The following is a 72,089-nucleotide window of genomic DNA, read 5'->3' on the forward strand; positions in this document are numbered from 1 at the left end:
GGACATCCAGAGGCCAACACAACTATTCACACTCATCAGCTTTCCTGTCTTCCTGTTTTTTTCTCCTTTCATTCCATTCCTTTTCATGCTGATGTAACATTATTGCCATTCAAAGTAACTGAGCCAATAGTTTTCTTTCAACTATTACCATGAATATATGTTCATGTCTGCTAAACCAAGCAATTAAAAAGGTGTCTGACTTTTACTGGAGACTGGGGTTTGTGTCCCATCACAGACCCTAACCACACTATACCTTTACCACAGTCTTTCCCTAATATTAACTATATCATAGATGCTACCCTAACCTTTGCTTTCATCTGGCATAAAGGTTGAAAACAGAAAGCCGATGTGTGTGCATGTGTGTGTGTGAGAGAGAGAGACAGAGAGAGAGAGAGAGATAGAGAGAGAGAGAGATTTTCCATCCATCGATCTGTCATCTCATATCTTTGTATACGTTTTTGCCTCTCTCTCTCTTCCATTGTGCAGCATCAAGCCATCTGTGTGTCTGTTCCTGCAACTCTGACACATTTCCTATACTGCTAGGGTGTGTGTGTGTGTGTGTGTGTGTGTGTGTGTGTGTGTGAGACACCCACTTCTTGTTTTTGGTGAAGTAATAAGGAAACTCATAGTCAGGGATTTGGTAAAGAGCTTATTGTCAACCACTACACCCACACTACTAATGGGCCAATCCATTTCAAAAAGAATAGCAGGAAATAGAAAGTTGTTGTGTAAGCTGGTCAAGGCCTGCTGCATTACTCAAAATGTAGAGTGAAAAAATGTTGTAACCATTCAGTGGAACCATTTATTTTTACACATTTATTATTACACACCTCTCAAGTGGCTCACTTACACATTGATATAATTTGACTGGTGTGTCAAATATTATTTATAACACCTTATAATAATTGAATAATAGGGGAATACGTGGAATCCTGAGTCTGTGGCTAATTAGACCATGACACACACACACAATACAACTAAAGGGTGCACTATATAATATATTTTTGTTTTCTTTTTTATTTAAATGTCTTATTGTTATTTTTTTTTTTTTTTTTGTGCATTGTTTTTGGAAAATAGTTAATAAGGACCGAAATAAATGTTTTCAGTAGTCATACAACACAGTAAAATTAAATTGTATGTGTGTGTGAACCATCCAAAAAATGTTTTACCCTGGCTGTGGGTGATTTGGGCTAAGCCCTGGATCTTGTCAACTCCTAGATCTGATCTTTAGAATTTCAGAACACACCACCCCCTGATTCTACCTCTTGATTGTCATTCATTGGCTCATTCCATTGCCTAAAACAAAACAAAAAAACCTACAGCTATTACAGTTTGACTGCTGCCTTTGTTATAAATCTAGAGTAAATAAATCTGCTTCATGATTTTTCTTCAGGGTTTACAGTAGATGAGACAAATGTTAACACAGGCAGTTGTTGAAGTTAGTTTTGTTGACTTCAAAGTCCGTTTAATCACAAGGTCTCTTTTTCCTGTTGCTCCCTCTTTTCTGCTGACCATAGCTGGTGCCCTGGAATTCACATACACACACATACACACACACACACACACACACACACACACACACACACACACACACACACACACACACACACACACACACACACACACACACACACACACACACACACAAATACTCTTAGTGTCCTTCTCTGTCACACACGCTGAGATTTTGTCGTTGACACACTGTCTGAACAGAGAAATGGCCGGTGACAGGGTCCATGCTGCTCTACCTGACCCTCCCAGTCAAAGTGAAGAGGACAGCAAAGAAGAGGAGAAGACTTTTGGGAATTTTTTTGCAGAGTTAGAATCTGTGGACCTTCCTCTGGGAACCACCTTAAGGTAAACTCAAACTAAGTTCGGGACACAATTTGGAGAATTTAATCTGGTTGGGCACAATTGATGGTGGACAGAATCACCTGACTTAATGAATGAGTTCAATAAAGAAAACATCTGAAATGCTGATTACAAATATGCACACAGTAATTTTTGCTAAGAATGTCTGATCTAACTTTCTATATTTTAAACAACTACATCATGCAAGAGCAAAACGGCAAAGTTCTTACATGATTTGCAGAAATGTAAAAACAGGAAACAATATGTAGTTAAATATTATCCCACAAATATACTAGAATAGAACATAATCAAAGACAAGATGGTAAAGGATAGTTCCCTTTTCAGTAAAGATGCAAAACAATAAATCTGTTATTTCATATGAAGACTTAATGAATAAAACCAAATAGGATTTCAAAGATGATCACAGTCATAATTTTTAAATTAAACCTACACCCTTGTGTTTGTGTGTTGTTGTTAATTCAAGTATCTGAATAATTCCAGCAGGTATAGACCATGTAAATGTCCAGACACAAAAAAATCACAAAACAACAACAATACAATAAAAATAGGAATAAGAAACTTTCTTCATATAGCACCTCACATATACAAGAAATACAGCTCAAAGTGCATTGCAGTAAAAAAAAAAGACATGCATAGAAATATAGACATAATTGGATGGGGGGAGATGGGTTGGAGAGGTACTGTGAAGTAACTTAGTATCTGGTGTTGATTAGCTGACCAGTAGTGGACAATAACAAACTGGAGTTCCCAGTGTTCTCTGAAATAATCTTGGAAAAGTAATCCTTTCTTGACAGACATATTGCTTTTTTATAGGCAGTCATGGCTTCCTTGTATTACAGTTATTACAGTGGACTGTGAACCTATTTTTCCATCCATTTTCTTTGAGCTGCCTGACAGATTCTCTTGATCTCATTAACACTATCATTGTTAAACCATGGGGAGATTCTGTCAGTCAACCTCTTTTTTAACCTTTAGTGGAACAACAGTATTTAAAGCAAATAACAAAGTATTGTTGACAGTTTCAACGATGTCATTTAAAAGTAAGAATTATGAGTTTTCTGTAAGAGCCTGTAGACTGATTTCTATGTGAAGGGATCATTCTGCAAAAATCCAAAGCACCCTGCAGATATTAGCTGTCCAGCAAATGAGATGGCTAGCTGTCTCCGTCATCCACTGCACATTTCACAACAAAGTGAGAGAGTGAGAGATGCTTTGCAGAACCGTGGTGCAAAACACAATATTAGAGATATTTTATGTTATTAGGAGAAGTAAATAGAGGAAAAGACATCACCAGCAATTGTCTAGTGTTAGTGTGAGCAACAAGATGCTGACTGCAGTTCACTTAACAGCCACCAGTGTCACCAACGAGAAGGAATTTCTGATATAGAATCTTTAAAGAGCAGTAATAACTGCTCAAATGATCTCATAATATTAAGGCACTTTGTTTCTTATATACAGTCTATGGTTTCAGCATTGATTTTATTTAAATAAAAAAAATCCCTTTTAGACTTTGTTAAGATTAGGTTCACACCAAAAAACACACAACGATGGTCAGAAATAGGTCATTTGAATACTGAAACATCAGAAGAAAAACAAAGCTCCAGCAACACTTGTAGTATAGGAATATTTTATTTAGGCCAATGTGTTTTGACTGAAACATGTTGGTCTAAATAAAGTTCTGTTTTTCTTCAGACTTTTTATCCTTTTCCATGCACCTTGGAAGTAGGTCAAGTTGTACCAGAAACCTCCACCTTGTCTCTACAGAATACTGAAACATCATCAATGTTTAATCCTGTTGTGATTACCAAGTCTAGATTATTACAGTGCTGATGAGTGGTTTCATTTACATGTTGGGTAAATTCAGCTGTCCAGTAAATTCATAAGCTTCATATAGCTTTGCAGTCATTCTTATAATGCATTTTATTTATGGGCACCTTTCAAAGCATTCAAGGACACCTTACAAGACACACACAAATACAACAACAGTGCATGAAACATAATAAATCAGCAAACATTGAAGTGGAAGTTAGTACAGTAGGCCAATAGATAAAGATGAATATGAGACAGGTGTGTTTTCAGGTGGGATTTAAAGGTGGAGACAGAGTCAGAAGTGCTGGAGGGAGAGAGTTCCAAAGGTAGGGGGGGAAGATCGGCTGAAAGCTCTTGCACCCACATGGTGGTTCATTTGGCAGATGGGGCAGAGAGATGGATGGCAGAAGAGGAACTGAGAGTGCGAGAGGGTGTGTAGATATGAAAAAGTTCAGAAAGATACAATGGTGCCAACTGCCAGGTTGTGAAGGATCTTGAATCTTAAAACCAATAAGGAATTTATTATTAGGGAGCCAATGAATAATTCATATGAATATTCAGGTCTCCATCATATCTAGTGATATGATGAATATGATCCTTGAGTTCCAGAGCAAAATATTCAAACAATATAAATTAATCCATGCCAATGACATTACATTACATACACACAGATTGTGTGGAGAAAATGGCCGCTAATGATATGCACTCAACTCCAATATGCTTTTCTGTACAGTCTGTGTGTTATATAATATAATATTGTAGCCAGGTTACAATATTCCACTGAAATATGACAATAATGTGACCAACAACCATCTGCTGCTGTGACCTGTGAACTGTCATATATACAGGATGTGTAGCTGTAAAGCTGCTGACATTGACTTGATGACGGCTGTAGTGCGCCCCCTACAGGCCTGACGTCATACTGCCCTGCACACTGCTGCAGCTGCAATGAGCCGTGATGACATACACACACACACCAACACACACACACACACACAACACACATAACAATCATGGCGGAGAATGAAACCCTGGAGTGTATAACGGAGCACGAACGGATTTTACAGGAAATAGAGAGCACCGACACGGCGTGTGTTGGTCCTACTCTCCGGTAAGGATGTATATGTTCTTAGGAAGCCTTTACTAATCAGAATGTGTGTGTTTGTGGCTGCAGCTCCTACATTATCAGACCTTTGTTCAGAAGCTAGTTTAGCTCATCTAGCCACCGGCAGGCTAACGTTAGCAGTTCCAGCCAACAGGCTAACATTTACCACTGTTACACTTCATTTAACGCAGTCTTAATAACGTGGCGTTTGTGTGTGAGTTTCCAGGTTGTGTATCTTGGTGGACAGCTGGTGACCTGTCAAACATGTCTACATCATATGTGGGTGTGGCTGCTGTGCTACTTCACGTCTTGTTGTCATTATGCAGCTGATATTAGCTAACGATGCTAACAGCTTTGCTAGTTGTTGAGCAAACGACTGACATCCCGTTTACACTGTTTGGATGAGTCATGATGACTCTCTAGTATTTAGTTTAGGTTGTCATAGATCTTGATATATGTGCAATAGATGAAGGATTTGAACTCATCTAGCACACTGCATTAGCTATGCTAGCTAGCTCCCAAGCTAGCTCTCAAGGCCATAGTTAATGAATGACAGTTTGATAAGTTAGCGTTAGTAAACGGACTGCAGCTTTAATATGAGCTTAATGCTTTCATCTCTCACACACCTCTCTGTCACACACACATGCCTGCAGGCCATGGCTGTCTTCCAGCATACCTGCGGAAACAAATGAATGTATGCCCTAAGGTTACGTCTCTGAGCACGTCTCACTGTCAGATAGATTCTTTAATGATATCAGCGCTGTCATGTTTGACCAGCTGGCCTTGTCCTTGTCCTTGTCATGTCCTGTCCTGTCCTGTGTCTGCCCTCGTCTCCTCCTTCAGAGCTGTTCATTCTAAATAAGAACACAGAGAGACGATCTCCTTTCTTGTAGTGAGGAGCTGAAGCGTTTAGTTGTTTCCTTAAGCGTTCCTTTCCTCTACAGTGTACTCAAGTGTTTACTCTGCTCACCTTTTGCTTTTAAACCTCGAACATAGTTGAGGTTTCCCCACATATGCAGTGATGTGTAGATACAGAGGTAGAAATAGATATTACAAATGTGTTCAATGAAACACTGACATGAAGTGGTTTGACATCATAGTCTTGAATTGTTCAGGGGTAGTGAGTATGTCCACATGAGGGTGTATTGAAGATAATATTAATAATACATTTTTATTGTTAAAAATTACACAATATTACAGAAGATAATATGACTACATAGAACAAACCAAATTTATTTCAATATATATATATATATATGTATACATATAGGAATGGAGCGATCATCAAGAGTTTACATGCATTTTCACTATTGCACTATTTTTTGTAGCCTGTGCCTATGAACCCCTCCAACAGGAATGGACTTAATGGCAGTTATATGAGTCAAGCTTGATGAAAATGAATAACTAGGCCACCTTAACACCCTTTTTTTTTTCTAACAGTGTGTGAAGTGTGTTACTGCTTACACGTTCTTTCCTCTTGTCTGCAATCGACTGTGCATGCAGAGTGTGTATGTAGCTGCAGGTTCTTATGAGGGCGGCCTGGAAGTTTTAGACCTCATAAATACATGCTCCTGGGTGTGTACCAATATGTGGCTAGATGAAAAGAGGAAGTCAGTCACTGTTTGTCCGTTTGAAACTGTTATTAGCGTAACACTGGTGATCGTTATTACAAAGCTGATGATCAGCTGTCTCTGTTTGCTCTGAGTTTACCAGTTCAGCTTTGAAAGAGGAAGAGGGTTCAATTTGATATGAAGTTATTGTGGTAGAAAGAAGTTGAGTGTGATAAACTATGTGTGGTATAATCCCACTACAAGAGGGTATCATAATATAATATAGTCATATAATATATAGTCATAATATAGTCTGCTTTATATGTGGTCAGCATTTTTAACATGTTTTATCATTCAGAGTACAGTGATACTTTAGTGCTTTTTTGTTTCATGATAAACATATGTAATGTACTTTTTTATAGTTATACTCACCTTAATGTTGCAGCTCTACATGTCTGAACACACAAGATCTGTCTGACTCAAATGTTGCATTTACTGTGTAATTTACTCCTCTAATGAACAGTGTCTGAATTGCTGCTTCCTGATAGTCTAAAAACATTTACACTATCAGGAATCTTGGAATGAGAGCAATTAGCCTGATATGCAGCTTCATACATCATTCATTTCCTTCTCTGTGGGGAAAGTATCAGTCTGTTCTAAGTCATCATGAAAAGACAAGTCATGCTGCATCTCTGTAAATCATGCTGCGTTATTGTAAAAGTATCAAGTTAATTTTGTCCCTGTCAGGATCCTGTAGGAATGAATACATTTTTCCAGTGAGCTAATTGGTCAGCAGTTTGGCTGTTATTTACATGTTTTTATCCAATCCTCTGGACTAAACCAGCAGTGCCACACAGTAGGTTACCATGGTGATTAGGGCTGTGTACTGTTTAAAAACGTATGATACCAGTACTAATCCAAGTACCCTTAAAGTGACACTGATACCAACTAAGTACTACATTAGATACCCATTCTACATGTAGTTCTCTGTCTTTTATCTGGTGTAACAGGCGTGTAGTGTAGACACACTTTAGAGTGTTTAGGTGGCAACTTGGCTGCTGAACTGCTAATCACGCTAACTCAAATTCACCACGACTTCACCACCACAGACAGGTTGTAGCTGCTGTGGCAGTGGGCCAATCACATGTCGCATTAAATTGAAGAACACTTGCATTGATTGGCTGTGAGCAAGTCCATACAAATACTCCTATTTTTTAGCTCTGGGTGCAAAACGGATCGATTGCAGGTATCGTTTGATGGGAGACGTTTCCATACTACTTGGTATTGATTTATTTTGGTTGATACCTTAAAGGTATTGAGTACTGATACCTAGCCTTAATGCTCTCAGTCATCCAGCATCACAGTTTGACCTTCGTCAAAGTCACTCAGATCCGTACACTCGCCCATTATTCCTGCTTCCAACACATCAACAAGAATGACCTGTCACTGGTTTCAATGTTATGGCTGATTGGTGTTTAGGCCAGTTCCCTTAACTGCATCCACGTTTCCCTGAATGTGCATGGTCCACGTTCAATATTTTATATATCAACATCGTGACATGACTAGATCTTAGGTCTTAGGATTTGGATATTGTAATATGGTGATATGGAATAAGTGTCTTTTCCTGCTTTTAAAGGCTGCATTACAGTAAAAATGTCATTTTCTGATCTTAACAGAATGTTCTATTATCTGCCTTTATCCACATTACTAATGATTATTTATCAAAAATCTTGTTGTGTAAATATTTTGTGAAAGCATCAAAAGTCATTCCTACAATATTGTTGTGATATCTATGTTGAGGTAGTTGGTCAAAAATATTGTGATATTTGATTTGATCCATTTCTGATGACAGTGGTATATTTGGATCAGCTTTAACAGTTCTGTAGTGACTTCAGAGTTTGTATCTTTCTAGCTAAATGAAGCAGACTCTTCTCCTCTGTCACACTTTAATATCATCCATGATGAATATTAAAAGAAAAATCTTGTTGTTTACAGATCATAATAATAATAATACAGATTCACTATTTTTAACCAGGCTAATACAGTGGAGTTGAATCTGTTATTTGTCTGCCTGCTCCAGTATGAAACTGCAGTGATGTTGTGATGTATCAGAGCAGTGTGATTGGCTGCAATAACTGATTTCCAATAAGGAGTATGTCAGCTGGTAAAAGAATGGCTTCATGATGGTGGGCTGGTTCAGTGAGGAGGAGGAAATGATCAAATAAGACAATTGGCATGTATCCACTGTTAGTGTTTTTTTGACTCAATCTAAACTCAAATTTAGTCACAATCTGACTACATTACAGATTGTCACTGTTAAACTAAGACACATTTTGGATGGATAATTTTGTAACCCCTGGGCCAGTTTAGGCTGGCTAAAGTGAGCTTCCTGTCCTGACAGGAAGCAGGAAGACAGTGTCTTATTTGTTTTAGCCACCACCTGCTTACAATTATTAATAACAGGAAAGAGGAAGCCTGGATGGCAACACGGAGGCTGATGATTACTAGATTGAAAGGTGCGCATGTGTCCAGTTTTGCATGCTGCTCATAGCATCAGGCCTCAGGCTTAGCTTCAGCTGATCCTCCATGATGAGGAGGTGTATGGTTATCAGGTCCAAACACCAAACATTAGACACTGTCTCATATCTGTATGACCTGGTGTTTTTGAGTGAAATGATATAGGTATTGACAGCTCTAAAATCCCTGTGGGTTTAGGGAAAGTGTGATATAGAAATATGGCCGCATAAAAATGTTACAGGATCAAACAGACTTCAGACTCCTCAGTCAATGATGTGGCAGTAAGGATGAATATTTGACTGGTGGAGCAGCATCTGATTTGTTTAACAAAATGTCTCCAACTGTTGGCAGCTGCAGAGCTCCACAGAGAGAAAGTCTCATAGACATAGAGTGTTTGTGCTTTAAGGAGTCACATATATACATATACACATGTCAAGTAGAATAGAAAACCCAATAGTTATTAGCACCACTCCTACTAATATTCCTTTTGATAGGTTGTTAGAGACAGAGAAGGTTTGAACAGAATTATTAAAGAGGATCTATTATTCTTTAAAGATAGTTATTGACTCATTGAGATGAACATTATTCTAAGACTTATTCAGTACTGATAATGAGATAAACGTTGTTGTCAGGGACTCACAGGGTCCCTGCGGATCCTTAAAAAGACTTAAATGTAGTTTTTGATATTCAGGGTCTAAAAATGTGTTAAAACATCTGGAATTGTAGGAGTTAAGGCATTACATTTGAGAGTAATTATAATTGTTCAGTTTATGTTATTGATCATTATTATCATTATTTTCTGATTATTTTACATAAACCAACCAATCAACTTATTCATTAAGGTAAAAACTAATCAGCAGTTGGAATTATAATAAAACTAATCATTAGTTACAGTCCTATATAAATGATTTCAAAATGAGCCCCATTTAACCCACTACAACAATTATGTGCCATAACATATTATGTATGAGTACAACAGTCACATGTGGTAATACATACTATAACTGCAGTGACATCAGTATTTTAACACTAGTAAAGGATCTAAATACTTCCTCCATCACTGTTTGCAGAGCAGTTTTAATACAAGACATGTTTGTTATGACAGAGGACAAAAGCTTTACACACAATAAATACATCAAGTTATTCATATAGAAATGAGAACATAACTTATTGTCCTTATCATTATTATATTCTCTCCTCTTTTTCAATTTCAGTAAAACTCATCACTGTGTGTACAGTAGTGTAATTTGTTGTATTCTTTTGTGGCAGCAATGGTATTATTTTTTCAGATACCCTGACTCGGTTAGAAATGTAAGAACACGTATGTTTCATTCTCTCTGTCGTGGCCTCTAAGCTTATGCCCACTATGTGTGTATAGGTCTGTCACAATAATGACATTATCGACTTATCATGAACTTGATCATTTTTTTGACCTCAGTATTGTCACACTTCACATTAGCAGCTAAGAGGCTATTCATGTCACATTGTCTAAACAAGTAGTGTCCTCCATTCCTCACTGTGTACGTCCTGAGTGGAGACTGTAGAAGAGTTAAAGGTAAATAACTCTGTCCCCAACCATGATGACAGTCTGTGTTTTTATAGAAGTGTAGCACCCACTCTCCAATCCCCCCCCCCTGCCCCCTTGCACTACTATGCTATTATATTATCATTATATCAGTGGTATCAGTTGGACTTCTCCTGTTGATAACTGTTACGTTCCCTTGGTGAAAATGGGAGAAATGGATATGATAACATGAACCAAAGAAATAGAAATAAAACAGAAATAAAAATGTTTTATTTTGAGCTCATTTGCAAACATAAAGGTTATCAGATGGAAGAGGATGGGACAAGGTGGGTGTGCCAAAAAAAAAGAAAAAGAAATCCGTTAATCAGAACTAGACCTGAATAATATCTACCTCTGAAAACAAAAACACCACCAAAAAACCTAATTTGCTTATCTAAAAACATTATAATCACCAAAAGAAATACAATGGTGACACAAAACAATAATCATAGTGTCACTAGACAGAAAGTTAACTGTGAGTGTGCCTCTGACCTTCATCCTCCCACCACAAAGCTTTTTCTATTAGTCTTAACAGTAGAAGTCACACAGTGCAGTAGCAGCAGCTCAGGCAGGCAATAAAAACAGGGTGAACTCTAAAGGTGTGTGCTGCTTTTTTTCTTCTTTTTTTATTGAGGGCTCAGAATGATGACAGGCCAGTTCAAAGTCCAAGAGAAGCAATAAGCAGCATGAGCAGACTGCACAGATAGAAACCAATCATGGTGTTGGCATCTGAGGAGAACACACACACACACACACACACACACACACACACACACACACACACACACACACACACACACACACACACACACACACACACACACACACACACACACACACACCTGACACTTTGTCCCTGCCTGGTAACAGTGTCACCACCATAGATCATGTTGTATCATGCTTTAATTATAGTATACTATAAACCAAAACTGATATCATTTAAAGTGTATCATCCTACAATTGTAGTTCATGTAGGGTAAATGTGAACTGTAATAAGATCTTATTTATATTTAGCAACAAACAGGTTAGCCACAAAGTACAACCTCACACAGCCATCAGGAGTAATTTAGTATCTTGCCCAACGACACATTGACATGTGGACTGGAGGAGCCGGGAATCAAACCATTGCCACCCACTTTAGAATAATTAAAACGTATAGCTGCAGCCTAATAGCTTAAAAGTAAAGATAAAAAATAAGCTAGTTTGTACTAAAGTCCATATTTGTATAAAGTAGCCTATCCTATATTTTATCTGCTCAACTGCAGCGAAATCGCTCTTTTATCACTCATCATCAGCTTGACACTTTTAATCAAATGCAATAACTGACAATAACTGACACATAGCTACAGCAGGCTCGCTGCCCCTATCGTCCTCTCTCGTCTTTCTCAGCATGCAGCTCCAGAATGTAACCGCTGTCAAATATTTATCAGTCAATCATCTTTATATAGCGTCACAATCATAACAAAAGTCATCTCAAGGCATGTTCACATAGAGCAGGTCTAGACCGTACTCTTTACGGTTTTTAAATTTGACTAAACCACATGGACACAGAAATGAAAAAGACCCATCATTTCCACATGAGCACAACTATTTGGTGACAGCTGCAAGGAAAAACTCCCTTTTAACGGGAAGAAACCGTTTATGTCCTTAAAGCATGCTTGTTATTTAGTTAATTGGTTGGATTTGTCTGACTTTATTGATAGATATAATTCAGTATCGTCCGCATAACAATAAACATTTATGGAGTGTTTCCGAATAGTATTACCTTAAGGAAGCATATATAAGATAAATAATATGACCTTAAGAAAGCATATATACGGTGTCACTGTGTCACCCCCAGCAAGATGCTGGCTGCCCACATCGCCCATATCTAAACCAGCCACTGTATTGGAAAATGAATTATTACAGCACCACAGTGTTAAATCAGGGTTTTCCAAGGATTTTTTTCTGTCTCCAGCAGTGCATAGCAGCCTCTCTGCTGCACCATTAGCTCCGGGAAAGTCAACACTGTCCAACACACTGAGCGGCTGCAGGGTTGTTAAGGTGAGACAGACTGAGCACAGAGGTATATTCTTCAGCTCAGAGTAGCTTTAACTAGTTTAGTGCTGCAGTGTGTGATGGTCAGCTGCTCTCATTTGTTACTGCTGGACTTCACCGCTCCGCAAAGCATGAAAAACACGCAAGATGACGTAACCAACAATTACCAACAATTATATTCGTCGGCCACTATTTTTGTCATTGATTTTTGTCGACAACGTCATTGCACCCCTCATCAGTATACCAGAGGTCAGCTGACATGGATATACTTTTTCATGAATATTGGACATTGCATGTAGTCCTGTGTCCACTATGTGGCGCTAGAGAACACCCACCATTTTTTAAGTCATGTTGCTGTTTATCATGTGCAGGCTGCACCATGTCAATTAATCGTAAATCCGATGATGTTTGTCACATAAGGCCGACTTTTCTGTTGTCAGTAGGTGGCGCTATGACTGTGACTCAGTCTTGGTGTGTAGATGTATTCAGGTCTGCATTCTTGGATTGAGATTGGACAATGCAAAGTGCACTGAAAACAACTTCCTGTTTCATGTTTTGGTAAAGCTGACCTACACGCCACATCATTAAATGTTACCTACCAATGCTGCGTTCCATTTACCCCGGATTTTGGATTTTGCTGTATTTTTAGCAGTATTTTGAAGTCGGAGTTGGTGAGGTTCAGCCGACCTTTCGAGTCGGAAATCCGACTTCAGGTGGTGTTCCGGTTGAAATTTTGCAAATGGGCCACAAATTTGACTCCTTGCAGGAAACTCTTTTCCACTTCAGCACAATTAAACAGTGTCAGTATTCATTTCCATTCCATCGAATCATTCTTGGATGTTTGTCTTTTTAATATAAAATATAAATTGTTATTTTTTGCTCTTCTGAAAATGTCCCAACCATGACCCCAAAAACCAAGATACCTCCCAAACTGTGTTTTTTTCCGTTAGGCTCATAGTTTTTACCCATGATTACTAAATTCGGTGTAAGTGGTGGTGTAACGTGTATGTAAATCAGCATCACAGGAACTCCATGCACCTGTATGGATTTCCATGAAAGTTTAGCCACAATGATTTAGACATCCAGATAACAATAATAATTCTTGACAGTTGCTTGCTTAAGCTTGTGCACAACACCATCAGATCTAAACAAGATCATTACATGTAGACTAACTGTCTATGTGGTTCATTTATCTCTGTTATGTTGCAGTTTCTTTTCCAGCTGCTAGTTTGCTTGCGTGACTGCTTGCAGTTTGTGTGTGGGTGGTGTACAGTACAGATGAGGGCTTAACAGCAGAAGGTAGAATCAGGGGACTACATCCCCACTCATGTTCTACAACTGTGAACTAGAAAACACAGTTGTAGAGCTGCAAGGATTAATCCATTAGTTGATTTGCAGAAAATGAATCACCAACTATTTTGATTATTGATAAATTCTTTTAAATCATGTTAAGAAAAAATGATTCGGTTCCAACTTCTTCAATGTGAATATTTTCTGGTTTCTTTAGTCCTCTATGACAGTAAACTGAATGTCTTTGGGCTGTGGACTGTTGATTGGAACAAAACAAGACACTTTAGGTTGGGCTTTGAAAACACTAATCAACATGTTTCAAAATGTTCTGAAATTTTATAACCCAAACAACTAAATCAGTTAAGCAAGAAAAGAATTAGCAGATGAATGGATAATGAAAATAATGGGCCATATACAGTTTGCATGCTTGCAGTACTGCTTGTAGTACTGTCTGCAAGCTCACACATTCTGGGCCACAGAGGGGCTTCTGCACAGGGATCTGAACACATTTTTGCAGGTATGGGCAGATGATGAAATGTATGTCATGCAGACCTGGAGGGAACATAATAACTCTAAAAAACAGAGTGTTAGATGAAGGTCAGGGCTCCAGACTGCACCAAATGGTCACATTTTCCACCATTTTTTGAGACTGCAAGTATTTTTTACAACTAAGTGCACATATGCTACCTGCAAATATGTCAGTGTTTCATTGGCAGCTCACTTTGTGGCAGCTATGATGCATGTCACGTCCTGTTTTTATAATGTCACTGTGGGTCAGTTAACCTTGTCTCTGTGGGCGCCCTCGTTCTAGTTTGTGAACTAACAGCTTCTACCTGCTGAGAAGATCTCAGTCAATAGTCAGAGAGGAGGAGAGGAGCAGGGTTAGGTTGATCTCAGGTCTCTACATTGAAAGCCTGAAGTAGGAGGAGCGGAGGAATCTAGTGCACCTAATGTTGTATGGTAGCCTAACGATGCAAAAACAAACAAAAAAAGAGTCACACTACTAAATAAATCACAATTTATAAGTGCGATAAATGTGATTCTATTTGAAATAAATCCAAAAGTCAAGTTCATAAAGCAACTTTCTTTGCATTTGATTTGATTCCCAATCATGATACACTGGTAAAAATTGCTTTACATTGTTTATATAGACTAAAAACTGTTGTGAAATTGTATTATTTTGAATTTCACAACACAATGTAGTTTTTATATGTTCACATTTGACTGCATGGGCCCTAATTATAGTTTAAAATGGGTGTGGAATAAACTAATAATAATAATGATGATAAATGTTTAAAATTCCAAAATTGTGAAAATGTGAATAATTGTGTTGCGGGTCGATGTAAGATGTACACCTGAATTTTCTGCTTGTGCTCCCAACATTTTCAGTAAGGGGCACCAGTGCTCCTCGTAAAAAAAAGTTAGTCTGGAGCCCTGCCCACACCTTAAAGTTGCATTTGTTATTTATAGACACTGAATACAGAATCCTGAAAATCTTGAATTGTGATTGTAGTCAAAGACCTGCAGTACTTTGAACAGTGGGGTCAAAGAGCTTTGAGTTTCCATTAATCAAACAGTGTGCTAAGTTACTCTAAAGGTTTTTGTAGCCTATACTTGCTTGTCAATAAGGAGATATGTTTCTGGTGTTAATAACATAACATAGAACATAACTGTCTCTAACTGTTGATCTCATAGTTTTTTACTAAATTCAGTGGAAGTGGTGGTGTATTGTGTATGTAAATCAGCATCACAGGAACTCCATGCACCTGCATGGATTTTTATATTAATTTCTGTTATGTTGCCGTTTCTTTTCCAACTTGACTTCCTGCAGTATATATAGGGGTGAAGTACAGAACATATGATGACAGGATGTGGGCCTGACTGCAGAGGATGTGAACATGAAATGTATGTTATGCAGACCTGGAGAAAATATAATAACTCTCAAGTCCTGCTCTGAGGAAAAAAACAAAGTTATTCTAAAGGTTTCTGTAGCCTACACTTGCTTGTCAATAATATAATAATATAATAAGGAGATAAGGTTTAGTGTTAATAACAAAACAGAGAACACAACTTTCTGTAACTGCTGTCGGGGCTCACCACTCACCATTGAATCCAGTCAGCTGCTTGAAGTGGAGAGAGTGTGTGTGGTTTGTGTTCATCTTCCAGCTGTGTTGCTGTTGAAAGGATAAGGAGGGAGAAACATTGTGTAGGTTCAATTTTGGATCCAGGTTGTGAACATTGATTAGACTGCCACTACAAACTGTAATGTTTCTGCTTTCTCAGCCAACCAAAAGTGATTAGACATCCATAAGTGGCAGTCATTTAGCCTTTAGTTATCGCTAATGTTGAAATGTAAACCTATTATATTGGATATGATAAACTGTTATCAGATTCTTAGACCGGGTCAAAATTGACCTGGAACATACTGTGAGGTTGTAGAATATGGGTTAAGGTTAGCTGTAGTAGTGGCTGTACTGTCTTATCTTATTAAGTACCAGTGCACATCAGATACACAAAAAAATGTTATGCCAGCATTAAAAAGAAGGTGTTTTAAAAAGTTAAATGACAGAATGTTGTTCTAGTTCTGTTCCTTATTCATGACTTGAATCATCAGACTCAATGGTGACACCAAGATTTCATACCTGAGGTGTAATGTGCTGACATAGTTTAGTAAATAAATAGCAACAGTTTCTCTCTTTGGCCAATAACTGTAACCTTTGTTCTGTTCTGGATATTTTAGATCACCCATACATTGATGTGAGGGATGAACAAAAAACTATATTCATTTCATTCAACTGTAATGAGTAAGAATGTATGTAGCATTTCACTACAATGCCACTAGATGGAGCTGTTACTCCAGGTGAAATGAATGGTGATGGGTGTTAGTTAATGTCATGGGCTCATAGAGAAGATCTGGTCAGTTAGAGATCGTCATTCATCATTTTCAAAGCTTAGCAAAGCTGTTAAACTTAAAGGCCAAGCTGTATGTATGTATGTATGTATGTATATATGTTTATTGTTACTGTTGAATCAGTTTTATGACTTCAACAAGGAAAGAGCTCATGTGTGCCTGTGAACTGATTATGAGATGCATTTACACAGAAGATTTGTTGATGAATTGATGGGGACTGTCAAAGAGTCACTGTGAGCTTAATCACACATCTGCAGTAGCTGTTGGTAGAAACACTGTCAGGTTCCAACTGTTCTGTTTTCAACACATCATTTGATTTTAGTCCTACTCTGTTTATCTCTGAGTTATATCTGCTGGATTCTTCTCACCTGCTCTATCTAACAGATACACATCATTTTAACCTTCATTAAATATAATGTGCTACAACAGATGTATAGTATAACATAATGCCAAGGAATCAAATGATAATATAACATGAGAGAAATAAACATTAAGTGTAAGGAAAATGCGGGGAGTGGTTTACATTCAGTAGAAATAAATGGCAGGGGAGGAGGATAATTTTATATTCAAGTGATTTTAGTCCTCAATCTAATTTCTTTATGTAAGTAGTTCAGGTCTTTTCACACTCTTTATTTTGCTATTTATTACCAGATTAAAAAAAGGTATACTGGCTAATACAGAGAGATTTAGAGAAAGGCTTAATCAGCATTGTGTGAACTGTATTGGCCAGGGTTTAACACATTCCTCTTTAATATTACATGTTAGTTATAGATTCACTTTATCATAAACAGACAGTGTTATTCGTTGTTTGTAGTGAGCTGTAACTATTCTATAAGCACCTTTAAGATAAAATAAGCCAACACAAATCTTAACCAATTCAATTATTATTGAACTATTAATGAAATATTAAGCACAATGCACTGTCTCAGCATCATCATCATCATCACCATCCCCACCAGGACAGGGCCAGGCTGTGTGATGTGAGCACTGCACAGTTGTAGTCAGCTGTGCAGTGTTGAAATGAAATCAGGATGACATCAGGATGTAGCAGGTGGCAGGAAAATCTGGCTTGCCTTTCCAGAATATGAGAGTGTGAGAGTGAGAATATACTGATTCCTTTTCACCTCAGTCACATTAACCAACTGATGAAATTATCATCATTAGTTGTAGAAATCCAAGATGACAACAAATATATTTTATTGCACAAGAGAGTGCTAATAGAGTTGAATAATATCTTCTAATACTGTGCATATATCACCAAGTACCATTTTACTTTTTATATAGTTTTGTGTGTTTATTGTATTTTAGATATTGAGTGGGTGGTAATTGTTACTGCTGCTGTTCTCCACAGGAACAACATGCACATCAACATTCAGGAGGGCTGTTGCATTGATTCAGGGTTAACTGTGAGAGTGTGGCAGGTGGGATGTAAGGTTCATACTAGGGCCCGACCAATACTGGATTTGAAGGACCGATGCCGATACCGATATTAGGGAGCAAAGAAATGATATCAATATATTGGCCAATAATGTTTAATGTACAGAATATATACATAAACACACATTTTTTGCAGTGATCCCTCAAAACACTTCAAAATGTATAAAATGACATCAGTGCACTGAAACAGTAAACACTGCAGGGAATTTAATAATTATAATTAGCTGTCAATAAAAAAACAACATATATTAAACTTGAAGTAAGAAAAATGATCAAATAAACATAAACTGCTGCATATAAAGCTTGAAAATATTTTTAAACATATTTGCGAATACTGATATATCCGAGATTGGTCAATATCGGTCGATAATATCGGCTAACCTATATATCGGTCGGGCTCTAGTTCATACATGTGTGTACATTTTGCAGTTGATTGTGATTTATAAAGGGTAAAATGCATTTGTGCAGGTTTCTTTACAGCAGTGTTAACATGTGATCTGTATCTGGATACATTATCTTTGCATGTATACATGGTATTAAAATGTAATCTCATATTCTCAGTTGTACCCACATGCTTGATCTCAATATGCAAATGAACTAGGCAGAGCTGATGGACTTGTCAACAAAATGATGTGTTCCAAGTGAAGGAAACTGCTGCCATGAGTTGACATCATTCATTTCTAAATCACTTCTTCTGCTTCTACTTTTATCTTATGCTGGGCTTGCTTTGATTGGTAGGAAGAGGTGAAACTAGGTGATTCTCTTTCAACTTACTAAGCCAATTTCTTCCTCATGAATATAGTCAGGCTGTACAGATCATTTTATACCTGCTGAGAACTCATCTCCTCTAAATGTGGTCTGATTGTACTCTGATCACAATGTGTTCTGAGTGCCTTTACTATGTAAGCTTTTCCATATCCACATAATGCCAGGTGTAAGTGGGGTATCGATCATAGGTTACACACATGACTACTAGGGCTCGACCCATACTGGATTTTTGGGGCCGATACCGATATTAAGGGGTAAAAAACTTCAGTCGATAATTTTATATCCAATCAAAATCTGTCTTGATCATGGATCTGCTCATTTAAGGGAAACAGATCGTACACTTTGTTACAATGTGAGTGTAACCTGAGCCATAGATGAGCTCAGAACAAGAGACGAGGTGTGTAAGGAGACAGTTATAGCTACCTGATCACCAGTCATGTTTATATCATGTTGCTATTACTAATAAGAATTAAAAAGGCAACATTCTGTCATGGAAGCATTCACACTATATACTATCCTTCTTGTACAGATTTGAATTATAAAGATTTCAATAGTATGTGAGAGTGTATTATAATAATGCATCAACCTCATTCGTTCATACATTCAACTTGTTTAATTCATGCAACAGATGGTGACATAGTTCCAGAGGTAGTGTCACTGCTGCTATAAACAGATGCAGTGATGACATAGTTTCTTGTTAATTAGATACATTTATAATACATAATACATTTATTGAATGTTTGTGCAGTGATTACATTTTGCTGGATCACTACTATCTTTGTGAAGCTCAGCCACACACTCATTTTCACCGTTTGTCGTTACAAATCACCGTCAATGTAACAGTTGTTGCTGTTGTAGTTTTTGCTGCTGTTCCCTTCCTGTCCTAACCCCCTCTCCTCTTTTCCTCTGTTTGTGTGTGTCAGGTCCATTTACGATGACCAGCCCAATGCCCACAAGCGCTTCATGGAGAAGCTGGACGCCAGGATAAGGAACCATGACCGTGAGATCGAGAAGATGTGCAATTTCCACCACCAAGGCTTTGTGGACGCCATCACAGAGCTCCTCAAAGTCCGCACAGATGCAGAGAAACTGATGGTGAGAGAGATGATTGTAAAGACAACTACAGGCCAGAAGAGCTGATATCAGTCATGTGGTATCTCTGCAGCTGCTGACATGTAGTGCAAATCACAAATCTTACTCAGTGTGGTGAGGTGAAGACTTGGAAAGGATTTTGTGTTGAGTTTGGAGGAATTAGTGAAACATTAGCTCATTTACAAGCCCTGTTACCACTTCAGAGCCAAATAGGACTAACCAGCTGTCTGTGAAGATTCATCTAGGTCAAAGGACATCTAGGAGTGTTAAGTCAAAGACAGCTGGACTTGCTGTTAATACTTGAAGATGTTTTACTTCTCATCCTAACTTCACTCACTTTTTAAGATGAGAGGGAAAACTTCTTTAAGAATTTAATTTAATTTAATAACATTTACATTTTTTAATTTAATAAAATCTATAGCAAAGACAAACTTACATCCAAAATGAATATTGTGTTCATCATGCTATCATCTTCTAATGTCAGATGGTTTTTTTTAGATTTTATTATTGTCATGTTTCAGTAAAGGCAATGTATACAGTTCAGTAGCTGTGTACTGTGACAGTGTAACATCACCTACTGTAGGCTGTAATATTCTCTTCTCTAATGTCTCTATGACAGTCACATGACCGTTTCTCATATGAGTCATGGAGCTCTTTTCTTAAGTAAATTATCTGACTTCATGTCAAAGCATCCCCTCTTTATTTTTGTCACAGTACAGATCTGCTCTGATGGATTCATATTTTTAATAGTTTAAGCTCCTCTAAGGTAAGGTAAGGGTAAACTTTATTGATCCCCCTAGGAGGAAATTCAAATTTGACACAACAATATTCTTGTAATTAGTGATAAAATAAAATACTATATATAATAAACAGTCTCTAAAATAATCTGCAATGTTCCTGGTATTAAACAGTAAGGACAGCCTCAGTCTTATTAGTGGGATTGGGAGGTACTGGGAGGTACTGGGAGCTGTGGTGTTGTACAGTCTGATGGCTGATGAAGGAGCCCCCCAAGCCAGGGTCCTCATGGTCTTTGTGTCCTATACAAGAGTAAAATACAGAGAGAGGTTGGATCTGGATATGATTATAGGTATGTAAAAGGTTGTCCACACTAAGAACAATAACTACAACTTTAAACATAATGATGTGAGCAACCTCACTAATGAACTATAACATCCTATAAACAGCGGTGTAAAGCACGCGCTGCACGCTCCAGCTGTTTCAACAGCTGATGAAATCACCTGTTACTGCCGTAAATGATTGTGTGTTGATCAGAAGTATTTCAGACACCAGTTGCTGTGATGTTTCAGTATTTACAGACCAAACTGATGTTGAAACACGATGTGCAAAAATGTGACTCAGGTGCAGTTGTCTTTGCACATAGCTACAGCTCTGATGAAGAGTAAGAACAAACAGCTACAGCTCTGATGAAGAGTAAGAACACACAGGTACAGCTCTGATGAAGAGTAAGAACACACAGCTACAGCTCTGATGAAGAGTAAGAACACACAGCTACAGCTCTGATGAAGAGTAAGAACACACAGGTACACACTGTATTAAATATGTAAAATTACTGTGTTCTTGTGTTAAAAGGTTTTAATTGAAACTCATAACCTTAATATAGACTTAATATACTGGTCCAGTTCAGTTAAGCAGATCATTACCAGACCATTAACCATTAACCCATCACACTGTTTCAGGTGTTATATGAGTGTTCTGATTGTTTTTCAAATAAAAGTAAATTGAAAAAGTTTTGGAATATAAACATATGTGTTTATAAATGAATAACTTCTAGTTCATTCAAATAAACCAGTCTTTAATAGACAAGTGTTTTTCCCAACATGTCCAAAATAGACTGATATATATTTATTATACTAATATTTTATACCTTATATGGAATCTCACAGACGTGATCCTTGAATCACGTTGTTCTCCTGGGTAGCCACTTTCTCTCCATCAGCGGGCATGTTTTGTTGTTTTAGATGACAGTCTACATTTATTAAATGTCTGGAAATAACTCATATGTCTTCTTTTCAACCATTGGAGGAAACTCTGTCTGGTGTTGTGCCACTGGTGAATGAAAAAAGAGCCAGTGATTATGTAGTTAGTCCCTCCAGTTTGGAAGCTTCACTGTTGAAAGGACTGTCATCAAAAAGCCGACTGGTCAATTGGGTCATGGCTCTCAGCCGTGTGACAAGAGCCGAGAGTTCAAAAATCCCCATCTAGAATCGAGAAGTTTGTCACTGAATCTGTGAGAAAGAGCCTGTCACAAGCCATTAAACCCCATGAAAGGCCCAGTGCACCGATGATGGGTTCAGGTCCCCGCTGCCTGGTTAATCTGAATTTGCCTGCCTTTGTCCTTGCCCCTTCATGGACAATGAGCTGATTACAAGGCTGAGCAGCTGCAGCGAGGGAGGTAGAGAGGGAAAAGAGAGGGCATGGAGAGGAGGGGCAGACAGGGAGAGGAAGGACAGATAGACATGTGACAACATGTATGACTGAACCAGGACCAAGGTGTTCCTACATTCTGAATCAAAATAAACTAAAACATCAAGAAATATAAGTACCTACTTAGAGTAAGTCAAGAAAGGAGGTTTTTACCACCTCCACCTTGACCATACTAAGAGGAAGACATTTCATTCACTGTTGTCAACTCGTTCTCATATTCTAATCTAAGCCTCGCATCTGGTTCAAGTATTCAACATGTGGTGCCTCCTGGTGCAGATTTAAGGATAAAGCTGCTTTTTCTATATTTTATCTAATTGTCAACAAATTCCATGAAAATGTCCAAACCAATGTCAATGCTCTTTGATATTCCTACCTGGTCTGTGCCTCTCAACTCTGAACCCATTGATTCCTACTGGAAATCTTAAAAAAAAAAAAAAACAGCTCTCTAATATATATCAAAGAGTCTCATTCATTTCCTAAAACAGCTTGACACTAGAAACATTCCTCAAACAGGAGGATATTGGGCATTTGTTGGGGACTATTTTCAGCAGCGGATGAATCCACATTTGAGTATTTCTGGCAGCAGGGTGGTGTGTGTGTGGGACTGAGTCAAAATAAACTACAGTGTGTGTGTTCATGGTAATGAAGGAACGTGTCACCCAGTGTAACAGTGTGGCTCACAGATGTGTTTTTCATAGTTTTTGAATAAGATACATCAGGCTTTGACACACGCATACAATACTTGTTAAATATAGAATTTCAAAAAGTTATCTTTAAAAGTCTGTATAATTAAAGCTACCCTTACCTTTGTTACATTTTTACACATTTTTTTGTTTAGGTTAAAATTCTATTAATAAGGTAATGGCACTCTAAAATGTCAGAGAGATCCACCAGGCATAGAAACTAATCATTATTCCATTCTCATAATATTCGGTGAAAACTCTGACCAATCATATCATTCGGTCCGAATGATATGATTGGCCGAGCGACCTGCCTGTTTTCCCCTTCCGCATTACGTAATCGTGCGCGCACCCCCACCTGGAAGAGAGTCTGTTGTGGATCCACGGCATTATAATACATCCATGATCCACGGAGATAGCCGTAAACAGACAGTAGTGACTGACAATGACCGACAAAAGTGGGACACGGCTTCCACCTCCAGCCGCTCCCATTGGGGGAAAAAACAACTACATATATATAGTGCACGCTCGCAGAGGTGGAGGGGAAGGGAGTGTGGGGGTGGGACATAGGAGGGAGGAGGGGTTGTTGCTGTTCAAGTTTTTTCAAAGTGCTGTGTGAAATGCAAGAAAGGTAAGAGTAGCTTTAAATGGAGTGGATATAATGGAATTTTTCGCTAAAAATGATGTAGGAACCCTGAATAGAGGAAAGGTAAAATAAAAGGAAAGATCTGTGCAGCTAAACTGATGTCTGTGTTTGTTTTTCAAGGGCCAAGTGACAGACACTAATCGAAGACTACAAGAAGCTGGGAGGGAGGTAAGACCATGTACTTGTGTATGCATGAATGTGTAGAAGACAAAAAGACGGTTGGTTTTATTGTGCTGTCAGCACATATGTATGCTTGTTAACTGGAAGGACAGTTCTGCTTTAGACATGACCGTTCTTTAACCCAGTAGTCAGCAGTGGTGGCCTCTTTCTCATTGTGTCCTTCCTTTGTGTTTGCCTTCCCTCAGGTGACAGCTCAGACAGAGGAGGTGATTCGCTGTCGGATCCAGCAGAGGAACATGGCTACCACTGTGGAGAAGCTCCAGCTCTGTATACCAGGTAGCACGGCTGACTGAGTGATGGTGACTGGTGATGTTGTTGGTCATCTCAGTGACCCCAGTGTTCCACTAGTCCATATACACGTACTTTCACCTTAAATATGACCAAATCAATACTTTGGAGAAAATGTAGCCCTGATAAGAGCCGATGACATTCTTTGAATATTACGAAAAGGTACTTTATCACTTCCTTTTCCTATATCCTGTTTCCTGTAGCCTTTGAAACACATTCATAAAAGGAAATGAGATGCTGCTAAAAAATCCAGCAAAAGAAGACCAGTTATCCTGATGCTTTTAGCCAGGAAAGATTTAGGTTTGATAATTATGTTGGGTAAAAACTACACTACATTAATTGTTGGTAAAGTTACACACACTCACAGACTAAGCCTAATTAGTGAAAGTGGTGTAGCACTTATAGGACCAAATGTTGTAGCAATAACACAACAAATTTGAAGCATGAAGCACCCAGGTCATGTGTATCCAAAGATTTGACAGTCTGTAACATCAAATCTTCACTAAATAAACAAAAAAAAGCTTGAATAAAAAAACCCTGCATTATAATATGTATTTGTAGATTCCCAGTCTAAAATGATCTGCTTCATCAGGTGTGTGATGGTGTAGTTAGATCAGATTTGACAGTGCTGGCAAAAGTTGCTAAATTATGATTGGTGAACAGAAGTTCGTGACATAACCTTTGTCCAGCTGGACCCAGTGAAAGGAACACAGACAAAAGCAGAAATCTCTCATGTGAAATGCCCAAAGAAAATAGTGTGTTCATGTTGGACCCCTTGCTCATAGTCAGGAACCTTTCTGGGCCTGGAATGTGTTCACACAAAGTCTCGTGACTGTGTGCTTTTGCAGCAGACAGGTTCGTGTGTGGTAAAAGATACACTGGATGGTTAAAATGTTGGTTTTTTTTTATTAGAAGCTCAAGAACTGGCAAAAAGGGATGTTAAACATTCTTTGTTTTAAATGTGTTGGGTTTAATCTGAATACCGGTCTCACCAACAAACTACTGATCCAGTTTCCTGTCTTCTCTTCCTTTGCAGTGTTAGAAATGTACAGCAAACTTAAGGAGCAGCTGGAATCCAAAAGGTATCCGTCTGACTTATCATTTCATCAGTGTGGCACATCTGCATCAAACTGTCCTGTTTAAAACAACTTGAAAAGTCTTATGTTAGATTCCCAGATTCTAAATGATATGAACAAATCAAAACTGAACAACTTTACAACACGGTCTGTTGAGCTTAAGACAACCAAACCAGTCTGTTAATAACAGTGATTGTGATGCACGTTTCCTACCAATGTTTCAACTCAGCCCTGCTACGTTGGTTTGATTGAACTTCATTTTTACCCCATGAACTTCATTGACAGGAAAATAATGACCCTTTCTTGTTCATTACTGTGGACCAAAGGAAGAGGCTATTCACTGGCAGGACAATTGACCCTCAGTATGCCCCTTGTTCACAACAACGCCCCCTCACTGCGGCCCTGTCATGGCCCACAGACAATCCAAGGCAATTAGACTATGCTGGCCACCTTGTGTGTGTGTGTGTGTGTGTGTGTGTGTGTGTGTGTGGTGTCTACTTTAAGCACTAATGACATGGCCCATACACTGTGTCTATTAATTGGCATGAGTTTGTGTGGTGCAAATGCACATTATTATCTGTACTGTATGTACTGCTGCTCAGGTCACATTCTCGTCAATGTCCTGCCACTTGCAGCCTTTGTGTCCTCCGTCTTGGTGCTCTGCACTCTGACAAACCTTTTCACTGTAGAGTTTATGAGGCTGTCTTCTGTTCATGTGTATACAACACATTTTACACTCACTGACCGACCAATTAGATCTCTTCACAGCCTGCCTATCAGCCTAATGATGGGAGCTCAGCACACTGACCTGAGGCTGAACCCTTGTGATGTGTGTACACTATGAAAGACCACAATAATAGGTTTCAAAATAGGCATTTGAAAAAAACAAATCACAAATGGAAATGGAAGTAGACATACATTAGCTCTGTGATTCCCCTGTTAGGCCTTAAAACGGGAGCAAATAGCTAATCCCAACATAGCACATTGACCCGAATTTGATAATAATTAAGACCCCTAACTTTACTTTTGAGCCACTTTTTTCGAGACAATCACCGTACATCTGGTGTTGTGAATTTATATTGACATATAAATGTCTAGACCCTGAATATAAGATGACCCCACTTTTTTCATACATACTTCCAGGAAAAAAAACCCTGTTTTATAATCCGAACAATACGATATATTGATATGCTGGTCACAATCTTAATATAGTACTCTATAATCAATTAGGTTTAATCCAACAATGACTCAGAACACTATCATGTACTTGTTTTACACCTGCTTTACATTGACTGAAATGCTGATTTTTGCCACTGTTACATTTCCTGTTCCATTTTCTTAAAAAAAAACCCTGCTCCACCTATAACTGTAATATGTCAACCAAATACAAAAGTCAACTTTTTCTTCATGCTTGTGAATAAAGGACCACAGCTGAGTTTTCATCCTAACTGATATTATATTGTTTGTCTCTGCAGATACTATGCTGCATTGAAAACCATGGAGCAGCTGGAGAAGGTCTACATCCCAAGGTAAGATGTATACCGTCCAGGCTTTGGAGGAATACTCCACTAAACCTCCTAAAATTCAATTATCTGCAGTCTTATATGTAGAGCATTCTTTGTTACAAATAATATTGATGAGGTAATATAGAAAAAGTGAAATATGTCTCAAACCATATGTGTTCAAGTGTTCTATACAGTAGCTCAGCTAACAGTATTGTTTCTTGGGTAATGGTAGCATGACCCTGATAGGAAGATGGTGTCATTATTGGATTTGGTTGGTTTGTCAGTTCTTGGATTCTACTAGTTTTAATGTAAACTGGATCTTGTTGGTTAGAATGAATTAGGGCCTGACCAATACTGGATTTAGGGACCATTGCCGATAATGATATTAGGGAGTTTAAGAAAATCTGATATTAGTATATTGGCTGATAATATATGTACAGAATATGTACATAAACACACATTTTTTTGTATGTAATGGATATTGATATATTACAGTTTAATAATAAACTTTAGTGTATAACATTACTAATTATAATTAGCTGTGAATAAAAAAACAGCAAAAAAAACAACATACACATTGAAGTATATTGAACTTGAAGTAAGTAAAAGGATAAAATATACATATAACGCTGCCTATGAAACTTTTTAAAACTTTAAAAAATATATTTGCGCATATATCTGTGATTGGTCAGTATTGGCTGACCAATTGATGGCCGGACTCTAGAATGAATACTACTTTCTAAAGTGGACATAAGTGGATTGATTTTGCTGTGTCTCTTGCAGAGTCAGTCATTACAGGTTCTGTCAGATCATGGCTGAAAACCTGCCCAGACTGAGAGAGGAGATCAAGGAGATCTCCATGTCGGACCTCAAGGACTTCCTGGAGAGCATCAGGAAACACTCTGACAAGGTTGGGGAGACCGCCATGAGACAGGTATGAGAGTTTGTGTTCGTAACAGTTCTTCCAATAGCTCTGTGAAGGTATTTATCAGGCTATTGATCTGTGTGTGTGTTTGTCCCTCCAGGCACATCAGCACAGGACCTTTAACAGTGTAGTAGCGAAGCAGGCCAGTTTGGGCCACTACACCAAGCCTGTGTACTCCCTCAATGGGCGAACACACACTCACACTCACAACGGCTTGTTGATGGACGACGACACAGGAGATGAGGAGGAAGGCGATGAAGAGGTGAAGAAACATCATGTATATTTGAGTGTGACAGGAAGTGATGTACTTCTCCAGAACAGTTGTTTTATGTGTTGCCTCACACTACAATATGTTTATTTCATTCTAATGCAAAGGCTGATTTTCATAAAAAATGCAGTAGTAAGTTGTGTTTTTCTGTTATACAAATGTCATGGCTACAGTGAGAGTGCATAGGTATTTGAGTCCTGTTTGTGTTTATGTTGTAAAATGTAGACATCTTTTTCAAGTATATAATCATGCAGACGAAATATGTGACAGTAACTGTGTCTCTTCATCTATGTTTAACAGGTTCTTACAGCTCAGGACCTGGTAGACTTCTCGCCTGTTTACAGGTGTTTACACATTTACACTGTGCTGGTAGGTGTCTCTCTTTCTCACACATACACACAAACTGGATCTTAGCAGTGTCACAACACATTTTACAACTATGAAAGATAAAAACTCAAGTCAAGCCAAAATAAGAATATGTTGTGTCAGTAGGGCTGGGTATGGGTACCTCTATACCTATATGACTATTTGTATGGACTTGCTCACAACCAGTCAATGCAAGTGTTCTTCAATTTAATGTGACATGTGATTGGCCCACTGCCACAGCAGCTACAACCCGTCTGTGGTGGTGAAGTCATGGTGAATTTGAGTTAGCGTGATTAGCAGTTTAGCAGCCAAGATGTCACCTAAACGCTCTAAAGTGTGTCTACACTACACGTAACATTTCAGGGGAAATGCCAGTATGACTGTATTGTGAATGAACAGTAACAGTAGCAGTAACGTTGCAGGGACAGGTATGTAAAGGGTTACGTTCATCCGACAAAAGACACTGGACAAGGAGATGTGACATATTTGAATTTATGACTTGTTTATGGTTGCCTTGCCGATGCTTTTGTGGGTGATCATGGATGTTTGTATGGCTTATGAGAGTATTTCATTCACACCATTGCAGTTTTCAAACCTCCGTAGTTCTATAAATTCTATGTTGTATTTCTTTTCATCTGCAGGGTGACAGAGAAACATTTGAGAACTACTACAGGAAACAGAGGAAAAAACAGGCCCGGCTAGTACTGCAGCCACAGTCTAACATGGTGAGCAACACACAAACACACAAACTAATTTAAATTTGTAGTCCACATCAGGAATTAACATTACTGACTTCAACTCTTCCATTTAGAAAAATGTTTTGGATGCAGCAGCCTTTGACTCACAGACATAGAAAACTTGATAGCCAGTAAAGCAGTGATTAACAGGCTCCATCTTTTGTGCTGGAAATGCTCTCCAGTTCTTTATGTGACTGAAGTTTTCATTAAAGGCAAATACACCATATTAAATGAGAGCACTGAATTTCATTCCATTCCAGTTTTCACTTGGATTCGCTGTGTGTGGATTTAGAACAGTTCTGTTGTCACTGACCCCTTGTGGTAGTATCAAATAAGACACCCAAAGCTACCCAGAAGACTACACTGACAAATACCAGGATAGCCTCAAAACCTGCTCTGCTATGAGAACAATCTGAAAGGCTTTGTAGCCACATTAAGTGTGAAATGAAAGTATAAAGCGGTGAACAGTAACCTTAAAAACGCTTAATACGCTTAAAAAAGCTCAACGTGGACATCAGTGCCGGCTTACAAATTCAACAGCACACATACTCACTTACTTATGGCTTCTATGCGTTCATGCAGCTATGTGTTTTAAAATAGCTCTGTGTGTGTGTGTGTGTGTGTGTGTGTGTGTGTGTGTGTTTGTGTTTGTGTTTGTGTGTGTGTGTGTGTGTGTGTGTGTGTGTGTGAATTTCCAGCACGAGACTGTGGAAGGCTACAGAAGATACTTCAACCAGATTGTAGGGTGAGATTTTTTTTTAACTTCATTGTCTCAGTACATCATTTTACTAACATAACATTCCACTGACCGTAGAAACTACTGTTAAGATGTGTCTGAAGATGTCTTTTCTCTCTGTGTGTGTGTGTGTGTATGTGTGTGTCATCAGGTTCTTTGTTGTGGAGGACCATATCCTCCATGCTGCAAGGGGGCTGGTGACCAGAGCTTTCACTGATGAACTGTGGAACATGGCCCTGTCCAAGATCATCGCTGTGCTCCGCACTCACTCTGTAAGTTCACACACACACACACACACACACACACACACACACACACACACACACACACACACACACACACACCAGCAGGGAGTTGGCTGTGAATGCAAAGGAGACTGTTGAGAGTTAATAGAGATAATAGAGCCTGCTGTGGATCTATTTATCCTTTAAGACCTTTCATTCACTGGCTGACACACACACACACAACACTGCGGAGGTCAGCGCACCCACAAACACACTAATGATGTCACTCTCAAGAGAAGAGGTCAAAACACACATACGCATGCAGCCAAAGAGGAGGTCATTGGGGCCTTAATGAGAGACAGATTGCAACAATAACAGCAGATTAAGAAGGCATATTCCTGACAGCTGGGCTCCAGTCAGTTGTAAATGACCCAGAGAATTATGCTAACAGGCCAGAGAATGGGCCGCACAGTGTGGGGTGAGAAGACTTACAAAGCCCCGGGTCTCCCCCCTGGCCTGCAGCCCCTCTGCTGGGCCATGACACAGGCAGCTCCACTCTGCCTGGTTCCTGTTTTAACAGCTACTGCATGCTGGGGGAAAGTCTCTCACAAACCTGTATAAGAGGAGTCTGTTTACCTTGAATCCAGTGTACAGAATTATATAGCAAATAATACTTTCAAAAGGTCTACAATATTTTACAGCACCACTACCAACACAACAGTTACAATTCAATGAATAATCATTACTAATAATAATAATTTTTAAAAAAACACACACTCCCTGACTAAACATCATGTCATATTCTCACATAATATGGACCAGAATCAGATGTGGAAGTACTTTACTCAAGTACTGAGTACTACAAAGCATTTATTTGAGAGTTATAATTACTACTACTTAACACAAATGCTAGTAGAGAGTACTTTACTACTGTGGTATTGCTGGTTTAGTGAAGCATCTTTATACTTCTTTCACCACTGACCAGATATGGTTTATATAAAGGTCAGTCTCAATTAAGTGTTGGCAAGATGAGCAATCCAAAAATACGTTTAAAAAACTAGTTTTAAAAGCAGCATTGAGTTTGTTAAAATGTACATTTAGTATTTTTGTTGGTTTAATGTCATTTGAAATTACATTTGCACCATCTATTTAACCAAAAGTAAGACTGAATGTCAAATGGTGTAACCACAAAAGAATGATAAATATTGTATCACCTACAGTGTATTTAAGTGGACTTATACTAATAATTACTTCATTTAAAATGTTTTAAATGGTTCCTGATCTCCATTATTCAAATCAAATCTATCTTTATTGTCATTTTGCTTGTAAAAACAAAACGAAAGGGCGTTTCTCCAGGATCACTTCCCCAGATGAAATGTAATATTTAGAACAATTGTATTCCATTACCTTTATTTAATATAAAAGTTATAATGTAAGATCATGCCAAACTAGTTGATATGCTGTTTTATTGAGAATTTAGTGTTTTTAAGGAAGTTGAATTATTTGGTACAAAGTTTTTTATGGTTACACCACTTAGACATTTTTACCATAATCCTCTAATATATTCTCTCAAAATGGATTAAAAGCAGAAATTTGATGCTGGGTCCACAAAAAAAGAATGTGTTCAAGTTATTCATACGTTTATTTTCACATTTTAACCCTTTAAATGTGACTAAACCACATGGACACAAAAAACGTAATTGACCCATAAACAGATACAGATAAACAGCTGAGATACTTTCCTATCACTGCTGTGATTTGTTGCTGTTTAGTCCAGTTCCCAGCTGATTGTCGTGTGTGTGTGTAATGTGTGTGTCTGAGTAAATAGAGAGGCAGGCAGCTACTGCTTTACGTCACATCTCAGCCTGTGTTCATTCTCCTGCTTGATTTACACACTCCTGTGTTTGGCAGGATCCTTGTGTCAATGTTAAAGGACTCAACTGTGCTGCCTTCAGGGTCATAAATCACTCCGTGCTCCAGAAAAAATGGAAGGACTTTACTGGTGTTAATTCACCCTTCACTAAGCTCCACCCCTCTTAGTTACTGTTGCTTGTCGAGGCTACCATTATACACAGTGTGACATTTTGGAAGACTTTTGGGACAATGGAGCTATGTCTAAAATTACAACCTTGTTGACTCCTTCATGCTTCCATAATATTACATAACAGACACTCAACTAGTTTATTGTAGTGTTTCAAGAGAATTTCACACTATGAAATCATCATCATTTTGCAGGCACAGTGTTGCAGTAATGCATTGGATTTTGGGATTATTAGCACAAAGTAGTGTACATGCCATGGACACTACTTCCTTCATCCATTGTGGATTCTTTGAGGGCATATGTTTCACACTCAGAATTCAGACACTAAAATAAAGTAAAAGAAAATAACACACTATGTAGTAAATAGGAAGAAACACTGTCTGACTTTAATCTCATATAGAAGAAGACAAAAGCAGCTTCTCACTTTTAATCAGTCACTGTCGATTGCCGACATGCAAACTGTTGCTGTCAGATTTTAGTAGCTGTAGATGGCTAGCTAGTTACCAGGCAGTCTGTGAAGTGGTTGGAAATCCCTGCCTCCAGCTGACATTGTAATATTTCTGACTGACTTATGAGAAAATGACCCAATAAAAGTACCCTAAATATGCATTTGATGGCTGTATACTACTGTATATCATTCAGCACCAATTTGCGTCTTTGTTTCATTATACGTGCTTTGGAAACACCTTTCTGCAGCTGTCGTAGATATCTCTCCCATAACTTTCCCATATCTATCTGAGTGAATGCTGACTCTTTATTTATTGTTTCCAGTCATACTGTGATGATCCAGACCTCGTCCTGGAGCTGAAGAACCTCATAGTCATCTTTGCTGACACACTACAGGTTGGTTCATTGACCTCAGTCAGCTCAGCTCAGCTCAGAGCCTTGCTTCGTTTTAACAGCGTGTGACTGCGAGCTGTGTAAAACAGCTGAGAAAACTTGATGTTGTGTGTTTGTGTTGTACAGGGTTATGGTTTTCCTGTGAACCGGCTGTTTGACCTGCTGTTTGAGGTCAGAGACCAGTACAATGAAACTCTGCTGAAGAAGTGGGCGCTGGTTTTCAGGTGGGCTTCGCCGTGTGCTTGTCTGTCTGTTTTTCTGCTCATCCTTTCATGTTTGAGATATTTGCACAAAACCAAGTAGGGAGTTTTATCCTTAAAGATTCAATGTGTAAGAATTGGCCACCTGTTCAAAACAAATAGGGGGCAGCATATCAAAATAATTGCAAACAAAATAATTTCAAAATGACCAGCAGCACACTTTTTAGAGGCTGGATTTAAAGACTGAAACCATAAAGACAATTTGAAAAACATTTGTATTTCTAGAGATAAGTTGAGGCTTTTTAAATGGGAGTGAGTTGGAGCAGTTGTTAATGTTAAACGTTTCATGATTGTTTCTCAACCTGTGAATCACCTGAGTCATCACCACAGACTGTCACTTTGAACAACTAAAGGTGTCAGATAAGACAGAACAGGAAAGAGTTATTTCCGTTCATGAGTTGAATATTATCATAGCTGTTAGAACTTGTTGCTGAACTGATGTGTGAAAATAAATAATGACATACATTTACTCTCTCTTAGTGTGAATTGTTTCTGAGTGGAATAAATGCATGGAGGATTCTTTTTACATTTCCGCAACAATCTTTTTTTTTTAGATTTTTTTCTGGCATGAACGCCTTTATTTGACAGTAAAGAGACAGGAATTACGGGAGAGAGATGGGGGTGTTACATGCAGAAAGGTCCGCAGGCCGGGACTCGAACTGGGGTCTGCTGCGTATATGGCATGCGCTCTAACCACTCGACCACCTGCACGCCCACAACAATCTTAAAATATATTTAGATGTCTTGTTTCTGTCATAAGTCTTGATTGTTGTGTGACTCTTGGTCAGTAACTAAGGGCGTACTCACACTAGGCAATCGTACCGTGCCCAAGCACGTTTGCCCCCTAAAGTCCGGATTATTTGGCTAGTGTGAGTGCAAGTGTACGGTGCTTGAGTACGGTACACTTCCCTGGCACGGTACGGTGTGAAGAGGTGTGCTTAGGCACGGTACACTTGGTCACGCATGCGCACTAGGGATTCATATTTTTCCAGAAAATAATTCTTGCACTTTTTAATCATAGTGCGTTGTGTTAATTGATCGGCTGTGTTGTGTTTTACCAGCGCACAGCACACAAAAACACACCTGTGCATGTTTTATGAGAGTAAACTGTCTATATGTTTTTGCGCAACGTATGTGTCGGAGGCAACCGTGTTTGAGTACACTTGGGTTTGAGGTAATGTCAGCGGGGGACAGGGGAGGGGGGACATTCGTGCTTCAGCACAGTACGGAACAACTGGCCCTAGTGTGAGTGCGCCCTAATTACATTACAAAATGACTGCCATTAAAAAGTAACTAGTGACATTGAAGCATTACCTTCTGAGAAAAGTAACTGGTTAGAGTACTTTAGTGTTACTGAAAATGAAAACCCCTTCATTATTCCTCATGTTGTTTTAGTCCAGACCTCCTTTAAATATAATGACTGTACCATCATCACACAGCCAAGTCTGGATCATAATCTGTAAATCTTTACACTAATAGCAGGAATGACACACACAATGTCCCATTTACAGCTCTTTATTGTACAGCTTTACATAAAAACTGTAAAAGTGGCTTCTCAAACATATGCTAACATAAAAGTTATAAAACTACATGCAGGCTTTCAGACACATACCTGAATACAAATTATAAACACATACAGGCTTTTCAGACACATCCCTACATCACTGCAACAGGCTCTTGTTACCAGGTCACAATTCACATGTTACTGTAATGTTCTTGCTCTTATTTCCTCCGAAAACTTCAAAATAACAGATAACAGAAGTACAACTGAGTACTTAAACTGTGGACCTAACACGGTTACTTGTTACATCAAAAAAGTAATCCAAGCACTCTGATGCATCATTTAGTAATGGTTACCCCTAACACTGCTCTTGGTACAGGTTTATTTTCAGAGAGAAATATCAGATTATTGTCTGAACACATGTACAAATCTCCATGATTGTTTACTTTCTACTTTACAGTACACGTTTCTGACCTCACCTGATGATGGGAAAACTGAACAAATTGTACCTTAATCTTAAAGAGAGGGAGATTCTCAAAGCTCTAACATTAAACTGTTATTTTCCACAGGGAGATCTTTGAGTTGGACAACTACAGTCCCATCCCAGTGGAGACAGAGGAGGAGTATAAACTGGTGATCAGCCGCTTCCCCTTCCATGATGCAGAGATAGAGAAGGTAACAATGTAACATATACTCACTCACACAGCCAGTAAGTTGTTCCTCAGCAGATATATCATAAAGCTTTTATTAGTAAAGAGTGCAATATTGATCTGTCTTCTTAAAGGACATTTGACGTGTCATTTCTACAACACAATAAGGTAAAAGAGTTTTAAAGAATGAAACTGAAGAATGTCAATGAGTCAGTTTGTGTGAATATGAAAAACAGCAGATGCACACAAGATAGGACTTGAATTTATTAACCTCAGTTTAAATTATATGATGAGCCAGTGATTTAAAACGGCTGTTTTCTGTGTGTGTGTGTGTGTGTGTGTGTGTGTGTGTGTGTGTGTGTGAGAGCAGCAGGACTTTCCTAAGAAGCTGCCGATGTCCCAGTCTGTCCCTCAGATCTACACACAGGTTAAAGAGTTCATATACGCCAGCCTCAAGTTCTCAGAGTCACTACACCGCAGGTAGGCACACTCCTTTCTACTTCTAATCTTCCTTTACTTTTTTTATCTCTGTGTTGTGTGACTGGACATTGTGTACATTTTATTTGTTTATCCAGCTCAACAGAGATTGACGATATGTTGCGAAAATCAACCAACCTACTGCTGACAAGAACACTCAGCAGCTGTCTGCAAAACCTCATCAAGAAACCCCACATAGGACTAACTGAGGTAGGATCAACCCTAATGTTACCAACAGAGCTCAGACCCAGGGTTTATTATTTCACTGAATCTAAAACCTGAACCTTGTTCTCTGTGTGTAGCTGGTGCAGATCATCATTAACACCACCCACCTGGAGCAGGCCTGCAGGTATCTAGAGGAGTTCATAACAAACATCACCAACGTCTCCCCCGAAACAGTGCACACCACAAGACTCTATGGCTTGTCCACTTTCAAGGTAACACATGAATGTGATGTGTTTATATCCATTTATAGACTTTTGGCTCAAGCAGGTAAAAGACTGTTGCAGTCATCTAGGCATGATGAGATAAAAGCATGTAAAATGGTCTCAGTGTCATTAAAAGTTCAAATTGGTTGATTTTAAAACACGATTGTGATGTGCTGCTCAAAGTTGAAATTGGTATCAAACCACACACAGATTTTTTTGCAACAGTCTTGATGTACACACTTAAAACTATATGATTTTTCTAATGAAGTCTGGTCAAAGGTGTTTATAAAAGCTATTTTCCAGGATGCTCGTCACGCTGCAGAGGGAGAGATTTATACCAAACTCAACCAGAAGATCGATGAGTTTATCCAGCTGGCAGACTATGAATGGGGCATGGCTGAGTCCGACGGCCGAGCCTCTGGATATCTCATGGACCTGATCAACTTCCTGCGCTCCACTTTCCAGGTCTTCACACACCTCCCGGTGAGTTGGAGTGGCAGTGTTGTGTTTTTTTGTTGATAATAGGGATGTGATCATTTCCTTTTTCTTGTTTTCTTTCCATTTTCCCTAAACCCCTCCAGTTGTGTTGCTTTATGTTTATCACATCCCTATTAAACTGTCTGAAAGTGACTTGTTTTGAAGTTTGTGTGAAGTTGAACTAAGTATGTGTGATGTTTGGTCCATATGCATGGTGACTGTGCTGTTACTGACTGGTAGACTGCTTTTGCACATACTGACATTATCGTCACCTAAACAAGGCACATTTGGTGATAGCAAAGTGTGAAGGACTGGGTCAGTAAATGTGTGTTTTGGCAGCTGCAGCCTGTTCAGTTCCTCTGTCAGTGGGCCGTGTGCCCGCTCTTCTCTCCAAAAATCATTTTTTCACATCTTGAATGAGTTCCAGCTTGTTTTGTTTTTGTGTTTTTCAAGAACCTTCCTCCCCATTTACACCCGCTGTAATGAACAGCGCTTTAACTGCTGTAATGATTTGTTTTACTGCCAGTTTTACTCCTTGATTAATTTGCCTTGTGTCAAGCATGCACAATTACTCTAGTTGACTTTACCTCCTCCTGTCCATTTATTGTTGCCACATTTCTTTTCCTGTCCTTTCCCTCTTTTCCCTCCCCCTCTTCCATTTTTGGTTGGTTTGGGGGTGTCTCTCTGCTCAGAATAACAACAATGACCATGCGTCGATGTCGGTGAGTATTCCTGCCTGGCTGTTACTCCGCTATACTGCCATTAGAAAGGCAGAAGGGGAGATGAAAAGCATGCTTATGTTTGACTGTGGAAACTCCACTATTCCAGGCTTGTTGGTTCTTCTGACACCTGTTTTTTTTAACCCTTACTGGAGACACTGGATGTTTGCATTTGAGCAATAAATGCTCTCATCCAGAAGGATTTTGAGTGAGGGAGGATAAAGTGGAAACAACCACCCCAAGAATGCTTATTCACTCTCTGCAACCTAATTTTACTTCTTTACTGTGTGTTGCTTACAAGGGTGTAGGTTTCAGATTAGAACAGGAAAATATGTAGAGGAGAATGAAACAAATCTTAAAGTCTGGCATACTTGCATCTGTCATCATGTGTGACAAAATGATTTCAATTCAGAGCTCCACTAATAGCTTCTTCTGAGCTTTGTCACACATACTGAGCCTGAGTTCAAGACTGAACCTCCATCATCAGCTGGAATCTATTTTTGTGTTTAAACACCTTGATAATTACATCCCGATCACCGTTCTCTATTTGCCTGCATTGCCCCAGTTGCATGCTTTTGTAACTTAGCATTAATTATAATACATTTGTATGTGTACTGTTGAATTTTGAGTTATGAGAGTGCATGGCATCAGACACAGGAATGTAAGGGATTTAAATCATGGTCCCATTTGAGGAGGTGCTGTAGCTCTTTCCCTCAGGCATGCTCAGCCTTCACTTTCTTTTATGCACTTGATTTTATACCATCAGTTTGGTATGATCTGTACATACTCAGGAGAAGACTCTTAAGAAGTCTTGATACCATTTCACAACAAGCCTGTACACTGCTACTTCAGATGCATGATGGTGTATATTTCAGGGTCCCTGCAGATCCTTAAAAAGTCTTAAGAATTCTTCAATTTAAGTTTTGATATTCATGGTCTAAAAAGTCTATCTGAAAATATCTGGAATTGTAGGAGTTAAGGCATTAATTTGAGTGTAATTATAATTGTTCAGTTTATGTTATTTATCATTATTATCATTATTTTCTGATTATTTTACATAAACCAACCAATCAACTTATTCATTAAGGTAATATAATAAAACTAATCATTAGTTGTAGTCTTATATAAAATACTTTAAAATGAGTTTACCATTTCAACCCACTATAACAGTAAAATCCTGCTTTTGCATTATTATATGTCCCAGCAATGGTATTATTTTTTCCTTAAAAAGGTCTTAAAAGTCATTACATTTGTTCTTATAAAAATGTGCAGACCCTGTTTTTAACTCATCTCCATGGTGTTTCTGCTTCACTATAACATCCATACTATCAAGCCTTCCCCCTTTCTGTTAACAGTGTTTTGAGAGTGTTATTCTTCACTATCTTCTCACTTTCTTGTCCATAGTTATTTTCATAGTTGTATCATTATGTGTATGGTGTGCTGTAGAGAATTATAATGGAATGAATGAGTAAGAGTCATTTTTTATTCATATGCTTTAATTTGACGTCCCAGTGATTTAAAAGTATTAGTGTTAAAGGACATGGGTGTGAAAGCAACACTTCAACAGCATGGGGAACGTGTGCAGCCCTGAGTGGTTGTTCATACTGAGAAAGATGAGTAGAGGGCTGGATGATTGGGCCAGAAAACAAATTCGCCATTTTAATTATTTTTTAACACAATTAAGATTAAGATACAATTTGCACAATTAAGCAGGAGTAGCAAAATACTCATCATATTACTGAATCATGCATATTCAAAAAATACATGAAAAATACTAAGTAGAGCAAGACATCAACTTGAATAACCAATTACAGCAGAGCACAAAGGTCTACACAGAAGTTCATCCCCTGCTGTTTGTCTTTTTAACTCGTACATACTGTTCAGGTTCTAATTTGGCCCAGTTTTACATTTGAAAGAAGAAAAATCACCATAAACACTTTTCTTTTAGCCAGAAATTTGAAGACTGTTCTTACTGTGACCCAAAATATACAAAAAATGGAAATATTGCAACTTTTTAAAAGCATTTGTGCAGCTGTTACCCATTTTTGTTGAGTATTGGACTTTTAAAAGAGTTTATTCACATTTGATATAATGAATTGAACTAGTTATGTTCTCCTGTATTATGTAAGTGATATATAGTTTGATTGTAAATGTGTTTCTCCATCAACAAAAAGCGTAAAAACTGAAGAATAAACTCATTAAGAATTTATCACCAATGATTTGTGGTTCAGATATGTTGTATAGAGACTTATCATCAGGTGATATTGTGAACAGTATGTAAGGGTTAAACATCAGCCTGGTGTTAGCTACCCAGCAGCTAGAGACAATCTGAACAAAGTGGTATTTACATACCATTCAGCCGACTCTGAGCTCCTTCAACCAAAGATAATTCCTCGTTGTGTGTCAGTCTCATAGATGCAATCATTAAATTCACTATGAGATAATCAGAGAAACTAGACATCTATCATTTACATTACTTTTTCACCAAAGGTTACTTTTTATGCATGTTGTAACAACTTGATTTCCATGATGTAGAAATGTCACACATTGAGCCCTACAAGGAACACAGAACACAGTGTGTGGAAAATGAAAATTACTGCATCTTTTCTTCTTCTATGAACATGCATAAAGTTCCTTAGTGTTTTCCTCACTGAAACATTCTGTATCTGTGTTAACTGCCTCTAAGTTGGCAACCAGTCTAAGTAGAGTGTACAATTAGCTTGTGTGTGATCTAACAGATTTGGAGCCAATATGCTGACTTGCTGTATGTGATCCCAACTCATTTATATACACCATTTACACCATTTATCACTGCTGTCTGTCTGTCTGTCAGCCAATTGTCAGCATGAGTTTGAATCATAACTGGGATGTTGTGGAACTCCGATAAGGGAAAGCTAAAGATGAATCTTCATTTTGTGAGATTTTCTTGATTCAACCCTTGTCACTGCAGTTCAGAAACAATTCAGTCCTTTCTGTTATGGATTTTCTGTAATTGCAGGAATCCGTGATTGTCTCTCCATCATTGTGTTAATAAGAGTTGTGTACTTAACTAAATCTGTATCTCAGTAAGAAAGTTTGCCATGCTTTATCCTGGAAATCTGAGTCACCACATCCTCCTTGAGTGTGACAGTTGTTGCATGAATGTCATGAATGAGAATTGATAGTGTTGTTCTGCTGCTCTGTTCCTGTTTGCACACAAGTAAACCAGTTATTGTTGAATCCAAGACTTGTAGAAAGGTTTAACCTATGACAGTGACATTTGTTCCAAGCTGAATAATGAGTTCAAACTTGGATTCTCACAAAATCAAGAACACCTCAAGCCATGGGCATAGATTTGGGTATGGATGGTAATGACGCGTCCTTACCAATAGTAAGGTGTTCCTGGATTGTCCCTACCACTTTTTACCAATCTCAGACAATGTAGCCACGTAATGTAAATGGTAAGATATCTGCAGAGCTGTTCGTGTGTTGTTTTATACTCAACCTGATGATCTGGCATCCCTCAACTTCAAGCTGTACACATTTGGCGCTTTTCCACTACACAGTTTCAGCACGACTCGCCTCGCCTCGGTACGGTTCCAGAACAGACCTTTTCCATTACAAAACAGTACCTACTCAATGTGGGCGGGGTCGTCATAGCACGGCTCCGCGAAACTGCCGTGACTTCATTTTATACGCGACACAAAACACTTGCTGCTGTATGAGGCTTTTTGTCACACACAAAGCAAGAAAATTGAGCCGTATGGCTGTAACTATGGCTGTAACGCTGTTACCGGTATTTAAAAATGCCGGGTTTGATTCTTATGAGGGACGGCTCATGACTCTTCCAGCGACAATTCTTCTGACCAATCAGTGGCCGGCAGTCTGTTGACGTCACATTTAGTATCGGCTTGGCTCGCTTGGAACCTCACCAGAGCAGGTACTAAAAAAGGACCAGGTACCAGGTACTATCCCTAGTGGAAACGTAAAAAAAACCGAGGCGAGTCGAGTCGAGGCGAGTCGTGCTGGAACTGTGTAGTGGAAAAGCGCCAATTGTTGACTAGTGGCAGCCTGGCAGTAGCAGCAGTGGTGTAGTTAGTGATGTGAAGAATCCAAAGCATGTAGGGTCTGATTTACTAAAGGTTTGCGTGTGTAGAAACGTGTGCAAACTTCACATCACCCGCAAAAAATGTGCAAGCTGATCTACTAACTCAGCTCACTGAGGTTTGCGTCTTTCAACTGTGTAAGATAGTACGCGCTGTCCATTTAGTACGTTTACCATAATGAATATGTAATATGAGACGTTTTAACCCCAGTGTGCAAAATACAGGGAGGAGAAAATGTAAATATGTTATTTAGTACACGCATTGTGATTTACCAAACCTGAAGGTATTATTTCTGATGCTAACTGCGTCTATAAATAATAACTTTGAAGGACCGGTATTAACCAGCTGCTCACTGCTCACAGATGACTTCTGTTACTATGGAGACGAGGAGACGGAGACACAATGACAGAATACACACAGGACAGAGTTTTTCCACCTGTGTTAATATTTGTGGAGTGGAATATTTTTGGTTTTACTAACAGCATTGACTTCATCACTATTACTCTCCCATTTGTGGGTCTCTCTGGTAATATTAGTTTTTGTTATAACTCAATATATTAGTTAACCTCTTCCACTAGAACCTGATCACATTTCATTTTGTGCTTGCAGCTTTCTGCTCGTCCAAACTCTCCATAAAGACACAAAACCCTCATTTAAATACTGCTGTCTGCACCTGTTTTCATTTACACAGTTATTCTTAGTAGATCACCTGCAAAACGCACGCAAACGGCACGCTCAATCTATTGCACCGTTCACGCAATTTAGTACCCACTATTTGGGATCTTAGTAAATCAGGCCCTTAGAATTTATAGTTTAAATGTTCCAAAAGTCACAGAATTAAAACAACTTCATCAGACTGAAATTATTATTTGCGACTTTGAAAGATAGGTTTCAGCACCGTGGCTCTATCATGAAACTCTGAAGCACATTACCTACAAATTGCTACACATTTATTATATCGTAGCATTTATAATAGGGCCGTTTCCACTGCAGGAACTTTGGGGTAATTTTACGGGGCTGTGACCGTTGGCGCGTGTCTCCATAGCAGGAACCCCTGAAGGACAATCTCCCAGAACTTTTACGGGGGCAAAACGAGTCCCTTGAGGTTGGCTTGAGGTTGACTTGTTGCTGATTGGGTATACTCAAAGCGGGATGTGACGTCAACGGAAAGCGACAAAATAAGCGTGACGAACGAAACTGTTGCAGAATGATTAGGTCACCTCCAGAGTCCTTTGGGTCCTATCAAGGTCCTAGAGGCTGAGAGGACAGAGTGAGAAGACATTCCTGTAAAGTTCCCATCTCCTAAATTTTACCCAGAAGTTCCTTAATGGAAACGGGACTTATGACAGTCTATGATGTTATTTTTATATACGAATTTTGGCCTCAGTTTTACCAAAGTTAAAACCAAACCTACACCCTTGTCTCAAGCAGAGAAAACACTCTCAAGTCTTATTTGCTTTGGAGTTGTAAACATGATGCTGTAGAAGTATATGGAGTGGTACTTGTGGATAATTATTGATTGAGCTTGTGTTGTGCCTTACCTGCATGTGTTGGGACATCTGTGGTTTTTGTTTCACCAATAATATGTTGTATAGAAGACATGTTGAGACACTATAGCACTGTAAATAATCTCATGCCTTTTAGTGACCGCTATCATCAGCGACTAATAATTGAATGGTAATTAAAGCATGTTTATGGTACATACTCATGGTACGGTTGCATAGTAGCTCTCTATTGGGCTAGCTCGGGGGTTAGGAACCTTTTAACCATCAAGGGTGTTTCCTTTTTGATAAGATTAAAAGTACATTATTCTTCTGTTTATTAAAATATTCCTGTTGTCTTGCAATATGCTGACTGCTCAGGAATGTTCTCTTCTGACCAAAATGTGGTTGTCATTAATTTTAAACACTGTTGGGCCTTAGTTATTAATGTACAAAGAAGATTGTCATGAAATAAGCAGATCTGATGACTTAACTCTGAGAGTTTTTAATATAATGTTTTTTGCAATGCTTTGAGCCTCACCAATTAAATTCCATCCACTTCCTTTGTATTGGAGGGACATCATAAAGTCAATTTATAGTCAAATGAATCTGTATGGCTCCATACCACTTGGAGTAAGTATGGAATATATTTGTGACCTCTGATAAGTGACCCTTAAAATGGGTCACTTACCCTCCATCTTCATATCACAGGTAGCACTTTTTTTCACATGTCAGCTACACACATAATTCCTACTTCAAGCTCAAAAGCTCAAATGATAATCATTAGAATGACATTTTACCTAAAACTTGTGTACCATCAAACACCCTCATGCTCTATCTTAGTCCTTGTGTCTTCATCTTTTGCACACATTTTTTCCTGCTTCTATATAAGTAATTCATCATGTTTTATTTGTCTGTTTGATCTGTTGTTTCCATTATGACTTGTATTGACATCATGCACAATGCCAATACAGTATGTCAATACAGTGTGCTGAGAAAATGGCCATTCTTTCTTGGCTTGTGTGTGTATACAATGAGTGTTGCCTTTCAGACATCATCACCCTTGCCGAGAATAGACAAAGGGGCAGTAGCTTCTGGCAATCAGCTGGTCACATTACTTATAAAAAAGATACATTCTCAGATAATATTTCCTTGTTGGCAAAGTAGTCTTTACCCAAATACAACACAGTAGTTGTAGGCAGCCTTTACCCAAAGATGCACCTCAATACATTAGTTGTAGGCATGCCTCTTACGTACAGATGCGTATACTCCAGAAGTTATGATAGCTTCCTCTGTTTTGAACCTTAAAGTTTAGCCTTGTCAAGACAATATTCCATTGGTCAAACATGCACATGTGGCAGTTCTGTTGAAACAGATTTTCCTCCATAACTTTGCTGTTTTAAATGCAGGTGTGACCCAGCCTCAAGACTCTGACCAAGCACTCAGTGCCAACTTTTGATACTTTGACAGTTCCACACAGTCTTTTTCAGTACTTAAAAAGTACAGAGGTTGTTAGCATGTCTAATCCAAAAATAGATCTCAAACGTGTTGCGTTTGCTTTCAGTATGCAAGTTGAACAGGTATTGACATTTTGTTAGGAATAACTTGTCATTCTCATATCTTGTACTGCACTGCTGATGCAAGTGATGTTGCATAAGTCATGTTTTACAGAACTCATTAACCTTTTTTCCTGTATGTCCTAGTGGGGTTTCTTAAGCAGCTGTAAATTGTCTAAGTTGGAAGATGCCACATTTGTTTTTAAAGTCTGTGTAAAGCAATAATAAATATGTATTCTAATTTGTCACAACACAGAAAAATGTGTTATTAACCACGCAGCCATATTTAAGGTTTCAAAATCATGGAAAAATAAGGAGTATTATTTGCTCTCATTATTTTGTAACATATATAATGTGTCATCTTCCTTTACACAGACTTTAATTCACTTTTGAAAACTGAAATATCCAGCTTTCTGGCTTGCACCCCATAGTTTCCTGACCCCTGGGCTAGATGGTAGATGGTATGAAGTGCAGGATACTATGACTATGATGATACATCTGCATCTGTATTATGCTCTGTTTACCCAGAGTTCAAGGTGAAGCTAACACTTCTTTTGCCCTTCTTGCTTTTTATCCCCCATGTCTATTTTTATTCCTATATCTTCTTCCCACTATCCCTCCTTCTGTTCTTTTACCATTTAACCTTTTAATCTCTTGCCGATTTGTTCCCCACAATATCTTTTATACCTCCTTACTCCCTTCCTTTCACAAATCTGTCCTTCTTACAAATCATACCATCCCAATCCTCTGCATCCATGATCCTTCCCTCTCTTTATTCATGTTCACCCCTTTCAATGACTTCATACTGCCTCTGTCCCTGCCTTCTCATTCTCATTTACTGTCCTCATCTGTCTTACACTGTTCCGTCTTTCCCTCTTCTCTTGCATCCTGTCTTTCTCTGTCACCCTTCCTTTTCTTTCCCTCCCTCTCTCCCCCCGTCCCTCTCTCTGCAGGGTAAAGTGGCCCAGACAGCGTGCATGTCAGCCTGTAAGCATCTGTCCACGTCACTGATGCAGATGCTGCTGGACACAGAACTGAAACAGATCAGCATGGGGGCAATTCAGCAGTTCAACTTGGATGTCATTCAATGTGAATGTGAGTATAAAGAGATTTGATGTTAATTGTTTTAATGTTTTTAATTATAATTTTCTGTTACTGGTCCGTAGGTGTATGTGTGTGAGAGATAACAAGAAAAAACATGAATGAATGAATTTCCTGATTCCAAATAGTCAGTAGCCTGGTTAAGAATTAGTTAAAGCACATAACTACCAATAAAATCACCACTTTATGTTTTTACATCTCAGTTTTTGTACAATTTAAAAAAATATATGTTAAATAGAGAGCTTTAGGGGTGCTGGTAGTTTTTAAACTTTGGATAGAACAAAGCTAGCACAGAGTTAAAAGTACAGATGAGAGATTGATATCTATCTTCTCATCTAACGCTCAGCAAGAAAGTGAGTAAACCTTTTCTTGAGTGGGTTTGTGGGTTTTCAGATGAGACGCCACCACAGTAATGGCAGCTTGTCTTCTTCCGCCTACAGCTTAAATTCACCTGCACAGACAACTAAAAAAGATCTAAAGCAGGCTGTAGTTTTTAATGGCCAAAGAGACAAACGTGTGGCATGTGAAACAGTATCATCTGCATAGAACTGTACATTACAATAAGGAGTGGCAGAGATGATATCATTTACATATACAGTTTTTCCTCAGAAGTAAAATCATTTGCCATCATTTTTTTTCAGCAGGTATATAAAGCACAGCAGATTGGTGGTGATCATCCACAGCTTTGACATTATCAATATATATATTACAGCATTGTGGCTGTTGTGCTGTGACATGGTCTGTGTGTGTGTGTGTGTGTGTGTGTGTGTGTGTGTGTGTGTGTGTGTGTGTGTGTGTGTGTGTGTGTGTGTGTGTGTGTGTGTGTGTGTGTGTGTGTGTGTGTGTGTGTGTGTGTGTGTGTGTGTGTGGGTCAGCCAAAGTTCAGCACTGCGTCAGATAATCCAGGGATCCACAACATGACAGTATTATATCACCTTTCTGTTTTGTTCTAATGTGATACTGATGCTAGTGAGTTCCTGCAAAGGCATGGAGGGTTTATCAGATCATCACTGTGTTGATTCCTGGAAATCCACAGCTCCATTGCTTGTGGACACAGTGATGCTGTAACTGATGCTGTGTTTAGACAACAAAATGAATGAGTGATGGATTTTGACAGAAGTAATGCTGGAGTTTTGGGAAATATTTCTCACGAGGTTAAGGGTAGAGCACAGAAGTAACAACCAGATCACTGTATGATTAAATTACACCAAATGCCCTCAATGTGCAGCAGTCATGTATTTAAAATAGAGCCGGACTGATACTGGATTTTAGGGGCTGAATATTAATATATTGGCTGATAATGTTATATGTACAGAATATATACATAAACACACTTTTTTTGCAGTGACCCTTAAATTAGGTTATCAAACACTTGTGACAAAGATATTTAATGGATATTGATATATTACAGTTTAACAATAAACTCTGGTGTATAAAATGACATCAGTGCACTGAAACAGTAAACACAGCTGGGAATGTAATCATTATAATTAGCTAAAAAAAACAACAACAACATACATATATTAAACTTGAAGTAAGAAAATGATCAAATATACATAAATTGCTACCTATAAAACTTTAAAAATATTTTAAAAATATCGGCACATATCGGACAACATATTTGCCTATACTGATATATCTGTGATTGGTCAATATCGGCCGATCATATCGGCTGAACAATATATCGGCCGGGCTTTAATTTAAAACACAGTGTAATGATTGTTACACTTTCAGTGTCATTGATAGTATCCACCTATAGTATACTACTATAGTATACTTATAGCAAATAAATACATGCATCCAACAATGCAGACATAAATGCATAAAAATGGATATTAAAAGTCTACATACACACAAACTCACACATTATCTTTTTAATTAGTCTTAAGCCTGATCATTATATTCTATGCATGTACTCCCTGTAATGTGAAAAAGTATCTGGTTGAGGTGGGTGATGGGGCCAAAAATCAAGTCTAAAAATCATATAACATAATCATCTAACTAGTATCATGTTTTCCTGAAAGCTACAGCACATGTTCCAATTATGAAACGTGGTGAATTATCAGGGATTACATCTATTGAAGTTAAAGATGAGCATTGCCACTCATGCTGTACGCTGCTTACTTTAAACAGTTATGTGGAAGTAGAGAACATGACAGTGTATGAACATTATTCCGGTCAATAATGGTAGTATTTACCCCAGTTAGCAGCTTCAGTTGCATTGGAGTGAACAGTAAAAACATGTTGTTTTGTTTTGTTTTTTGTAATAAAGAGACATTTGTGACATTTGTGTCACCTGAAAACAATTAAAAGAAGCCAAGATGTAACTTTTTAATTATCATATTCAAAATATTCAATAACATTGTTCATGGATACATATATTATATTGTGACTGAGGATAGCTTGTTTGTTATAACATATATCAGTGTCTGTATAAAAACCCTACCCTTAAGTAAACATAAAGGAAATATGCATAATAGCCAAAAAGTGAATATATTTATCAATATTATCTTATTGCAGATATTTCTCTATTGGCATGTAGTATGTCAGCCATTAAATAACAATAAATTACAATACAGAAAATTACAAAGATATGTTTAAGGTTATTTAGAAATCTTGACGCCATCCCACAGTTTGTCCACCAGAGAGCACTTACAAGTTTCCTTTTACACTATAACATGTCCTGCTGAGGACACATCTTCACCAATATAATAACAATTTGATTTAATAATGTGTGTTCACTATATGTTTATCTAAAAAAAAAAAGTAAACTCTCAATAATGAGTAATAATAATAAAATATAATAATAATAAAATCTAAAGAATAAATAAATGAATAAAAGCAGAAAACAAAAATAATTCAAATCAATTTTTATAAGAATTAGTTTTTAAAAGAGGAAACTGAGGTAGGTTGTGTGGGTCAGTGTACATATTGGTGCAATGCTCAAAAGCTCATTATTAGTCAGACTCTCTTGGCAACAAGCTGTACTTACCCAGTGACAAATTTAGTGGTTTGGGGGCCAAGGCAAACTCAATCATGGGGCCTTCTTTGTTCTTTATTTTCACCCTTTCACTCTAACTGAGAATGTTGACCTATTAATATCACACAGCAATACTCTGTTAAACATAAAAGTCCTGCATTCAAAAAATGGACTTATGAAGAGGTGCAGAAGTATTCTTAGCGCAATAGACAATATTGACTTAATGGATAGCTTCATCTATCATAACATGTTGATCATATATTTCTTTATCTGTGAAGTAACCAGTACAAACTGTCAGGTGAATGAAGCAGAATGATCATTTTGTGGTTTAATGAGTTAGAATAGTAACATCATTTCATATGTTTCATATCTAAACATCATAGTAAATCTATTGCTGAATAGTTGAATGGCTGTTTATATGTGGTGCTGAGATTTGGCTTCATAGTTTTTGACACTAGCTGTATGTGCTGTGTACTATATAAGTTTAAACTGATGGTTATCCTGTGGTATTTTTGGGTCTTCTCAGTGTTTGCCAGCTCTGAGCCGGTTCCTGGCTTCCAAGGAGACACACTCCAGCTGGCCTTCATCGACCTGCGACAGGTAAACCATGTCACTGAGCTGAACCCAATAAAGGAATTGACTTGTGTACACAGACTAGTTGAGCACGGCTTCATTTACCGCACCAGTCATGTCTCATCTTAGTTATTTATTTTAAATCTCATGTGTTGAATGTTTGTTATTTTTCATATACCTTCAGTGTTGCTACCAGGAATGGAAATGAATTCAATGATGCAACATTTAAACATTATTCAACCAACTCACTTGAAAAAAATAAGAGAGAGGTAGAAAGCTTCCATGTGTAGGTAATCGAGCGAGGTGTGGTAATTATGAATGATTCGGATTCTCAGGTTTCTCATTGAATCACACTGTTGAATAGACCGGTGTCATTCCTGCATGTGTTGTGTGAGAGGGGTATCTGTCTCCCTGGGTCAGATACGTGGGGGGAGAGTTGTCTTTTTTGACACCATCACTGGGAATAAGAAATGTTAACATCTTACACACTTTTAACACCTGTCAGTCACTTTGGGAGTGATAACATATTCTGATTCTGTGTCTAAAATGTAGTGGTGAGTTCAACTTCAGCAGCTTTATTTCTCCACTGAGCAATTTCTTTGCTATTGTCTTTGGATCAAATGAATATGTATAATATGTAAGAATAGGTTCTGGTTTCTCCTGTACAATCCTTTCTTTATTTGACTCCTTCTCTTTTACCCTTAAACATTAATTAATGACGTGTCAAACTTCATAGGCAATCTCCAGGGATGAGCAGTGTTAGAAGCATTCTGTATTTGAAAGATTTACTCCTCTGACACAAAAAAGCTCAACTCTTCAGAGCTGAACATTTGAACCAAGAGTTTAAGATGATAAAAGATGACAAAGACACAACAGTGACCAATGAAGCTGATGAGAGTCACTGAAAAAACGATCATCACGATCATCTCTGTAGCTTTTCATCTATTTTGCCAACTTCCCACTTCACGTTTTGCTTCTCCGCTGGCCCACGTTTCACCTTCTCTGAATCACCTCCAATAATATTGTCTTTCATTTTCTCTTCCAGTCTCGTGTCTTGACCTTTTCAACTTTCACCTGTCCTATAGTTCACCTGCTCAGAAAAAATGTCCTTATTGGCCTGCTCACAAGCACAAACCCACTGCCTCCTCTTTAGCTGTAAACACCAGTGGTATGTAAAGTGTTGCTGGCTCTCATTAACTTGTGTCTGTGTTGACGTTAGTTAATCTGAGCCTGAGGTGGAGGCTTGGCTCTGCATCCAGTCCGGGTCACACACTACACTGAGGGATAATAATCAAGAGTGAGGGACCCAATGAGCTGCTTTTTAGAGCCAGGAGTTGAGTCAACAAACCCCTTCTCTAAAATATTTCAATACTCAATACTACTAACTCAACTGTTACCAAAAGAAATACTTCATAACTTTGTCTCTACTATACCAGATTACCAGATTACATTGATCTTTGCTGAAAACTTCCAAGGAAATTATAACTAACCACTAAATAAATAAAGTGTTACCATTTTATTTCCCAACATCAAGTCCTAAAATGTGTCTAAGAAGCCCTCTCCACTCTAAACTCTGGTGGAGAGGTACTGAATCCCATGTATTTAATTAGTTTGTTGTCCTAAAATTTAAACTTCAACTTAAATAACTCAAATAACAGAACTTTGTACCTAACTTGTCTATAATTAGTATCAAATTACATCATTCTTTCCAGATAAACACAGGAAATTATTAAAAGATTACAGACCTAAAAAATACAGGTTAACCTGAAATTGAAATATAAAAAGTGTGCAGGTACTGGGATGTGGTTGTAAGTGTAAAGTGTGACTCCCCAGGTTGTTTTATGCACCCAATATCTGATAGAACACCCAAAGGACATGACCTCAGTGTCCTCAGTGCCCGGCTCTGTTTACAGCTGGAGCTGCAGCATATTTTCCTGCGATGCAGCTCATTAGACATGATGTGTCCATGTTCCCTTTTATACAAGCTGCTTGGTTGACATGTTAATCCTAGCCTTAGGTAAAGTGGTAGGGAGGCATCCACAGGCTGAGGTTACACAGAGGTCATCCTTTTACTTTCCCTTTATCTTATGGCTGTTGATTTAGCTAACTGTTTTGTTACATCTTTATTCTGTAACCATTTAGGAGAATTGAAAGTTAGATGTCTAGAGATATAATAATAGCCTATAATATAATAAGGTTATTCTGTCCTACATAAAAACAGGTTAATAGTTTGCTTCAATGTTCTGTTGTGTGCTAAAGAGCTAATGTTAGAGCTGTGCAATATGATCTCATTTCACAGTAAAGGTCATTTTAATATCCAGTTAACTTACTAATGAACAGTTTGAATGAATAGTTTATATAAAATGACCACATTGAAAGGCCTTTTTTAAAAACATATTGAATTATACACTAAAAATAAAAGATTACTCATATTTGTTTATTTTTCTCCTTTTATTTAGAACCTTTGTGCATTTTTTTAAAAATGAAGAATTGTGCAAAATACAGATTTTTGGTCTGTGTCAGACTTTTCATACCTAAACCATGTCCATGTGATAGAAGTAGCCCCTCTCATGCCTAAAACCAACGAGTAAGAAGTAGCCCCTCTTTTAGGTACGAGCATCGTTCCGTTCTTCGTCACTTTCACTCTCCTCCATGTTTCTATGTGTTACCTTCATACAGATTTCCTGCCTGTATCTGTGCCATGCAGAAGAATGCAAAGCAATAAAATCAATAATAGAACATAATATGAAATCATAGACAGTCTTCTATCGTCACATGATATATATATCATCGTATTGCACAGCCCCAGCTACTGTTAATGCAGTGACTTGTGAAAATATAACTTGATGGATGAAATAACTAGTCATTAAATGCATTCCACATGTGAAAACCTGTCTTTAAAATAAGCATGCTCACATCACCTGAAATATGGAATGACTTCATATAGACAGAAGACAGAAGTAAAAGGTCAGAAGACCAGAAAGGTGCTGTATCAATGGAATAATGCATTTACCATACATATGGTTTTCTTTAAGTGGCCAGTTTAAGCAAGCCTCGGACTGCACTGTTCCTACTTCAGAGAATAAAGTGAGGCAGAAATCAGTCTGACTATCATTCCCTCACGCCAACATCACACTACATGCTATGAAGTATTTGACTCTTAGTATCACATAATGATCACCAGGAAAGATAAAAATATATTGTACTCTGATCCCAACATTATGTATTCAACTGTACTTATTTGAATGTTGCTGCTTTTGTTCATTCTGGAGTTGTAGCTGAAAAATGATACAAATGTTAACAAAGTTGTGATTAGATAGGTGCTGTGAGAATGTGTGGCTGGTACTTTCTCACACATGAAGCCAGCGTGTGAAACAGGGACTATGTGCTCAGTTGGAGTCAACATATTGCCATTTATGACCATGCAAGTTTCTCGAGGCTTGAACATGGACCTAGACTCAATGTACAAATGGTCTAGTCAGACCTGGAGTTGACCTTTTCTCACCTCTGGTCCACCAGTCTCTGATGAAAAGCCCATAGTGAGCAAGAAAATAGCCACACCTGCCATTAATACTCTTTTTTTTTATAGCAAACAATGCAAGTCATTGTATCAATATCAGTATCATTTAATGTGAGACGTCCAGAGTGAAGCTTCAGAAGTGCATAAAGAGAAGGAAAGTAGAGAAGGATTTCTAGAGTTTCAGAATGCCGCCCTGACTTATTGTTTGAATGTAAAGGTGAAACCTGGAAGTGTCATAACAGACCAAAAGCTAATGTCACAGGGATGATGATGTATCTGACACCAGCTTTATGGGAAATGACACAACAACACACACACACACACACACACACACACACACACACACACACACACACACACACACACACACACACACACACACACACACACACACACACACACACACAGCTTATTCTCTTTATCTTTATCTCAGGCTCTTTCTGTTAACCACAAACATTTACCTTAGCCTTACCCTGAACGTCCACGGTCAGATCTCCATTACAAAGACAAAGCCTTCATCAGCCAACACATTTCCAATATAGTTCAGTTTCTTGTCAATGTTTTAGTTTGACAGCAGATCTTGAAAAACATCTACTGCTCAATTTTGATCAATGTTGTGACAAACAAACAAAATACTGTATATCAGGGTTATTCAATGAAAATTCACTGAGATTCAAATCAATAACACAATAAATAAAATAAGAATAAAAAAGAATAAGATAAATACATTTTCCTTTCTTATATCAAATAAAGATGACATTTTAAAATAAAGTGCATTACAGAAAGCTTTTGTTAGTGCTTCTTAAATAAAGTGATTAGTTTTAGAAAAATAAAAAGAATCCCTTTTTAATTTTAAACTTAACTTTAACTTAAACCATAAACTTCATTTCACATCTAATAACTTTATAACAAAACATCTCAACACATATTCTCTTTTCTCCATGTGTATGTCACTCACAGTCGAGTCTCTCTGAATGCACGGATCTGTATATATATGTAATATGTTCCATGTTAATAGCCAATTTCTATCCATTTCTATCTATTTTTATTTTTGATAATATTTTGCACTATTTTTGAGCCATTGCAACAGAATCTCATTCTCATGTGTCTGTATGGTGTATAATCTGAATGACAAATATCTATCTATATCTATCTAATCTAATCTAAAAGGCTTGTGAGCCTGCATACACACACACACAGTTTACCTTTCTCTATCCGTCTGTTGCCAGAAGCTGAATATTTCCACAAGTATTTACCACTTCATTGTAACGATAACATGACTGAGCTCGCCCTGCTGAATCCTCCTAGATTACACTGACTGCTGTCTTCACTGTGTTTGGGGTCTTCTATCAGATGTATGTGACAGAGTGGAGCGATGTGGGTTGGCGACTCTATTCCAAATGTGAAACCCATGATCCATTAGAAATCCTGCTTTTTGTTTCTGAAGATGAAGTTTGGACTAAGAGCACTTCATCTACATTACAGCTGTTTGATGTGTCAGTACACGTGTGTCTCAGAGCAGAGCCAGACTTTGGTTTACAAAAGGTGTCAGTCCAAATACTAATTGAAAACACTGTTGATAATTTGTACATTTTATTTAAGTGACAGCTCTACTTTAATCAAGGCTTCTTTAGCCTAAGGCCACATTGTGCAACTGCATTTTATAGGAAAATATGTGTCATCTCAAGACTTGGCATGAGCAGATACTCCAGATTAAACATCTCAGGTCTGTGAAAACAACACGAAAGGGAAGTCCTTACTATTACAAGCTGACAGTAAGAAGAGGAGGGTAATTCACCTCTTCAGAGCACATTATTTAACCTTCATGTTATATTCCCGTTGATGGTGCAACTTTTGTTCTCACAGGTCAATTTTGATTGGTTTGACTGTTGGTAAAGCATAAAGTATTAATTATCACCCAATTCTATGTTAGACCTTTTTAGCCAACTTCATTCCAACTTATTATCACAGGTTTGACACTTATTTTTGGAAATGATGGTCAGTATAGGCCTCATTTCAATGAAATTATACCTGTTTTTTGAGTTTAAAAAAAAGAAGCAGAAATTATGAATTATTGTATTCAATTTAAGATCAGAGAAAAATATTTTGATGGATTATCACAAACTGACACATGTTAAAAGTTTAGTCAGGATGCTGTTTTGAACTTAATCACACCTGTTTTTTTTTAAAAGCATAAAGTACAAATTATCACCCAATTCAATGAAAGTAGTGATGATTATACTTGCAAAGAATATAATGTCTATCCATGTGATTATCAGGCAATTAGACAAAATAAATCCATATTTCTGATATAAAGGCAATTTCAAAACAGGTCAAATTTGAACCGAGGACAACAGGAGAGTTAAAGTACTAAATAGCCTATCATAGATTACAGATACATAAAACATTAACAACACATAGATCACTTTTAGAAAAAGATTTACCGTATTGTATCATCATCAGATTCTTTGAGATATCCGAAGTACAAATTGATCTGGCTGAAGTCCAGTTTTGATTGGATTTAGTTTTCATAGGTTTTGGCCTTGGGCTCAATCAGTCATGTTGACTTAGTGCTTAGTAATGTAACTACAGAGAGCTCAGAACATGGAGACAGTGCCAAAATAGAGTTCTGACAGGGCAAGAAACATGATCAGTCAGACAGGTTGGAAACAAACCAACACACTGGAGGAGTGAGAGAGTGAAAGTGACAGGTGTTTTGGTATAGCAGTATGTCTATCAGTTAATTACATGAAATTGCAGTAGAGAAATACAGAGGACATGGGGATTTTTTTTTTTTTTTCAAATGTTTAAATTGAAAAAAACAAAACACATAACAGTCTCAGCAATAAGGAAACATCTGATGAATGATCCAGGATCTGTCTGGCTGTAGTAAGCACACATGGCATGTTGTGGAAAATTCATATACATTGTTTATATGTTTGCATTGTTTATTTGTAATACCAAAAAAAAATGTTTTTACTGTCATAATGTACATACCTGTGAATGATAATATCAATGAAGACTACAGTGAATTTGAACATATCTTCCAGTTTGAACCTAAATTTTGAACGTTTTCTTCAACATTATGTTAAGATAATGGTCATAATTAGTGTCATGTATTTATAATATTGTTTTATTTAAATTAACTATGATTCATTTATAATTACTTGACTAAACAATGAGAGTTAACCTGACCCATGTCATGTGACCTGGATACTAGTATCAAATAAAGGATCATTTGAATGGGTGGAAACCTTCAATCATGCTCCTAACAAGGTGTTAAAGAAAGTGTATCTCCTGGTGCACATTGCCTGTTTAAGGGTTAAACCTTCTTTTATCCAGTCTGACATGCTCATAGTTCCTGTTCCGTTAGACTTTTCTTATCTTAAGTGATGTCACTGTGATAGAACTGATGACTAAACCTATGGAAATAAGATTCATGGTGAAGTATTTAAAGGGCTTATTTTACCAAATCAGTCAGATGGTGAATAGTAGAGAGTTCAGAGTAAGATGTGGCAGCCTGCTCATGGCTCATCACTTAGCTCCAGGTGAGAATAATGGTATTATCGCTAAGCTTCTCTCTCTCTCTCTCTCTCTCTCTCTCTCTCTCTCTCTCTCTCTCTCTCTCTCTCTCTCTCTCTCTCTCTCTCTCTCTCTCTCTCTCTCTCAGCTGAATAATGCTATTATCACTAAGCTGTTCTTTCACTGCTCTTTCAACATGACCCAAACACCCAGCTGTTTCACCCTATGACATTAGCATACACTGTGTGTGTGGGTGGGGTAGGAAGGGTCATCTCCATCAGGTTAACCAGGGGTCGTGGGGGTGGGGGGGGGTGGGGGGAGGTCATTTTAAATGTTCCTGTTCACACTTCAAACTCATCATGTAGCAACAGAACCCCCCCACCACCACCACCACCTTATTCTCTCTGCAGCTCTCACTCTGGTGTCTTTTCTCTGCTTCTCTAAGTGACGCAGTGACCCAGGATGAACAAGTGTTTACCATCAACACATGACCCGGCTTTAATACCACTCTGACTCTGCTTGGCTTTGCTGCAGTTGATATATGTTCACAGGTTTGTGTAGTAACTGCAGGAACAGGATTACTGTAAGCTTACAGGAGACTACTGTCCCTCTCAGCCATCATTCTGCTCTTCTCTCAATCCAAGAGACACTTGAACATGATTGTAGAATTTAAGATGCTGCATTAACTTTTCTTACAGTGACAAATCCATACTCGGTGTTAAGGACCTGAAAGCTTAGACAAGGTCCAGTGCAAGTCTGTAGATTAGGAATGTTGTGTATGGAGCTACATTTGAAGACCCACAGCAAATCCAACATGACCATGTATTTACAGACCGTGGTTCAGACCACATCTGCACCAGTGAACCAACTTAAAACATCAAATGACCCAAGATTGTGACCTTCCTGTTCCCAAGTGTCCATAAATCAGGAACAGAAGCAATGGTGGTAGCAAGCCTCTCATTCATTTGAGTAAATGCTAGCCAAAATACAAAATTACCCTTTTGACTTTTTTTAGGCCTCCACGCTGGAGACAGCTGTGGCATTATGTTTTCAGTTTGTCCATCCATCCCATTTTCGTGAATGTTGAAATAGAATAGAATAGTCTTTATTGTCATTATACATGTACATGAAAAATTGAAAGCAATCCTTATTGGTGTCATGAGTTAAAAAGTTAAAGTTAAAAAAGTGCTTATAAAAGATCGATATCTGAGGAAGCTCACAAATTTTTTTTTTTTTAAAGTTTTGCATAAAAGTCAAATAGGATGAAAATGACGATGAAATGATGACATCATAGTCTTCTGCTAAAACTTAGAATGTAAATTGCAACTTGACTGGTTGGCAGAGACATACAACTACAAGGTGATATTTCTAGTGTGTAAACATGCATTATAAGCAGGTGTCTGTACACTCATCCAAAATAGTTTGTTAGAGACTCTATTGTATTATTTTCATATTATAAGATAAGATATTCCTTTATTAGTCCCACGATGGGGAAATGTGCATTATTAGAGCAGCAAAGTGGACAAAATAGAAAGAATCAATAAAAAAGAATAAAGAACAATAAATAATAAATACAAAAGCAATAAAAAAAACAATATTAGTAAAGAATATAATAAAATAAATGTGACATTATGTTGTACTAATTGGTGTTGAGTGATAATCTAGAGTTATTGCATAGATTTAAAGTGAAAAATATAAAAAATATATATATGTATATTACGCAGTACTGAACATTAAAAAGTGCAGTTTGTCAAAAGCTTCACAAATTATTCTTAAAATAGTTTTTTTCTGTCTAAGTGAAAGTTTTACAAATATAAAAGCTTCATTAATAAAATAGAGAGTAATAATGAAGTTTTTGGAGGTGTCTTGGCAACAGTTTTATAATGGAGCTCTATGAGAAAAATGCGTTTTTTTCCCTTAGTATGAATTAAAAAAATTACTCTGCTTTCCTAGATGCAGATGTTTAATTTCATATCCTAAAAACAATACAGTTCCACAGTATTGCTATTATCCCCCTTTGACTGGGCATCCTGGCTGAAACACTGTACACCCAAACTAACTCACTTCAGTTAGGTTCTACAGGTGTGTGTGAAGTGGACATACTGACAGTGACCTTTTTGTATGTGTGTGTGTGTGTGTGTTTTGTAGCTCCTGGACCTGTTCATGGTGTGGGACTGGTCAACGTACCTGGCAGACTATGGCCAGCCAACCTCCAAATACCTGAGAGTGAATCCAGCCACTGCCCTGGCTTTACTGGAGAAGTGAGTGTGTCTGATATGTGTCTTTACAATATCAATATCAATCCATCTTTGTCACTATGACTTATAAAAGGCTAAGTCACATTTGAGCAGTGGTGAGTCTGAGGATGTGGCGAGAAGGTGATGTGATGGCGTGATGAGCCAAAAGGGAAAAAATGGGCTAAAATGAACCTAAAATTGAACCTAAAACAGAATTCATGCTGGGATGATGTTCTGGTGACTTCATTCACTTCAGACATGGTAGAGTCAAAGTTAGATGGCCATAATAGGAGTCATCATTATGATTATGTTTGAGAAACAACAAAAACATGTTAATGTCTGTCACCACATCTATTTTCATAATATATCATCAGTAAATCTTATTAAAAAAAAAGATCTATAGAGTTTGCATGAACATTTGATCTCCTCTCACAGTAATAATACCTAATTACAAGACTGATTGAATGGAACTGATGAAGACCTCAGATATGAATATGTCTGCTGTGTCTGGCTCTTCTCTCCCTGTGTGTAAGTTTCTATCTGAGCTCTTTTCTTCCTCTAAATCTTCTCTCTTGTGTTTCTGCTGCTGCTGATCAGAGTCTACAGAGGGTAGGTGCAGCTTCCTCACTGCTTTCTCACTGTGTTCTTCTGCTGTCTAAACATGGTTCTACCTCTTCTACGGTTTAGACTTTACGTCTTTAGCTTGGTTCAAATAGTGACTTGAGGCTGAACTAGGTGTAAGTTTCATTATTAGATGCATTCAGTTTAAATGTATGGACACAAACTGCACACAAATAACATCAGTTTGATTTTCAGTAACTTCTTGCTTAAAGCTTAACCCCACCTTACTCAACCCATTATGTGTGAGTTGTGTACACTCACACATAATTGGGTTATACTTGAAAACTTGTTGAAAATGTTTCTATTGGCTCATGGTTTAAATGCTACATACTGTAGGCTCTAATGTAAAGTCAGGGCTAGCATCTTGACACCAGATCTCAGTGATGAGGCTATTAAACCTCCTTTTGTCCTTCCAGGTTTGACCCAGTTTAGTTTGACTGTTTTGGTGTAACTTATCACCCCATTTTGTGTTAGAACTTTTTAGCCATCATTCCAATTTATCACCACAGGTTTTACACATATTAGGAAATTATGATCAATAGGCCTCATTTAAATGAAATGATAGCTCTCTTCTGAGTTGTGCCTGTTGTCCTCCTTGGTCAAAATTGACCCTGTGTGTGTGTGTGTGTGTGTGTGTGTGAGTCTGGTTCCGATGTATCAGTATCTGATGCCACTGAAAGAAACAACAATATCTAAACAGTAACCATTCCTCTGTCTCTGTCTCTGTCTCTGTCTCTGTCTCTGTCTCTGTCTCTGTCTCTGTCTCTGTCTCTGTCTCTGTCTCTGTCTCTGTCTCTGTCTCTGTCTCTCTCTCTGTCTCCAGGATGAAGGACACCAGTAAGAAGAACAACATCTTCTCTCAGTTTAGGAAGAATGACAGAGACAAACAGAAGCTGATAGAGACAGTGGTCAAACAGCTGAGGAGTCTGGTCAACGGCATGTCCTCCTAAACACACACACACACACACACACACACACACACACACACACACACACACACACACACACACACACACACACACACACACACACACACAGACATAAAAAGAATGAAACATGCATGCAGTCTCATGCACACACTCAACTGCCAAGACGCTTACTGAGGGAAGACATTTTCACACACCTAATGAAGTGACAACACACACACAGACACACACACACACACACTCACAAACACACACACACAGGAGAGTGTATAAGAGCAGGACAGTGACATACAAAAGGAACACATGCAGACAACTCAGACACACACACCACATGAAGGCACAGCAATACACACAATGTAGAAGGCATGCAGGGAACTGATTCCTAGCAAATACAACACACACACACACACACACACACACATGAAATCATATCCTCTCCTTACTGTTATACCTGACTCAATACCCAGTGTAAATAACACATGCACGCACGCACACACACTTAACAGTTTACTGGACTCTTCACACGAATGAACAGTAAAATGTTTGTAAAGTATTTTTAATGGCTATGATAAGACAAACTATGTTTTGTACATTTGTGAGAGTGCAATGATTGTAGAGGCACAGGAGGTGACAGACAGAAGTACTGGGACAATGAGGATCATTCTATGTTTAACACAAAAACAGATTTATTCAAAATTCGTGAGATTAGAGCACATTTATGGATGAAGTTGGAATGTATTTTTTGTTTGCATTTCATTCACAAATATACAACAAAATAATTTGTATATTTTATAAAACCCTTCAGTAAAAAAGTTGTTTCAGATGAGTATCTTTTAGATTGATTGAATCTATGATACATTTAGAGGCAAAATATCAAATAAAAGTAGGTTGATCTCATTTCAGCCAACATCTTCACTTTAACACTTGAGCATCCCTTAAATATTTCATGTCAAAAGCTTAAGAAATATAGATACATGACAGTAACACAGAGAGAAATGTGCACACAGGAAATCAAGCCCCATTTATTAGGAGAAATCAGGCTCCACAGGTAATCAGACATTTCTCTGAGACTCTCTGCAACCTACACTTACCAATAATACACTTCTGTGCATAAACCCACAGAGGTTAACATGTATCTTTAGAGAACTATAATTCAGGCTTCTAGCACCACCTACATTGTATATGTAGAAGAAGAAGCATTGATGAATTTGTGGTACTGAATTTCAGGCACTGAAACTGGTCTCTCTAGTTTCCTGTTTTTAGGTTGATCCTGTTGGCCACTAACATTTGTTTCCTTAGAATAACTCTAATCTCATGAGAAACCTCTTGAACCAAGTTAAAATATTTCACTGCTCCCTTTTGGTTTTCACCAGCTGCTGTCCCACACCATCACGGATATGAACATACTGACAAAAGACCAAATGAAAGCCATTGTCCCAGTACTTCAGATATTGTTAATATGTATGTGTGTTGCTGAGGTCATGGATGGATGGAAGAACAGATGAATGAATGATGACGTCCTGAGAGACTGATGTTCATGAAAAAGTGAAGGTGTTGTGGAACTCCTTGGTGGCTTTGCTTGCTGTTTGTCTTTTTTTTCTGTCTCACATTTTCCATGTAAAGCAACCCCTGAGACAGAGCCTCACAGTGACTGAACGTGTAGTTCAGTGTGTGCTTCAACAGGACACATGGCTGTCACAGCACTAAATATATGGGAAAACCTGCTAGCTTGAATGACCGATACCACAAACAGTAGTATCTGTTTAAATTATACAGGCATTTGTTGAGGCCTAGAAAGCAGACGAAGTCTTGACATGTTCTCTGCTCATTAGAATGTAATAAGTGGGGTTGGAAATCTGCAAATGATGTGGTCTCATATGTATGCACAGGTTGGATTACATCACACACAAACCAACCGAATAATGTAATCTAGTACAACACATGCAGACACAGTGAGGGTCAGCACAGGGCTGTTGTATTGGATTGCATTAGATTGCACACAGGAGCTGATGAGGGTTTTATTTTGGAGTGAACAATGCATGAAGTACAGGGTTTATACATGATGTCACTGTAAGCAGAAATGACCATGGTCACCCCCACCCCTGAGTGGCAAACACATAGTAACCAGCATCTAGCATTATTCTCTAACATGGATAAACCACTGAGTACAGTAAAAAAGAGAAGTGATTCACAGGCTACCTCTCATCACATTCTTAACCTCAGATTATGACTCCACAAAGCCACGAGGGTCCATGTGAAGTATGTTTCATCATCTGCCCATGTATGCCAAAGTAAGGGTCCATGCAGATGTCACATGCTCAAAACTTATGATGGATTCTCTATGTGTCATCTGCACCGGAAAGAACGCATCCAACTACACAGACACCCAATGAAGTATAAACAGAACTGCATCCTTGCATTGAACTAGGACATGCCCTATTTATTGACCAGCCTGCCACCTCAACTTGCATAATTTGCATATTGAGATCCAATCACAATTCAGGCAGAATCAAGAAAATGCCAATTAATACTGGGAATTAAAAAATAGCAATGATCAGATGTTATGAATCAGTGAGTGTTTCCACTACAGATCATATATCAGTACCAGGTGGAAATGGTTCACCATCATAGCAGGTTTGTCCACTCAGTGGTGGTGATGGTGGTCAGGTGATATTATGTTAGGTGACATCAGTGCATGCCCTCCTCCCTCCTCCCTCCTCCCTCTGTAAATTGTGTCAGTTGTAGAGTTAAGGACATTATACATGTGAAGGTAACACGACCCACCCAAACTACTTGATTCACGCTTATGAGAAACCAAATTCCAAATGGGTAATTGTTATGTTATTAGTAATGATATATACATACATATATATTTAACAGTTGAGTGACTCGCATTCTAAATTCTCTTATTTTTTGTTCCTCAGGGTGAAATGAAGCTTTAGAATCTCATTATTCACATATATCCACAAAGCACAGCAATAATGAATTGGTTCCTTTACAGCCTGGCTGGCAGGTTGATGCAAACTCCTGATGACAAACATTTTATAATGAGACTGTTTCTATTCTGTTGATATTTTGGGTCTGTGCTCTACTTTCAGAAGGCATTTTTGCACTGAAAATGAAGTTGTTTTTTTTTTCCTTTTAGATTTATTTTATGCCTTTTTTAAATAGTTGCTTGTAAATGCCACTGTACATACTGCATATTTTGTAAAGAAAATATTATAGCAGTTTGTCTGCTACAAACAGAATTGGAGGTTGACACTGTGATATGCACCTCCATCAACACCTTAAGTAAATATGTAATTAATAAGATGGAATTTCTGTTTGTTGCTTACTTGGTGAACACAGTGTGAGGAGCTCAGTGATTTATGTTGGTACCTGCTCTCCACTCGTTTGCATGGTTAAGATATTAAAATGCAATGTTGCAATGTACAACATTCCAATAGGAACTATTTAAATACTGATCCTCAGAGTTTCAGCTCGTATGTTCATAAACTGTCATGCCTTCACTTCACCATAAATTCTTAAATAAAACCCAGTGATGAAATATTAGCCAATGTTCAAATATCAGCCAGAATAGCAAAGAAATAAAGGCTGATGAAAAACATTAAGAGTGGTAGAATAATCTGTAGCTGACATGGTCAATTCAGTATAATGTCCATACAACAACAGAGTCACGTCATAGTCAACTAACACAAATGCTGTCATATTAAAGTCACTTCTAATTCGTTGGCCGCCTGTTTTTTATAAGCCACTATCTCTGATACTTAACTCAACTTCCTGCAGGTGTTTCACATTAAAAGCTGAGAAGAAACAGGAGGGATTCTGCCCTTTGAATTGCTGGAATGCTTTAAATGTGATACATCCACACAGGAAATGTTGCATTATATTAACATTAACTGATTGGTGAAAACAAAGCTCAGTGGCTGATGAAAGGAAGGCTTCTAATTAAAATATACTTACATGATTAAGAAGAATGGTCTTTCTCTAACAGAGCCTGGGTCAATAGGTCAATAAAGATCCTGTAACTAGTAACTGAGAATTAATTCAGCTAATATAAATGTGCAGATTCATCAGTCTGTGGCCTTTCAATTTGGCAGCATTTTCATTCTTTCTCTTCAGAGTGCCACATCACCATAAAACAGTTTCCTGCTATAAGGGCACAAATCAAGAAAATCAAGGTTTTACATATATACTGCTTGTAAACCAATGATTGCTTTGATTTGAATAATAAAAAAAAGCAAGTTTTTCTTCCTTGCCTTCCACAGATGTGGAGAGTGGGTACATTTTGATATCCAAATGATTCCTTGCTTTAACCTTTGTCACTGTTCTCAGTGAGACACCCTGACTGAAATGTTTTCCTAAATCTGTTGTTTTTATTTTGTGTGCTGTAATAAAAGTTCATTCAACAGTAACGTCTGTTTGTTATTGAGCTCAGTTAAGTATTTATTTATTTAGTTTATTAACATATAACTTGAGCTTGTTACAAATGAGCTGCAGTAACTGATGTTCTGCATATAGACATTATAGCTATTGCTAGTTCCCATCTCCTGTCCCTAGTTAAGCTTTTAAAAGACACATATCAATATTACATACATAAGCAATAATGATAGTATCAGTGTTGCTATGTCTTGATAAGAGCTTTCACTCTTACTGCACAGCAGCATAGCATGATGCTACACAGATGTGATCAGTCTATCTTCCACTTTATGTTACATCAACATGTGTCAGCAGCTACTGTCCACACTGCCATGATATTTGATATGATTATAGATATTTGGTATCAGTATTCATGAACCCCAGAGGATGATTCCTTAATGGTGACTCCATGAAATTTCCATCTAGTGCCAAAATCAAGCTGGTCCATAACATGGTATCTGAAAAAACAAACTTACAGATGTGCTGTAGATATTAAAGAATAATTCAGCTTTATCACAACTTTGGTCTTGTTTGTGTTATTTTGGTTAGAAAAAGAAAGCATGTTCCTATTGAAAGCATGCCTATTTTGAATTTGTAGGCCTTTTTTAAAGAAATGATTGTCACAGCTTTATAATCAGGCTGACTTACCAGTTTATTTCATGTCATTCATTCAGCCAGACACAGTGTTTATGATGGCTGATGTCTGTTTGTCAGAGGGGTAATAAATGTCCCCCTAATATCAGTTCAGGTTGAAACATTCTGCAGCAGTAGCGGTTATGACAAGCAATGAAATATGTTGATGGATATGCTTTTGATGTTTCAGTAAACTAACCTACAACATGTACAGCTGCATCCACATCATCCACAGTTATCCCATTTTTTCATAGAGATGACCTCACTGTTCTTTATCCTGCTCTCAACATTCTGATTGGCTGCTTGATTCTCCAGCTACGGAAAAACAGCAGACCTATCTGAATTATGGGATGGTGATCAGAGAATAATCGTTTCTTCAGGTATAATGACATTTGTACTCAGGTGAAGCTGACACCTGAGAACATGATGACTTTACAACTAACAGGAGCAGTCAGAGGATCAGACAGCCTGTAAACTGTTTAGAAAGATGATCTAAAGCACTTTATTTGGATGTTAAACAGAGACAGAGTGCACATTAGAAGGAAGTAATAGCTCATTGCATAACTTGTCTTCAACACTTTTTAAAAACATTTTGTCAACTGTTCTTGGCTTTAACTCTCATCTCCATCTTGTTAAAAGTTTGATGGTCTGAGAAAACATGAGAGACAACAGTGGAAATCAGTCCAGGACTTTATCTTTTATATTCATGATAAAGTCTGATATTTAGTATTTTATAATATATTATAGTGCTTTTAATAAACGGTTTGGGTTGGTTCGGTTTATTTTGCACAATTTAAAATTTACACACAAAAATGACAAAGAGTGCAGGCAGAGGCAGAAAACCCAAATTGGCTCATTTACAGCCTCCACCTAAAAAATGTTAAAATATTACAGAAAATAATATAACCACATAGAACAAACCAAATAATTACAAATATATAGAGAACAATCTAAACCTAATGGATGAACTTTGATAACAAATCGATTGTCATGACAACTGACAAACTCTATCCACTGATGAAGACTCTGTGATACAGCTGAAGGCTCCTGAAAAAGTTTGTCAGTGCACATGAGTGGAGTTCGATTGTTTTCTTCAAAAGGTTTCATGTTGTAATAATCCTTTAATGGAAAGATTGTTAAAGGAATAGTTCAGTATTTTGAGAGATTGTAATATAACATACAGAACTTAGGCACCAAAAGTAAACTGAGGATGCTTTCAAGCTTTCATGCTGCAGAATGCATTTGGGACCAATCAGATGCCTCCGTGATGGTGTTGCATTGTGGATATAAATCTAAACAAAGCACGGTACATTGCACAGTACTGTTTATAAAATGATTATATTCATTTATAGAGCAAAACTCAGCACTGCACGCCATGCAGCAAAGTCAAATCAAAAATAATAAAAAATCAAATAGAGAACTCATAAACTAATTCCAAGAAATAGTTCCAGTATGTAACTCTGTTTAAAGATTAAACAAAGTCTTTAAATATATTGTTAAGCTGTTTCCAGATATCTCATCTTCTCATCTCATTCACTGAAAGAAAGCAAATATTCATATATCCCAAAATGTTGAACTATCATCTGTACTTATACACAGGAGATGTAAAAATGTAATGAGCAATAATGTTTACTATAGTTAGCTGAGCACATTCATGCTACCTATATGAACACCTTTCTTTTTTTTATAAGTATATCATTTTGGTGCAGTCACAATATACATACAGAGACTTTCGCCCCCCTCCCTCTACCTCTTTCTCTCTCTCTCTCTCTCTCTCACACACACACACACACACATACAAAGACAAAACGGTCACTTGTTCTGTGAAGGTTTTCTGTCATCTTCGCTGTATCCCACCGCACACACGCTAACTGGGAAACAGCAAGTGAACTTTGGCCCGGGTCAGCGTTTGAATGCGAGGATCCCTGTCGCCGCAGATGTAATGAGGCGAGAGACATTTGAAGAGCTCTATTATCAGTGGACAGCAGCCACCCTGCCAACACACACACACACACACACACACACACACACACACACACACACACACACACACACACACACACACACACACACACACACACACACACACACACAGAAATGTGTTTGTTTTCCTTAGAGGTTACTGTGAACTCTCCACTTCTCAACTGTCATTCTATTTAACATTGTGACCTGTCAACTACATACAGTTCATCCCATTTTGCAAGTTTGCATTCGATTCATATATCACATGAATCTAAAAATTGTCAGTGAAGCATTTTTGGTCCATCTCTTAGGCCTAAAAATGATCAACTGTCAAATGATCAACCAAGAAAATAGATTCTATGGAAGGTGAAATGTTCATTCATGGCGTTAAGTTTATTAAAACAAGCTGTAATGATTTTTGTGACTGACTTCTGTAAAAAGATCCAACCTGAAGCTCTGTTAAAGCTAGCTGCATACTTATTTATATGAAATGATGGTGTGGCTGTAATATTTAAGAGATATTTACATTTTGTTATAGTGCATTTTGTAACAATTGGTGTTTTTGTATATGTCTACAGGACACATAAGTTAAAGGACAGGTTCACAATCTTGCTGTAATGATTCCTCCTGTTCATACTGATCATTAGAAGATCTCTTCATAATGCACTTACAATGAATAAACCCACAGTCCTCCTTCTGTGTAAACATCGATTTAAAAGTTGATCTGAAGCTAATATGAAGCTTCAGCTGAGTCAAATCAAGTCTTCTATGTTTCAACGTTACAGTGTTTTTAGTGACAAAGTCCCTCTTTTTGTTACTATATAAGCTTCACATCTACTTTGAAATGACTGTGTGATCTTTTAACAGTCAGTATGAACAGGAGGAATGATTACAGAGAGGAAAAACCTCTGTTCATATGGACACCTGACTGCTGGTTTAAGACACACTTAAAAATAGTGAATGGATCCTTTAACAGGAGGTGCAGCTGAATTGGCAGGCCCAACGTGGAGGTCAGGACCCCCACTAGAGGTCACAGAATCAATTTGAAGGGTTGTGAGATGATTTACAGAAGCTGATAGTAGGAAACACATTTCTCCTACACAATGTTACAGTTGTTTTTACAGACCCTTCTTTTCATTTTTGCTTTCTTTTTTTCTTGTAAATAACTAGATAATTTATCCTCTTCACATAAAACAAAAGATACATATTCACATACTTGACTTATTGAGAATATTTTTTTCAAGAATACTATTATCAGATTGAAGCTATTTGCTCAATTTATTTATCATAACCTATGTTACAGTTCATACAGCCTACACATAAACAAGTGGGGTTTTAGTCATTATAACACCTGTTGTGATACCTGTGAGGGGTTCTGAGACACTTAATGAAAACAAGCCAACGTCTTATTCATTATTTTTAAAAAAGCAACATCAGCCTCATATAACAGTGTAACCCTCCACTGCACATCTGCAGTTGGACGTCTAGAGGAAACCAGCAGATTTTTCCTTCCTGTGTCAATGCAGTGAGAGGAGGGGGAGACCGTTTCCTTCCTGAGTGTCCACAGGAGTGACAAGTATTTAAGTGCAGGGATCAAACACTTTCACATGGCAGTAAACTGCTTTTACACACACCTGCTGACTCAGACATATACATTTATGTTTAGCTGTGGATGATTTGAACATTTTGGCCTCACAGTTACTCAGCAAGATTAACAGGCTCACAGATGAAGCTGTCTCTTCATATGCCTGAGATCATTAACTATTTTGTCCACCATATTCTTGATGGGGATTGGAAATGTTAACAACCTTAAGCAAAGTTAAACTGTTACAATGAGACATGAAGGTTTTTTGTCTCTGGTATCCAGTTATATTCCTGACAGTGTGGGAAGTGCTTTTTAAACAACCAGGGGAGTCAAACTCATTTTAGTTCAGGGGCCACATACAGCCCAATTTGATCTCAATGCATATAACCTATAAATAATATATAATTTATATAATACATATTATAACTTTACTATAATAAACTATTTAGGGGTACCATGGTAAGAAATATGACAAAATGTGTCAAAACCTACTGAGGAAAAATGTGTCCTTCAAATCTGAATTAAATTTCAAGTCAGTTATTTCAGGTTGGACCATGTCCATGTGCAGACCAGAAGCCTCAACTGTGAAAATAGATTTTTTTTTCTGCCAAACACTCCATTAGTTATCTAAGATGTTGTTAGACAGGGTTCTGGATGCAGTGAGTATGCTACTGAAGACACTGTGGAAAGTCAATAACAAAACACAACCAAGTCTTTGGACTAAAGATGATAAAGGAAAGTTACACTGCTGGACAATTATGTTGTTCTGAATTGTGTTGACTCAGTATGTTCATGTTCTGAAGGTCTGAGAGAACACCACAGATTGCCCCTAGTGTTACTGGGCTGAAATTGGTAGATGTTAACTTCGCACAATAAAAAAGAAAAAGGTATCTTCCACATTTTTTGAAAAGAAGGAATTTATGTCTTATGAGAAACATGGAAGTGTACACTTCTCATTTTAGCAGGGATGTAGCTACCACTGAGGACGCCGAGGCCACGTCCTCAGTTCATACACATAGAAGTTAACATTCTACAATTACACACACAAAAAAGATAAAGCCCTTAGAAAATCAACTTGAGTAGTCAAAATGAATAAATAACTATCACAGTTCTTTGGTTTGTTAATAATATGATGTCACCTGATTTACTGGAGCAGAGTTGCTTTACTTTAAGTGTCAATCTGAAAGCATCATTTTTACACTGTATATTGTTAATGGAGATCATAGGAATGAATAGCAGATCATTTTATACAGCAGTGTCATCAGATTTCTATTATTGATTTTTGGATTGTTTTTTTAATATTCTTTTGCATGTTCAATCTATTTTGTAACATTCCCATAGAAAGCAGTGTACCTGTATTATGATGAATTTATATCAACCAAACTACAAATCCCAGTCCAGAAGAACAGGAACTATGAAGTCTGTTGTAAATCAGCATAAATGCAGATTTGCAGAATACATGATACAGGATATCATTAAAGGTTCCACACGTAGGAATCACAAATTCCCTCTCACTAGTGACACCGGTGGCTGTTAAATGAACTGCAATAAGCATTATATTTTTTACCATTCGTGTTTACTAGGGTGTTAAAGACAAACAAGAAAGTTTGGGAAGGTCTCATTTTTTTCATTCACTCATTGAAAATAAAAATGATGAATACATGTAAATTCTTTCATAATTCTTACATATAGGACCTTTAAAACTGCATTGGTTCTTTTTGTTTGTCCACTAGATGGCAGCAGAACTAGACATAAAATCAAAATTGACATATTATCACGTTATAAAGTTCAATTCAGTTCAATGTCTTTATTGTCATTGCACAGCAGTATAACTCAACTGTGTGATCTCTGTGGCTAATACACATAAAACAGCAACCAGCAAACAATGAGACACATGAAATACACTATGGTTAAAAAAAGAGAATATAAAAATGGCAGTAATAAATAATAAATACAGATGCAAACAGTTGTTGATTTACACATCAGACACAGAGTAACAATATCATTTGTTCGGAGTTATGTTTCTAAATAACTGGTCAATGTAAGCTCAATATTTACTTTGGTTTTTCTTTCTATCAACTTTGGAGGGAAATATGTTGCTTTTTAGCTGCTAAATGCTCCACTGTGTCCATCAGCTAGTGTATAACTAACTGTCTGTTTGCTGTTTGGTGATGGTACTCTGTTGGTTCATCACTATGAGTAACACCTTTCACATTACACATAGTCAGTGTGCCTGGCTGGATAAGAGGAACATTCTCTGGTTCCAGTGAACTTTTGTTGCATCCCTGTCCCTCTTGTTTCCTTTCATCTCTCCGCTATCACAATCTAATAAAAGCATAAAATGTCTGTTTTTGGTTTGTTGGAGGGTCATGAGGAGGATCATGAAGTAGGGTTGAGTCACTGACTTCTTCTGAATGTGGTTTAAGTCCGACCACGTTGGAAGGCAAAAGTCTTTATAGCTGTTTCACATCCTACTGTAATGTAGATAATCATATACATATTGGGATAGCAGCTACCCCAATTTGGTGAGTGAAGAGGGGGGTGGGTGAGGGGTCTTATCTTATCTTGGCCTTATTTTGTACATTATATGGTTGATTTGAAAACTTGAAGCCATTTTAAAAGTTACCATGTGATAGTTTGTTGACACAGCATTTTTCTTGCACTACTAGTGTTTCATTCATCATATTGTGTAATATGCAGCATTATAGATTTTCACTAGCATCTTACATTTTTGTTGCATGGTCTGTTCAGTACACACTTTAAACTCTGTGACTGGGTGTGGTTGAATGTTAAGGGGGCCAAATTCAGCTTAGGGCCCCCGAAAAACTTTGGACTGGCCCTGTCTTGTCTCACAGTTAGCAGCTGATTTATGACCCCAACTCACTCCTGTCCATTTTTAATCCAAACCAAACTGACTGTAGAACAAACTGCAACAACAGCTTACAGACAATGACAGTGAGCACATGTAGCTCACTGTGGATGTTCTCACTGTTTACTTTCTGATCAGCTCTTAATGCTTTAATACTTAAATTATTCAACAATGACTTGATATTTATTTAAAAAAACGATGTATCAGCACTCTCTCTCTCTCTCTCTCTCTCTCTCTCTCTCTCGCTGTGTGTGTGTGTGTGTGTGTGTGTGTGTGTGTGTGTGCGTGTGTGTGTGCGTGTGTGTGTGCGTGTGTGTGTGTGTGTGTGTGTGTGTGTGTGTGTGTGTGTGTGTGTGTGTGTGTGTGTGTGTGTGTGAGTGTTTGACGGACAGTGAACTTGGTTACGCGCGAGGGTTCACTGAAATGTCAGGGTCACAAGCAGGTCAGCCGGGGGGGGGGGACAGATACAAACACGCGCACACGCGCCGCGGTTGTTTGGTCCTTGTGCTGACTGCGCACTGTGTGCGCGGGCGTGTACGCGTGATTGTACTTTTACACGTTTATTGACAGTGTTTTTCCTGTGGTGACGTATCAGCAG

At 37.9% G+C, this 72,089-nt stretch overlaps 1 protein-coding gene across 2 annotated transcripts; it reads left to right on the top strand.

Annotated features, from left to right (window-relative positions):
* The first annotated feature begins 4,690 nt into the window (after window positions 1-4,690).
* On the top strand, window positions 4,691-60,063 carry exoc6 (exocyst complex component 6). 2 transcript variants are annotated; one of them, XM_062443059.1, is made up of 23 exons: window positions 4,691-4,792; window positions 19,784-19,955; window positions 23,844-23,891; window positions 24,089-24,179; window positions 25,228-25,273; window positions 26,743-26,796; window positions 27,556-27,706; window positions 27,798-27,959; window positions 28,266-28,334; window positions 28,973-29,056; window positions 29,767-29,813; window positions 29,956-30,076; window positions 32,841-32,912; window positions 33,036-33,133; window positions 35,240-35,345; window positions 35,691-35,800; window positions 35,896-36,007; window positions 36,100-36,234; window positions 36,529-36,708; window positions 45,497-45,638; window positions 49,151-49,224; window positions 58,388-58,500; window positions 59,921-60,063. In XM_062443059.1, exons 1-23 carry the CDS (start codon window positions 4,695-4,697, stop codon window positions 60,045-60,047), a joined length of 2,412 nt encoding a protein of 803 aa, XP_062299043.1. In that variant the 5' UTR covers window positions 4,691-4,694; the 3' UTR covers window positions 60,048-60,063. The 2 variants fall into 2 exon arrangements, with proteins under 2 accessions (XP_062299043.1, XP_062299044.1); XM_062443060.1 differs by having other exon boundaries at window positions 35,694-35,800.
* The last annotated feature ends 12,026 nt before the right edge of the window (window positions 60,064-72,089 follow it).

Source organism: Scomber scombrus, chromosome 21 (assembly GCF_963691925.1).
Source record: "Scomber scombrus chromosome 21, fScoSco1.1, whole genome shotgun sequence".
In the NCBI taxonomy this organism is placed as follows: Eukaryota; Metazoa; Chordata; class Actinopteri; order Scombriformes; family Scombridae; genus Scomber; species Scomber scombrus.

Excerpts from the sequence above, each read along its gene's own strand:
- exoc6 (XM_062443059.1), top strand. The coding sequence starts at position 4,695 with ATGGCGGAGAATGAAACCCTGGAGTGTATAACGGAGCACGAACGGATT. Across the intron at positions 29,057-29,766 it reads TGCAGCCACAGTCTAACATG|CACGAGACTGTGGAAGGCTA; the intron begins GTGAGCAACACA and ends GTGAATTTCCAG. Across the intron at positions 36,008-36,099 it reads CCCACATAGGACTAACTGAG|CTGGTGCAGATCATCATTAA; the intron begins GTAGGATCAACC and ends CTCTGTGTGTAG.